Here is a 69620-nt window from a genome sequence, read left to right as displayed (position 1 = left end):
CCCCCCGCTCCGCCGCGGGCGCGCAGCGAGGGGCTGGCGGCGACCCCCGCCCCGCCGGCCACCGGCCCGTACCTCGGCTGAGATCGAGGGGGACGTTCTCCTCGCCGCTGTCGTTGCGACCTGCGGGGACGGGGAAAGAGAAGCGCGTTAGGCTGGCGGGGAGGAAGGAGCCGGAGGAGCAGAAAGGGAGGAGAGGAAGGCAGGGGGCGGCTGGGCACCGGCGTGGCGCGACAGCCGGCGCGGGGACAGCCTGCCGCCGCGGCCTGGCCAGGGCCCCTTACCTCGGATGCGGAGGTGCCTCAACGAGCGGGCGCGGAGACTCACCGCCATGTTTACGGCCCCCCAGTCACAACACCGGAAACCTCGCCCGCTCTCGCGAGGAGAAGACCGCGGAGCCGCCGCCGCGGCCGGCACCCCGTCTCGTCGTCGTCGTCGTCTCCTCCTCCTCCCCTCCCCTCCCTCCCTGCGCCCAGTCACCGCGCCGCCGCCGGCAGCGGGGGAAGCGCGGGGGCGGCGGGGGCGGCGCGGGAGGAGGCTAAGCGGCCATTGCCTGGCCGTGGCCTCTCTGCCGTGCGGGCGCGGCGTGTGGTGGCTCTGAGGAGGGGGCTTAAGTACTAGAGGGCGGGCGAGGGCTGCCGCTCCTCAGCCTCCCCGGGGCGGTGGCGGTGGCGGCGGGCTCCGCCTGCCTGGGCGCACACCTCAGTCAGGCTTCCAGCGGCTCGGGGTGTGGAAGAGCGGCCCACCCCGCCGGCCCGGGCCGCTGGAAGCGTGGCTGAGGGAGAAACACCGGTCTCCTGAGAGCCGGGCGGTCCCGAGGGCCGCGTCCGCTGCCGGGGTTCGCTGCGGGGCTTCCCCTCAGGCGGCTCAGCCCCGAGAGGCAGAAGCTGAGGGGAAAGGAGGGTGGCGGGAACGAAGGGGTGTCTGAGGGGGCTTCCCCGCTGCGCCAGAAAACGTGGCGGAATGCCTCCTTTTGCTGAAGAGCTTGCCCTGCTGGGAACTGGCTTCCTACATAACTGCTCTGTCACCACATCTGAAGGTTTTGGTCTGTCAAGTGAAATTATTTCTTTTGGTTTTGTTTTTATGAGGTTTGCCCGCTTAGTTTTCCTTTTTTGAGCTGCAGTTGCCTTGTGATGAGATGGTAGTTCACGTGGATAACGGCATGACCATTGGCTTTGTACGCCGGATGTTTTCTGCACTCTGGTTTTTAGTATGTGAAGTAATTAAAAACAGGAAAAAATACCTTTACATTGCTTTCTTGATTTACACGCAGCGGGTCTCTGCAGTCTCAAGTGTTGATCTGTTTCTTACCTTGATAGTTGTTGAGCTTAACTAATAAGTGTGTATATATTAAAAAAAAAAAAAAAAAAAAAGGCAACCCGAAGTCCCTCTATTATAAACAGTATACTTATATGTAGTTGCTCTTGTCCTCTTTAGGCAAAAGTTTAAATAAGCACACATCATGTCCTGACACTTCAGGCAGCCATAGACAAGGCAAGTTTTTGCATCCAGACTTCCCAAATTCTCAGAAACAAAACCAGCAAGTAATAATCAAATTGAAGTGTAGAACTAGCAAGCCGTGCAAAAATAGCTTCACAACCTCAGGTAATTGTTTTCCTGTTCTGTAGTCAATTATTTTCCACTCTTGAGTTTTTCCTCCTCTCTCTTGAGGTCTTTCAATTCAGATCCTTCATTATTTATAAAAATCTGGTTTTATTAAGTATTCATGGGCACTAAGTTTCATCTCAAAAATTGTAAATTAGTTTTTACACTGATTGGTGCACTTCTAAAACATTAATACTGATTTAGAAGATTAAAAATAATTACTTGTAAAGCCAGAGTAGAAGAACTTTCTGGCATATCAGTTCATGACACACATACAAGTATCTTGTTTTAATAGGATTATGTCAAGTATATTTAATTTAAAACACCATTTTCAACAACTTCCCTATTTTGATTTTTGCTTGTTAAATATGAAGCTAATGTTCTTGAGGAACCCCAGGTTCTCAAAAGGTCTAAACAATAAAATCTCACCCATCCGTAACACAGGACCAAAGCGTATCAAAGTTCCTTAAACAGTTTCATCAATGTACCTCAGGGCTGTCCTTTGAACTTTTATGTCCAGGGAACCCTTGACTTCCTGAAAATGCCATATTGACTGCTGCTTTTTGTAGTAATGTTGTATCCTGTTTACTTCAAATTCTGCTGGGACTAGTTAATTTCACATAAACTTCAAAGCACCACTAAGTGTTGGCCCACTATTAAACTTCTGGGTTGGGTTTGAACCTGTAATGTGTGTGAAAAATGCTTTGGACCCCCATGCTAAATGCTAGTTCCATACAGCACTTATTTCTTCTCTTATAGATACAGAGAGACACAATGTGTTTTAAAAGAACCAGAACATCTTCTTCCGACAAGGGAAAGTATGAAAGGAGTAATGTTTAAACTCCAGAGTACTCTTTTCCAGCTTTTTTCCTGCATACACCCTTTAATAATCAAAATATTTCACTTAACTCACTGGGCTCCAGTTTTCTCTTTCTTTTTTTTTTCTTTTTTTTTTTTTTTTACTCTAGTTATATTTGAATTATACCAACAAAATTGAGGTTGTCTGTGATAATGACACACAAAATAATGCCATAATGTCAGTTACAAGTGGTAACCCACAAGGTACGCTGAAGATAGTTTGAGGTATAATTAATATTTGCCACAACTGGGGGAAAAAAAAATTAGATTTTTAACTTTTTATTATGGTGAAATGGAAAATAGCAAGTATGCATTACCCTTAACTATCACTTACATATGTGGGAGCTCCCCGCCCTGCTCCCCACCAAAAGAAAACCCACAAAAAAACAACCAAAAAACCCAATGTGCTGCAGAGTGCATCTGGCCGTTATAATGGCATGGTCATTGCTGGTATGAGACATCCTCATCCTGTGAGAGTAGAGGACATTTTGGGATCTGTTTTTGGAGTTTTTCCCATGTTCTGTTCTCCCATTAAATGTGGGGCAAGACTCACAAAAGTTTAACTAAAAAATTATAAAAGTTCCATACCTATCGAATTTTCTACACATTTTCCTCAGCCACTGTTGCTCGTGAGTATGCAGGAAGAGAGAAATGTGGAGGGGAAAAAAAAAAAAAAAAAAGCTGTTTTGTCCATGTGGAGGGGGGAGATTAATACCAAAGAGAAAATTAACTTCTCTACTGGTCTGATGGCTTGTCTGTGTCACAAATTACAGTTGATCCAGTGTAAGGCAGCCTCCTTGATTTATTATTTTTGTCTTTCAGTGTCTAAATCACAATAAATCTAATCACTATAAATCAAATCAAAGATGTTTTAATGGCCAAATGGGGAATCAGACTAGTTCAATTTACTTCCTAGTTTATAATCTTATGTGACTATAGCTCCTCTATATAGATAAGTAAATCTCCTAAAGCTGGGGACACAGTGTGAAAGTAGAGTTTCCTGTGAGCTGCTGGCGTACTTCCTTTCCCACCTGCAAAGCACCACATAAGAGAACATAACAACAAACCTCCAGTGTCATCTGGAGGTTTGCAGAGGCAGGTTAATCTTGAAACCGTTTTAAAATGTTTCTACATGTTCAGTGGTGGATAGGGGCTTCTAAAGCTAGAGCTACATTTTTGCACATAAATGCAAAGGACTCATGAAGAAGCTGCTTTGTTCCATCCTTTTGCAAGCAGAAAGTTATCCCCTTTTGCCCCCTCACATGTGGGATTTTGCCAGTGACAGCCTTTTTATAGACCAAATAGGGTTTTGCAATATGCTGTAGAGGATACCACTATGTGAATTATAAATCTTAAAGATTTAAAATCTAGTATGAAGATCAAAGAGAACAGCTTTCCACTTGTTTGGGGTCAAATGAAGAAATATGGATATGAGGGACAAGCTAGGGGCAGAGCCTTATCTAGCTTAAATTGTTTAAACTCCATGGAAATGAATAAGGTTATGCAATTTACACCAGCTGCAGCCTGCCCTTTATATAAAGGTAGAAGGAGAAAAAACATAAACTTGAATCAAGCTATGCAGATAACAAGTGAGGCTGTTGAATTCAACTGAGCTACAGTGATTTGTAGTTGTTGAGAATTTTATCTTACCCAAATGTATTTGTAACACTCTTCTTTAATTTGCAGTATCATAAAATTGGTTTTAAATAGATGATAAATCCTGAATGACAGTGGGACAAACAGGAAGAGGAGAAAATCTAGTGAATGAGATGAAAAGGTTAAAAAAAAACATTGCTTCTTTTGCTATATCTATATTGTTAGCAAGAATTTTTGTAATGATTCTATTTGTTTAACCTTTTTCTTCATGTGAAGCCCCTCAGACTGCTTAGGAAAGGATAAGACATGAACTCTATTTTCTGCAGCCAAGAAATATTGGCAATGAAGGCATAAAAAAAGGAAGGTATGAAGAAACCATTACTGATTGAATGAAGTATCTCAGAAGGTGATCAGTGGCCAAATACGACAGACGAACAGGTCTGCACCAAAGCTGGCCAGACATTGGTTTGTCCGTTTGATATTGCAAGAATCACTCAACCTGTTTTTTCTTATGTAAAAAAATCCCAGACTGTAAAAATGTTTGGGTCAGCAGCAGCTCAGAGTCAGGTCAAGAACAGGTGCTAGTAGGTGTTTGGTTTAGAAGTTCTGCAGTTTGAGACAATCAAATCCAGCTCATCAGCGTGTTTTTAGCAGCTGGACAAATGCATAATATCCAATTAAGTTATCGGCAGCTCTGTACTACCAACAGTCACTCTGAAGTAACACACGGGCCCTAGAGCAGACCTGCACAATGCCTGGCCCGTGGGCAGCCACGCAGTGATATTCTCAGAATTCCGAGTGCTACAACAGCAGCTGTAAAGCAGCAGGAGCCTGCACACCGCATCTCCATCCAGCGGTACAGAGCAGTCTGTGGGAGGATGCTGCTGCAGCTCAGGGCTTGCGTGCCTGTTGTGCAACGGAAGGTGCTAGGATCTGCTAGGGAGAGAGAGGTTTGTGCTGCAAGACTAAAAAGGCTGAATCTTCAGAGGATGTGGGAAAGGAAATGAGGGGAAAAAGGTGACCCTACTAGCTGCAGCTTAATCTACATAAATCAAAGTCCTTTCATGAGCCATTCTTGAGATTTGTGTTCTGTGTCTCTGTAACACAGCAACGAGCAGAAATAGGAAAGGTCCTTCCTCCTGTGTATGAAATCAGCTGCCTCCTGGGAGCAGTGCCTCTTTGCCCTGGACCCTGCCAGAAGATCTGAGAAAATGTGAACGTGGCCAGAGCTTTGTTGAAAACCTAGCAGAATTTGGGGTATCAGGAAGGACAGAGCTCTTGAGACACAAGTGCAATGTGGAAGCATGGATATTGCATCTTACGCACATCTGCTCCTTTGGGAATCCAGCTGGCTGATGGGCTTGCTTGGGGAGGGCACTGGTGACATGGAGATCCTGTAAATACATGTTGGGCCATCTTTGGACAGCCTTGCAGTGTTCCTGAGCCAAAACTGTCTGGTTCGGCCAACATGACAGCAAAGACCATCAAGGTCCAGTGCCCAGGAATGTTCCCTGGCACTGTTTTAAGCGACTAGGATGCAGCTATAGTGCCTAGGCTGCATTTGGTTATAGGCAAGGGCTGGATTACCAAACTGCTCAGGCTGGGACAGTGCAGAGAGTAAGTCAAGCAAAGAGGACCCTAGTCTGTAACCACTAGGTTTAGGTGGATGCTGAATATTTTTTGTTGAACTTCTCAGCCATGTGTTAGTTTTCTGATTTGTCCCTTTTGCTCTCACGTTCACCAAGCAACTTGGAGAAAAAGCAAGGGGCAATTTGCATTTTTCTCCCCAGGGAGGCTGTTTTTACTGGATTTGCTTTTTGGGGTGTGATTGCTCTCCTGGCTGATATGGTATATTCCTAATATATTCCTATGATAGCCTTTTCAAATACAAGCCAATAGGTGTATTTCTACATATATTGTTGTGGAAAAGGCGTTCTATAGATAATATTTTCAGTATCAGTAATACAGTTTTAAAAAGTAACATGATTTGGCTAAAGAAAATCAATTCCTAACAAAATTTCTAGCTCGGTAAGTATTTTTTTCTGGAATTGCTCTGATTTTGGCAAACATCATAATCTAAGTTAGTTCATTAATATAGCACCCTTAAATCCAGGTAGAAATAAAAACTATTAATAAAAATCTGAATTTATTGCAACCGGGTAAAATGCTAATATTTCTTCAGTATCCAGTAATGGAAGAAATTAAAAAATGAACATACATTGCATAGCAGAAAATTATGCAAGGGTAGCAATAATATCAGACTAAAGCAACAACAACCAACTGCAAAATAACAGAGTGTCAAGTGATGCAACAAGTCTTCCTGATTAACTGGACAGGTTGCTATCTAGATTGTTAATTAGTGCAAACTCACATTTAGGCACCCATTCATGTAAGATTTTTCACAGCATTCTGCACTGCATAATCCTATTGAAGCTGTGAAAAGCAGCAGGTGTTGAGTTTGGGTATAGTTGACATATTAATTAGACCTGAGGAAAAAAAACTTTAAAAAACCACAGCTGTTAAGTGTTTCAGTCCAAATAAACTCCAGTAATAGTGCTGAAGCTCTATGTAAAGATAATCTACCATCCAATTCAAAATCCATATGGCAGCAGAAGCTATTTTTTGTAAGCCTTCATGGTCTTTTTTTTAAAAACTAAAGAAGCCCATTAATATTTTCTTTGGGCATTGGCTGACGAAGGCTGGCTAACATTTTAATAGCAATGCTGTTATACATCATGGTATCCATACTGAAATATTTGGATATCTGAGATGCTCAGCAGTCAGTGGATATCATTAGAACAGGCTTCAGTCTCTTACACGGGCGGTAGCAAGTAGCTTGCTATGAATATAGAAGCAGAAAAAGGGATAGGATAGAAAAGATTTTTTTTTTTTTTTTTTAAATTAAGCTAGCAGTAGTAAGATTTAGTTATATACAGCATCCCAACTTAAGTACTGAAAAAACTCCCCCAAATACTGAGGGCAGAAGGAAGGTATGTTTGGCCTGATTTTAAATGCTATGGATAAACAGTGTAGAATGCAAAATACAAGAATTTTAAGTCTTCTCAGTGGCTGGTGTGTCATAAAACCTCTGCTGGTGTCACCCACAGAGTTAGGAATCTTGCACAAAAAATGAGCATTTAAACAGAGCAGCTTTTAAAAATGGGATAAAAATGAAAGTGCCAGGGGCAGGGCTGCAGAAGTAGGGGAACAGTTTAAAAGGATGAAAAGAGAAAGGAACAAGGGAGCAGAAAAGCAAAGGACAGAATGCCATGGTCAGAGGATCAAGGAAAAGAGGAATAATTATAGGGAACAGGAAGTAATCAAGAAAGCAAGTAGAAGAGTACAGAGAAATCTCAGGTGGTGAAAGGAGGCAGTGACAACATGAAAAAAAGGATATCTTTGGATCAATACAGAGGAAACTGGGCTTACCTGTGTGAGCTGGAAGGTGTGTGACGGCATTGTCCAGGGCAGGAGAACGTGAAGGAAGCTGAGATGCAGAAGGGAAGGGAGCTTGGCAGAATGTTTCTTCTGTCAGCAAGAAAAGGGGATGGGAGCCCCGGCTTCTGTGTCTGTGTTTTGTGTGCATTTTCCACCTGAAGTGCACCCACACACAAATGAAGGATCAGGCAGCTTTTCCTGCTAAGAACTTGAAAATCAGGAATCAGGCCAAAAAAACAATTAAAAGGCAGGAAAAAAGCCAGTGCTGTTTTTCCTTTTCTTTGTCTGTCTCATGATGCTTGAGCTGTAGGATTTGGCAATATTACTGAAGTAATGCAAATCGTATAATGTTCCTAAAAACCCTTGGTATCCATCTAATTCACATTTCATTCATGTTTGTGTTGACATTTTGCATACTTCTTTGCTGCCTAACAGTGAACATTTTAAGTTTAAGCAGTATTTGTCTCTGTGTTAAGAAAGAAAATAAACATAGTTTCCCATGTTCTTTTCAACAAGCCCCACAATATAAAAACGCTGGAGCAAAAAACTATACATTTAATAGTAGCTTAATCCTCTTTCTCAAATTGCTTTAGAAGGAGGCAAATAGAGATACTTTAGCAAATTCTACATGTGTTCAGGAGCCATCTAGCTAGAATGAAACACAGAGAAGAAAGGCTTTGTGAGATCATTGTAATTTTGCTTCACCCAGGCAAAGAAGGGAACCTGGGGCTACCACACTGCGGCTCTACACAAGGCTACAACATGTTGCAGTGGCATTCTGCAGTACCGTGGCTAACTGAGTGGCACAGAGATGTCTTCCAGCTGACGAGGATGCTGGAAACTGCTTAGGATGACCCTTCAGCTGCACTACTACCTTATTTATTAGCTGGGCTAAGTAGTCAAGGTCGAGGTCTTAGAGGGCTACACTGCTACCCTGGGTGAATGGCTTCTGATAAATAAGTTAATTGTTTCAGAACTGGTTAGGGTGTCTCAGCCTGGCATATTGCCAGACCATATACACATAAGGATTTAAACAGACCTGACTCAAAACCATGCAAATAAACTTGCTGTTGACATGAGAGTTGGGAGACAGCAAACGATGTAAGGGGAGGTAATAACGTAGACCATTCAATTTTAGAATTTTTCCCCAGTTTTTATTAAGTTTCAGAATATAATCTAAACTATTATTTAAATTAACTTTTAATCAGTATCCCCTATCTGCCCCCTTTTTTAGTGCTGTAAACATGGTATATTTAAAATATACATTTTGGATGCTAACAGTTTTTAAACACAAGGTGTTTTTTCTGTTCTCTTTGTGTTTAACCACAAGTAGAGGCAAAGAAGAGGAGGAGAAAACAGTGAGAGTCCTAATCTAGGAAAGTACTAAAAATATAATCAATTTAGCTTTAGCAATTTGGTTCTATATCCAGGATTAATGGATATGTGCCACAAATTGTTCTCTGTGCGTGCCTTCCTTTCATACATTAAAAATGGGGATAAAATATTTTCCTGTCTCACAAGATAAATCTATTACTATTCATGGGAATCTGAGATACCATTGTGATGAATGCCATGAGAAACTAATAATTCTGGGTGCAGCATTGGCTTGGGGAGATTTGCACTAAATAAAGGAGTGGCCAGAAACTGAATGAGCAAGGCTGAACAACTGCCTTTTCTGTTAACTCTCATCCAGCCCATGCACTAAATGAGGTGGGGATCCTGTGGAAAAAAGTACTGAGCCATCAAGTAATTATAGATTGTGCACGTCATTAAAGACACAAGGAGGCACAACTGAGGCTGTGCAAAACCAAACTCATTTCTTGCACCTCTTAGCACTCTCTAGTGAAGCTACATGCAAAAGCCTTTCTGTGTAGGGTGGTCTGGTGATGCTGTACAGAAGTCATAAGGGTGTCCTTTTATAGGTCCATTAGTTTCCTCAGAAGTTGTCTTATTTGACATACACACACACAGATGCACACATGCGTACACCTGAATCTGTCATGAAGTAATGTAGTGGTAAGGGGTAATCTAGTTCACGCAGTGAATCTAGGTTCCTCCACAGAATTTCCTTCCCCATACTAAAGCACTGATCTTCACAGTTGAGGTGGATTATGCAACAAGATCACGCATAGAGAAGGGTTTTGTTACCACCGTGGGAGAAGTAGCCAAAAGATCTGCAATTATGTGGATCGAGAATATAAACCTCTTACACAGGAATGCACAGGAGATCAGCTGCATTCCTGCAGTCCAGAGCCTGCGGTAGCAGCAGAGAAATGCTCTAAAGCTCCTGAATTAGAGAAGTCTTTTTTGCCCTCCTAGTTTTTGTTTTGCTTAGCCTGTTTCCTGGGACAGTGTAGAGGTACAATACAGTTGGAAACCAACTCTGTTTACCTAATCTGGGGTGTTCATGCTGAAGTCTAATTTTTATGTCAATATTCTGATGTTTTCACTGCTGAATGTTTTAGCAGGCACAGCCAAATACTCCAGGATTATAGACCGAGTTTGGAGAGAAAAAAATATCAGGAGAGAGAATAGCTTTCCTTTTCTTTCTTTCTGACTTGTAAAAGATAATAGAATAAATTACAGGTGAGAAAGCCTTAAATACAGATTTATTAAACTGCCGAAGTATAGATTTTCCTGTCTGGAAGATTTTCTGCTTACATTTCACTTTCTGGGTAGTAATTACTGACAAACAAATGCCACATGCTAGTCGTGCTGCCTTTGCAGCAATAATAAAATTATTTTCACCATATCCACAGTTCAATGATGATTTTCAGAAGTTATTGTACAGCTACTGTTGTTCTACTTTGGCAGAAGATGGTGCACCCACATTTCTTGTCAGAAAGCACGCTTTTATTCAGAAGAAAGAAAAAAATGCATCCAGTGAATGGCATTGGTAAAATAATGAAAAGAAAACATGTACAATACCAGTAATTTTTCAGTGTGTAGTACCTATAAATACATTTTAACACCCTGTTACAATCACATCATATTGGATCTGTGAAAACAATGCACAGATTTTTAGCTTAAAGCATCTAATAGTTATTTATGATAATTTAATGTATCATATTACCAATTCAGTCAGTATAATCAGAAAGGAAACACAGTACCTACAACACACCAAGGCTAAGAACATGGAAAAACTATTCAAAATATATGACCAAAAAATCTCACAAAGAATAAAACTCACTTCTTTTTCAGGGGGATGAAAGAGGTTTATGTTCTATTGAAGTCCTTTAATACGGGATAAACTATATTCAAAAGGAAAGTTCCTTTGTTGGACTTACTGCAATGCATGAAGTTCTACTATCAGTTAAAGCTAAACCAAGACTGGTTATATATGTTAGAAATTAACACAAACTCTTTTTGAGATAATTAACTGTATAAAGCATGAAACTGTTTATCCTGTTAAGTGACAAGTGGTTGTGTATTTCTAAATATCTGTGTTTCCTCTTAGTTCTTTGGCATATCACTAATTTGATGCAGATACCCTCTTGAATGCCCCTGAAAAAGAAAGAAACCTCCAGCAGTGACATCGCCAAATAGCCAGACGCATTCATTGTACTTAATATACAAGGTCATGTTTTAAATTTGGGTGCTGGTACTGATGTTTACACATAAAATTGGTATTGTGTGCCTGGATGCTGGCTGAATAGCAAATATAGAACAGGAAACTCAAGTCTGCATATAGCTTTTCAGTGTATTATCAGTGATTTTAAATACAGTATAAAATAGCTTATAGGCTATTATCTCTACAGCTAATTTTATGTTTGATATCCCCATAGCATTATACCTCCTTAGAGATTTACTCTATTTTGAATCATCAGTAAAAGGCACTTGTGTGAGATGAAATCTCAGCGCCACTGAAGGTAAGACCAAAACTCACTAGCTTCAACAGAGCCAAAATATTCTATAACCTGAATTCACTAGCTTGCTACATTGCACTGGTTTGCACAGAGTACCTTACTTCCCTTGAGGGTTATAGGAGACTTGATTATCAAGAGGAGTTTCTTACACTGATCCAGCCACATTGGTCATCACAGGTTTTTGATTGTCTTGCACTATAGCAAAAGCATCACACATTACAAATACATGTTCCATTTTCTGCACATGTTCATCCTCTTTATTGGGAGTTCACTGTAAAGGTCTTTTGATTTTCAGTGAGTTCTGATATATAAGTGCAAAGTGATCGTTATTATGATTCATCCATTCATTTTACTTTGATTTGCTACTTGCTCATTCAGAGAACAGCATCACCAATGATCTTTAGGAATAAATGCTGTTTCTACAATGGGTAAGCATGGAAATGTTTCATTTCTATACTCTTATTTAGCCAAGTCTAGTGTAAAATATAGTACTTAGAAGAAAAAGATATTGTCAAAATGGTGTGATAAATATATTTAGTCTAGATGTTTTTCCCAACCAGTTTATCATCAGTTTATAGGTCCATTTTAATGCCTAAATTACTATAGTGACAACATATCTTCAAACTAAGCAGAAACTAAATCTTAACCTAAACGTTCTGAATATATTTTGAGCAACACTATACTGTGAAGTAGACTCTTCTACGGTTTATATCTCAGAGTGCTGTATGTAACACATATAACATTGTTACAATTTTACTATTAATATTAGTCAAAAAGTACCTACAAAATGGTCAAATAAATTTTAGAAAATGGTTTTCTATCACTAGTACAATGTAGAAAGAGAAATTTCAGCCATCATGGTACATGGCTGTGCATGTCAGTGTAGCTAACGCTGTTGCAATTGGAATGGCAGGTCAGCAATGTATTGTCTTCTCTGATGCCCACTTTTGATTTCCTGTTTTCACAACAGGATGTTATCACCAAAGGAAGCATTTCTTTTCAGGATACTGTCCTCCCCAGATGGCAGTCTCTGGTGTTTAATAGACCAGAGCCAGAGTAAAACCTGTTCCCAGGGCTTCTTGTCCTCTGTACCCTTAATAGATGTGAATTGGTCTCTTTGTGTATAGCTAATTGAAGAACTGTTTTTACATGGACTGTCACAAATGTTGAAAGGAAGTGGAAAATTATAACCTTAACTTTAGCTCATGTTCCCTGAATTTTAATTGCTCAGATAAATGGCAATATGAATGTCATACAAAGCAAGGGAGGAGAAAAACCTGAAATCCTAAAAAAGGTTAATGGTACATTTATAAGAGTGTAACCAATTAACTTGTAATCAGCTTTAGTGACTTCTCTTGCTTTCACCATTAGGAAGTCCGAAGTAGATTTTGATCTTCAATGAAGCTCTAACTTGCATAGAATTCTGCATCAGTCATTATCATAGATGCAATCTGAAATGGAAATAAAATGCAAAAAAATTAATATTGTGTAGTATTTCAACTCAAAGATAATGTTATTTGGTGTAATTGAATATAGTTATTGTATTGTTTGAAATGTTCAACATACCATCACCAATATCATCGTAAATCTCCCCATCACTGCAAGTAAAGAAAGAAAAATAATGTATTTTAAAATTGAGACATCAGATATATGTTACTATTTGCAGGCAGATACATTAACATTAAAAGTTAGATGTCTGTATAAGGGTTTGCAGGCCTCAATTCTAAAAGTGATATCTGATTTGATATTTCAGGGTCTAACATAAAGCCCACTGAAGAAAATGGAAAAGCTTTCTGACAAGAGTTTTGGATTAGAATCTAAATGCTGAACTCCATGCAATTATTCAGAGCAACACTGAGCCAAATCTGCTCAATCCCAATAAGACCGAAATAAAAATAAACCTAAAGAAAAATTGGTCCATTTTATTTAAACATTTGAAAATTACATCAATACACTTAATCACATTAATGTACAGTTCAGTAATAGATTCTAGTACCAATGATGCTTAATTTATGTAATTTTTCATGGTTTAAACCAAAGTTTATGGTTAAGCAAAGCGGAATGGGGCCCTGGAAGATTTCCAGCATGGATGTATGTGACTAGTTCTTCAGAATTCTGAACTCCATTAAAATAACTTAATTTGCAGGACTAGAATGACAAACTAAAATAATTACATTTCACTTTTATTTAACAAATAATTCAGAACAAAATTGAGTGTTACAACAAATTTTTCAAAAAGATCACTTTGTACTTACTTCTCAACTAAATTGCTTCTCAGAACATAGCCATCTGTAAAATTGAAATTATATGTATTTAAGTTAAATTAAAATATTCATCTTATTTCTTCTGTTGCTAGCACTAGTGAAATGCAGTTTTCCTCTTTCAGGTATTTCAGAAACAACGACATAAAAGATAGATAACAATATACAATGGATATGTACTCAAGGAAAATTTAGGTATGTCCAGTTTTAGTTTTAATTATTCTTATTTGCTTGTTTAGTATAACATAGTGCCTTAGATAGGGAATCAGAATATTACAGTAGCTCCAAGAGCAGTTAGACATCTACTGTGCCGGGTACTTTACATATTCATAAAATGTTATTTCTCTTGTTTCGTTGCAATAGTTTCCATTGTGTACAAAACTAGCGCTGAAAGGAAAAAATACTAAAACAGGTTATGCAAGATTAGATTTTCATCTTACATTTTAGTTTCCTGGTTGCATGAGAGGGGTGTGAAACAATAGCTATTAAGTTATAGTACAGTTCACAAACTATAGCACAAAAATGTGGTATAATAATAATAATAATATATTAATATATATAATAATCGCATAATAATATTTATAATAATGAATAACAGAAATATGTATAGTTTTCTACAGGGACAAAAATATCTTTCAAGATGTGTACACTAATTATTTATCATTAACTGTAATTGTTTAAAAAATTTTAACTGTATCATATTGATAAGAACTGTTTATATAGATAAGGGAAATACCTTAGAAAAGCTACTCACTGGTGAATTATTCTATTACTCTGTTGCATTACTAATGAAATCAGATAAACTACACATACTCTTCTTCAATATATTTAATCTCTTGAAAAAATTACTTGCTGTCTTTGGTAAAAGATACCTACTGAAATACTTGTCAATTGGTATAACATACACAAGCAAAGAGAAAGCCATAACAATAATTACATATTTGCAGATAAACATTAGTATGTTGGTACAAAATTAGGACAGTTCTAAGGAAGAAATATGATCTTCTGTTATATTGAAATTACTAGGTAAGTTTCCTTCTTTTATTCATTAGGAGGCTTAAATGGTCATGCTAAAATGACAGGGTTTAGTAATTCATACACAATTCATAGGTCTTAGAATAAATTTATTAGCTTGACTTGTTAAGTTCCTTGAATTCTTGGAGCTGGTACTCCTCCATGTACTTAGAGGAACCATTATATAGCACAGAAAGTATCAGTTTTCTGCTAGTGTTTCTGGTGGCGATCTTTCAGGTCAGTCTAGCTGAATCCCCAGGTCCTACTGTTTCACCTTAAGGAATTGTTTCCTCCTTCACATGAATTTTTCTTTTCTGATACAAAACACATGAAAGTATCTTTTCTTTTTTCAAATGCATAGTAATAGCCAGCTAAAGAATCTCATATTTTGTGTTAAGCATTTTTTACATGCAAGCCCTAATTTTATTCTAACGGAAATTGCCCTTTTCGAGATCTGTAACCTTAGTAGCAGGGCAAACCTTCCCTTGTAGATTGGCATCAGACACAATGAACTAGTAATGTTCCCAAAAGCTGCTGAATTATCACAGTCTTCAACTGGCCGATGTTTTGATATATAAAAATTTCCTGTGATTCCTATTGGAATATTGGAGAAGTTGTCTGACAAGACTAATATCCCAAATCATCCTGCAAATAGTAGTAAGTAACTAATTCTTATACACAGCTTTTCTTCATAATGAAACATTTGCATAATTCATTTTAATTTGGTGTATTTCCATCTTAAAATAGGTACATGTCAGATACTGCTACAAATTTCAAATGCAAATAAGTTTTTTTCCAGAATATGTTATATATAAAGTAGATTAGCGATTTGCTTTGTGAAGGCCATAATACATTAAAAACACTGCATTTTTAAAGAAAACATCTGTCTTGTGCTAGAGCTGAAGGTTGCCTAAAAACGCATTCTTTTCATGTGATAATATTTTATTTGACACTAATTGCTTTAGCTTTTGCTTAAGACTTAACAGTTACATAAATAAAAAATTATTTCTATGCATTTAATATTTGATTGCAGCAACATAAGATAAAATTTGCTTGATTTGCCTGGTTTTATATCTTCAGGGTCATGAAGATTTGGTAATTACATAAATTCTATTATAACTTCTGCCTACTAAAAATGTTAGCGTGCAGGTAATCTTCAATAGTCAAAGAACCCGGTGCTGTGGATTGTCAGTCACCTGTGTATTCCCTCAGGCTGATTGCAATTCAGTACACATAGGGAAAGCTCTGTCTATTCAGGATATTCTTAGCTTTGTTGTCTTTCCTCAGATTATCTGGGATAAAGGCATGGAAATTGATTTTTTTTTAAAGATGTCATCTTTTTAAAATTCTCTTTAAGCAGAGTCCAATAATTTCCAGAACTCCTGAAGTCTTCTGGGAATCATTTAAAAACATTTGGCTAATCTAATCTTCTCTGTTTCTTCTTTTCATTTGCTCATGTCACATACCTGAAAGCAAAATTTCTTTGCTTACAGTGATTGTGTACAAACACAGTGTGCTTGCAAGCAAGATGTACATGTGACAGTCCTCCTCCTGCTGCAAAGCATAATCTAGGTTCTTCTGACAGTCCCTAGCCCCTAAATATGTGGGAGATACAGCCCCTGCTGATCTCACACTCTTTCAAATTTACTAATCCAAAATTACATGTCAAAAATTTGAGTTTCTAATTTATTCATATTTATGTGGCTTCCATAATAGGGAAAAAGGCAGCAGGTCAGCACAGTCCATCTTAATTACTTAGCACCACTGAAAGCTTTAACACATAGGGCCAGCTGCTCTCTGACAGTGTAACAGAAGCTTAGAGAGGACACAACTTAAATTTTCAGGCACTGAAGTCCATTTATATCCTATTGTTTAAGCAAAATCTATGAAAGTGAATTGAAAGTTTTCGTGTATTTCAAAAGGTATGTGGGTCAGAACAAGGCAACAGAAGGAATTTGAGAAGGTAAATGAGAGTCAGTTCCCTGTTTCACTTTTGAAATTTCAAATCAATTCATGACAAATAAAATAAGTAATAGCAGAATACATTCCTAAGATCATCAGCCCTTGCTTAAAAAGGTGGGAAAACATTATAATGTAATTTTGTTTAACTGCCATGAGTAGAGGCATGAAACTGTAGAAGTGCTTCATAAGTTAACAAGCAAATGGAAGAATTCATGTGCAAGAAAGTAACTAAAACATCTTTAATTGTTGATTTTCAGTCTATCTGTCCTTCAAAAGGTAAAATCATACCTTTAAGATATGAGCAACTAGAGCAACTAGAGCAAATAACCAAAACTGTCATGCACTTAACAAAAGTAGGATTCAAACTTCACTAATTAATGTGAAAATTGACAGAGATCTATTCAGAGGTTTTCGGGGAGAATATTTTTATTTGTTCTTTTATGCATAGCAAAACAGTAGCTCCTGTCACTATTTGAAAGGCTTTGAAGACTATGTGAGGAAAACAGCCAACATGAACTACTTTCTACTTTGTTATTAGCTTGGTTCAAAAAATGCAGCATTGAAAGCTGCTCTTTGGGAAGTGGCTACACTAGTGCAACCCATATTTTGAAAAACATGCGTGTCATTATGCAAGAAATTCTTCCTCACTCTGCAGGCCTGCCAGGAAGAAGGCTATACTCCAGACTGTAACAGCGGAGTACAGAGGGGTAAAAAATAGAAGGAAGGTGACTGAATCCCCTTCAGAGGTTTATGGCATTGGACTGTTTTCTACATGGGTCAGAGGTAAAAAGAAAAGGTGAATGGAAGGATGCTGCTACTTTGAATGTAGCCTGTTCCTACACAAAGTGAATTTTCATTAGGAGATTTGAAAAGTGTTGTAGCAGAAGCACATTAAGATACTGAAACCAGCAATAGATGGTCCAGACTTCTCCAAAAATGCAAAAACTTCTGCCAATGCACACCCTGGCCAAGGGTTTCAAGAAACACTGAAAGGCATCACACAGCTCCCCAAAAAAGCAGGCATGCCAGTGACGACATATGCCTTGGAACAGCTAGGGGCTGGGGGAAAAATCCGAAGCAGTTTCATCCCCAGCCTGTTGAAAATATTAAACTCCATCTCTGGCAATCCAAAATGAGAATATTGTAATTGATTTTCCCTTGGCTGCACTCAGTGGGCAAGTGCTTCCCAGAGATGCAGCAAGGATTTTACTTTTACTAGCTTCTGTGTGTTCTCGTAGCTATACTCTTTTTGGCAAATAGAGGGAGACAGAAGCAACAAAAACATCTGCTAATCTTAGCTGATGCAAAGTAACTAAGTTGTCCTTTTTCTCACATTTGGTATCTCTTGTCTATTAGAGTTCTTATTTTTTTCAAGGCAAGCCGCTTTTAAAACACAATAATAAAACAACAACAATCTACCTCTTGTCAACCACCAGGCAAGGAAAAAGACAAGTACTAGGCTCTGCTTTAATATGACAGGGAAGAGGGTTTTTTACACGTCCTCACTCAATCATAATCTAACAATTTGATTTGTACTGCAGCTTTTCAATAAAACTTACATTTTCCTTCTTCATTCCTGCACAGGACCTTGGTATCATCTGTACTTTCTATAATTTCAAGAGACTCCCCTGGTTTAACTTGTAAGTCTTTAGATCCCCATCTTCGGTGGGGCAAATCCTGGACTGTGGTGGTAGAGTACAGAACTTTAATTTCACCTTCAAACTGCAAAAATAAAATAAAGAGATGGTGGTTTGAAAACGTCAATGTAAAGCTTATGATCATGTATTTTTTAGACCAATATATTCCCATTTATTCCTAAATTTTTGAAAATTAGGCAAATACTTGTTTGTGATATGTAGTATATGCCCATGCTTGCCATTTGGACTTACAAATGCTCAGACCACTATTTTACAAGCAGTAATACTTTAGCTTTCAAAGGCAAAATAATGGATTATTTACAGATTAGGGGTTACAAATTAGAGGACAGCATACAGATATTTTAGTCTTTATGTTTTATGTGAAAAAAACTTACTTTGAACTTTTTTCTGAACTCCTTCTCTTCTCTTTCCATCTTTTTAAGCTTTTGTGCATCTTTTTCATCTGATTTACTTTTTGCAAGGCTTGGTGATTTTGATGAACTAAAGCAAGAGGTTACAGATAAAAACAAAATTAGCAACACATCTGAGGTATTGGCAACCTTTGTGATAATTTTAGTGAAAATGCACTTGCCTTCATGTGTCTTTAGTATGTTTTTGTTGCTGTACAAAACTAATATGGATAATACAATACAGATTTGATTTCAAAAGAAATAAAAAGTTGGGGTTGTCTTTTCCTGCTTTTCTCTTTTAATGAGTTCTGATGTTAATATATGTATCATCACATAAGTGAATATGGAAAATTATTCAAAGTATCTAGTTGCTACAGCAATGAGAACTTTACATCTAACAAAAATTGTTTAGGTGAATGATACCCATCACTGTAGAATCTCTAGGCAAGGAGCAATTTTTGTGAAGTCTACATACATTTGGGCAATAGGCTGAATAACATGTCCCACTGTGAAGGCAGCTGGAACATCTTTGCCTTTCATACAGTAGCTGTGTTAGTCCTATGTGCCCATAGAAGACCTTGCTATACCAGGGAATCCGCAGTACATGGCCCATTTCAAGTTCTGTTGCTTTTTCCACATCCCTGATGCTGTTGACTTGTACCAATGAGTATGGAAGGGTTTCACGCCCTAACTGCCCTTCCTGATGCTGTACCTGGGAATTTAAAGTCTGACTCTACTTTTTGATCCTTCCTGATCTCTGTAGGAGTTGTGGATGACAGTTTCACTGATGATGAGTATATGTATGTGTGTGAACTAACCTAGATTTAGGTTAGGAGGGCCATGTATTTTCCTTTGGATACACAGTTCAAAGAGTTCTCTCTGTTTTAATGCCTCCAGTCTAGATTATTGTAGTGCACTCTGTAGCTCCACCTGAGTGGAGTTAGTGACAACAGAATGTGACATGTTGCAGTCATCTTCACAGATGCATCTCTGCTCATAACACATCTGTGCTCCAGAAATGGTCATAACTTCCTGGTCCAGGGATAAAAGTTTTCCAAGTTGAACTTTACACCTCCAGATGTATTTCATACTTATAACACCTTTATCTCCTTTTCTCTTAAAATACTGCAGCAGCTGAGATCAAGTACTTATCCTAACAGTCCCCAAATTTTGATAGGAAGAGGACTGTATGCAGAGAATCTACAATGAAGTACCTTCAGGCCATGCATTCATTTCTACCTCTTGTCCATCAGGGACTGAATTTGTTGAAACTCAAAGCATGCTTATTTATTCTGTAGTCTAATTATTATTTCAATCTAAAATGGAGGCAGGGAGCATTCAACGGCCATTGTCAATAGTAGTGTTATGAGAACTAGAAAACACGACAACACCAAATAAAGCATACATTAGCAGCAAACTGCCTCTAGTAAATACTCTGAAAATGTTTTACAGTGTATTACAGATTTCTAATCAGGGGAATAATTCCCATTTCCACTTGCTTGAGTTCAGGTGGTGGAGGAGGGAAGTCTGAAGAATCTACATCATCATAAACATCATTGTCTCCACAATCTGAAACAATAGTGTTTAAAAGAATGGAAAATTATTATGTGATCCTTGAGTAGCAAATACATTATATTACAATCTATGGTAGTGTAGCTAAGTTGACAAGAAATTATGGCAAGTACTGTAGCCATTTACCATCTATAGTAACTGTGAGTTCTCTGTTTCGCACAACCTACTGTGCAAAAAAACCACCAGCCAACCTTTTCAGAGTAAGACTCTTTATTAATAGGTATTCACTGATATTTTAATCTTCTTAGGCTGAAGCAAGTTTTAGCACATGTTGGCTAATGCAATAGCCTTTAATCTTAATTTTAATTAGTTCATTTCCCACTGTGTTGCATCAAAGTATATTTATGGAGTCTGATTTTAATGTGCATTCAGGCACTCCTATAGCACGCTGGTCAATGCAATGTTGCTTAGAACGTTCATACGTGGATATGTATCACATGTATGTTAGTTTTTAGGCCATCTTGCAATGCCAAAGCAGTGGAAAGAATTCTTACCCCAAAAATATACTTTGAATCACATTCAGCATATTTGTAGAGAGGAAGCAATTTTTCAACTCATCAAATCAATGGCTAGAAAAATCAAAGCAGGAGATAAAAGGTTTAGAACTCAGTTCAGGCAACAGCCTCAAAAATTGTAAGAACTTGCTTTTTATTCCATGGCTGGGCTGATATTTATGAATATATGTTATCTTAAGAAGCCACTGCAAGTGATAAATAAAACCAACAAGCACCTCTTTTTACTTTTGAAGTCTTGCATTAAATGCTTGTTTCCAAGTGTATCTGTTCATACTTAATGTCAAATAAAATGAACTAGTGGAAATCTTACATAGAAAAATCATTACTTCTTAAAAAATACATTAAATTGTTTTCTAGAGAGCTTGCAATATATATTTATCTCCTTGTCTGTAGCCAAATCAGTCACAATATTTGAAATTTGTTTGCTGGAACTGGTTAAGCAATGGGAAATCCTGTTTCCTTCCTTGGGTGTATTTTTGTGACTAGCATGATACAGAGTAATATATACAGAAAAAAGGATCAGGAATCAATATGGAGACTGAACAATAGGCTATTAATTACCTTTTCCAAACTGCTTTGTTGAAGGAGACATGCTGGAAAAACAAGATGCTCATTAAGTATTTATATCACATTAATAGACTTTTGCATCATTTAAATAATTTAAAAAACTTTCAACACAAGGACTCCAAGTAATCTCCAGACATTTTGAAGCTCTGCTGACACCAGCAATACTCATGTACTACATGTATTTTTACCACTGAAACAAAGTGGTTCAGAACTGAACAAGAGAAATAAAAACACCAGCTGCTGATCTAACCTCTAGGCAAAGTGGGTACAAGACAATCTTTGCATTTTTCTATTTGGCATATTATTCCTAAAATTTGGATTAATGGGACTAGATTTACCAGTTTATTTCAGCCACGTTGTAATGCTGAGCAAAGTACTTTTAAACTGAGGATACAGCAAACTTACATCACCACAGTAGCACAAAGATAATGGATTATTTTGATGTTCTTCACCGAAAAAAAAATTTGGTATATTTTAGTTACCAGACTTATGCAACAAATACAGCTTGTTAAAAGAATAATTATATTATGCAGGTGAGAAGAAAGGAGGTCAGTGTTTTTGCAGAAAAGTATCATCCTGAGCTGCAATTTGATGCATGATTCATTAGGCTGCTGTGAGAACATGTTAGTAGCACGTAATCAATGCTTTATTAGAATTAGTTAATGTGTACTGTGATTTCCTGGCAGACTCTTACAACAAATCTCCATTATCTTCTGCCCCATTGACTTTGGTTGTTTTTTCTCGTACACTTTTCTTTTTGCCATCTTTGACCTTTAGCCTCTTCAAGATTCCCCAGGACCAGATATCATTCTTATCTTCACCCTGTGATACAGACCTTTGGAGTATGCATGCAATTATCACAATGTAAAGTGTAACATTCTTTTTAAAAGGTCCAGTTTAAATTCTCCATTGATGCACATAATTCTCATTAATGCCAGCAATGTATATACCACAAGGTGAGTACACTTACCTAAATGCTAAACTCTAAAATGCTAAACTAGAAATATGTTTGTTAGGTCATTTGTAGATATTGAGACATATTCATGGGTATAGCTATTAATCTAGTAGCTTACTGTTTCCATGTTGTTACTCAGCAAGCTAGCATTTCAGTTTGTTGTTTTCATTTCAGAGCTATTCTGTCTAGTTGGGGATTTGGGGATTTTCATGATTGCAGCTGCTTTTGCTGACATACCAAAATTAATTACAGAACAGAACTCCTCCAAAAAACCAAAGAATCCCTTTTTTTTCAGCTTCACAAATCCAACCTGAGGTATACCCACTTGCTGGTCATCCTAATACTTGCTAATTATTATGCCTAATTCAAAAATACTAAAAACTGAAATGAAAACACTCTGTTAAAGAAGCAAATTATTTAAATTATATAAAAACATACCTAGTTACAGCATCTTCATCATCAATCCCATCGTAAATTTCTTGATCAGAAGGAGGAGGTGGGAACATCTCTTTAACAGATCAAACAGTGAATTAATGCATTTACATTTAATGCTTCTGAAAAGGGTATTCATTACTGGCCTCTTAAGTATGTCAGATGTGTGTGCAGTTTGTGCAATATCCTTGCAAATGGAATCTTTCTGTAAACGAGCATGGCTCATTTATTAAAACAGTGATTTAGACTTATCCCAGTTGGGAATGCCATCCACAGCATTTAAATGGGGCACTGCCAATCGCAAGAACATGAATACTAAAAACAGATGCACTGACACTGTATTCGATGAAATTCTAAATTGCTGATTTTGGCCCAGTCATTATGATGACTGATGACTTTTAAATTTTTGTGTGCAACTGGAGTGATGTTTGGAGATGTCAGACCAACATTCTCAGCAAGTGACGTCTTGTGTTCATCCACAGAAGCCAGAGGCAAGCGCAATGTAAGCTCCCCATTCTGGTCTCAGTTCTGACCTTTGAGCCCCACCTCCTTCAGTGCAGGGTTAGCTCAGTTTCCATGTCCAATTCTAGCCACTGGTCAGAGTAATCACTGAAATCTGTACTTAGCTGGCAGCAGCTTCATTCACCATTGCCAGGGAATGCTTCTGCCATGACTAGTATCTAAACTCTAAGCTGAGAAGATGAGCTGTGCTCTTGTGATCAACAGAGAATGCTACATAAATATATGTGCTGCCAAAGGGGAAACTGGGTTTGAATGTGTGGTCTTGACAGTGTGAAACTGCTCCAGTGATACTGGTTAGGACTCCAGAATATCGCTGAAACTGAAGTTCTCCTTAGCTCTGTCAGCAAAATGCAGCTTTAATTGGTAGTATTACTGACTATTTCAGAACTGGATTTATCCTGAACAAAACCTCTTGGTTGTGTTAATATTTTGCCAATTATATCTGTGCTATTTTGTGGGAAGATTTACCTTCACAAGCAAAAAAATTAAAGTTTTGTCATCTTCTGGCATGCTTCTGATTCACAGTATCTGAAGACAAAACTTCTGTCTCACCCAAGTTCCCATAGGTGGAAAGAAAGTTAATTTGGCCACTATACTTCCTTATTTGTTGTCTGTTAGCTAACATCTAGCATGCTTATGGATAATTACTGCACTATCTGGAAGCTGCAGAGGTCTGGATTTGAAGGTAAGAAGTACACAGGAACAATTGCCCCCCCAAAGTATATGTAGAACTTACTTCCAGCTCCACTGCGACCACCACTCTGACTGGAAAAGAAGATGAGACATTTTAGAGAAAATCAGTCATCCTTTGGTAAAAGAAAACACCATGATCACCCATCACTTTTGTAGTTATTAATTCTAAACTTTTTGGCTTTGGCACTTGCCTGCATTGCCAGGTGAGCACTACAAATTCTGCACTGAAAGCTCAGGTACATGCTTGTGTGTTCTATATGGGCAAAACCTAAATGTGTCAGTTCTTTTTTTCTCTCTGTTTTTACCACACTCATGCCAATTTCTTACAGTCAAATACCAGTTAATTCTCACTAATGCTAAAGAAAATGTGTCATCTAATTCATAAATGAACTAGCGCTTAGATGAGGAGAGATTCAGGTAAAGCAGAAAAAAATACTCTGTTTTTTTTTTCCTTGGAAAGAATTCATAACAATTCAGAAAAGAGGATTTTAAGATACCATTCACAGTGATTCAAAGGGGAGTAAGAGAGAGCATTATCAATACCATCTTTAGTTAACATTAAAAAAAAAAGACAGTATTTTGCAAGTAAAGCTGTGAAGCAAATTCTCTGTTTGCATAAATCAATGCAGATATTTCAAGCCCATGTAGGTGCACATTTTCATATGAGCAGAACATTCAGTCTTAATTTTTAGTAATTGTTAGCAACTGTTAGCAATTTCCAATAAAGTGTAATTTTCAAGGAAATGCAAATTGATGTCTACAGTAATGTTTTAACATATTGAGAATATATTTAATATTCCTGTTGATAACTTTAAACTAAAGTACAAAATATGACTTAGGATCATAGGATAATTCATGTTGGAAGGGATCTCAGGAGGTAATGTAGTCAAACTTGATTGGAATAAAAATATAATCTGACTGAACACTACACAGTGCCTCCACACCCTTTAGATTCATCCCTTATGAGGAGATTTTCTTGAGATGGAATGGTAAACCAATGAATTTATTGCTCAACTAGCTTTCTTTGGGTGATGCTTTAAACCTCTAACTGCATGTTTCTAACATTTCAAGGATTCCATAGTAGCCCAGTGTTCTAACAATAACTGAAAAAAACCCCGATAGGTTCACAGTAGCTGAGATTATTTCCAGGTCAGAGCCTTACTTAAACTTACACATCAAAATAAGATATTTGTTAAACTCTTGTGCCAAGAAATCCTGAAACACAACAGACCTAGTCACTTATTAATTTTGGAATATTAACAATACTACCAATAATGAGATAATACTATTTGGTCAAGAGCCTTTTTTTTACTATGGCATTCTTACAGTGGTTTCAAAACATGTTGATGTATGTCAGACCTTCCAACAATTCATGGTCATGAACTGAACAGAATGCTATTAATCACTAGAGAAGATAAAAATGTCAAAATACAGCTTAAAGGATTTAACAAATCTGAGCCATTCATTCACCCTTCCAAGTTTCTTACACTGTTATTTTAGTATGCAACAGGGTAAGTATTCTTGTTTGCTTTTGAATTCAATAAATTTTCTAAATTCCTTGCATTGAGGTGGTTAATTGTAATGCTTGCCATACTGAAAAGGATTGGCCAAAGATACTCCTGCAATGAAGTACCTAATGCTCAGATTAGCTAAAACCTAGAACTACTAAAGCAAATCTTCTGGCTAGGTTACGAGCTATGAGACCAATGTTCAGGGAGCAAAACTGAAACTGAGCAACCTGGAAATATATCAGATACAAAACTATATTGGTTGCTTAAAGAACACCAGCCTGAAGGTAGATCTTTCCGAGCACTGTTTCTGGAGCTCATGGGGATGTTCTAGCAGCTGAGGATCCACTGCAGCCAGCTGCACTCCCTTTATTCCACGCAGGCCTCTAAGTTATGGTGCTGGGAAGCAGTGAAAGCAGGTGTAATGGCTGAATGTTTCAAGATGGTTGTCCTACACATTGAAATCCTCTATACCTGTATGCAGATCTCTTATTTGCATGCTGGGGTATGTGTTTCTGCACATCAGGACATGTAATGGAGAATGAGCACTGGTTTGTTGCACCACATGACAGAAGCAGACTTTTATGTGAGGTCAGGTAACAGAGGTACCGCCGTCATGTTGGGTCATATGATAGCCTTGACTCTCGTCACAAGATCACTGGGATATTTCCCTTCCAGCAAGTTTGGTACACTGCTGAAGACAGCACTTCTCTAGCTGCAGATCTATCTGATGTGAAAAATACAGGACATTGAAGTAGAGAGTCTGCAGTGTAGCACTGCATTGCAAATAAACGTGAGACTGTGCCATAGAGGAGAAGCTTCTGATGAAGTCAGAAAAGTATAGCTCATATCCATCTCATGGGATTTCAGAGGGCTTATTTACAGGATTATACACATTAGCCACATGCTCTTCTGAAGGGCCATCCTAGTCATGCTTCCAGAAGTCCCTTCTCTTCAAAAGGAAAGAGGTAGTAAGGCTCATAGTTAGACTCATAGTAATACTTGAAAGCAATGAGGGTGGTCAGTTCTCCACTGCAGTGAGTCTTTCCAGGGCTTTTAAAGTCTTTTGTTCTTGCATATTAGAAAAGGCAGTATGTGACTTCAAAAGACAGAACAAGAAAAGAGAGTGAGGGAAGAGAAATAAACTTCCTGCAGGTGATTTGTAATCCTGCATGGTGTGCATTTCATTCTCTTTTGGACTGTAATGCTGTAGGTTCTCTTCCAATAGTATGGATTCCTCCTGAGTATGAGTGCTTATAGATGCTGGATTCCAGAATCAGTTCTTCTTCCTCTGACTACTCCAGTTTGAATAGCTCAGTTACATGTTTCTCATACAAATGGCTGTTCTATTGTGACAAGAGTCTGCTTTGTTTTTGTAAAACTTCCCCTGACTAGGCTGACTGGGGTGAATCACTGGCTCCTTTTCATGCATTCCTTATACGTACCTGCTAATAATGTCCTGCTCTCCAACATCATCATACACTTCTTGGTCACTCTCTGGATGTGTCACAGCAGCTCTGGTAGGTGGTTGTTGCTTTCTTCTTAAAGAATCATAATCAATCTCCACCATGGTTGTTTTAATGTATCCATCTAAATGAATGAAACCATATAATTAGGCAGAGATAGTTTTAAAGCTCATGGTAATGAGGTGAGTTTAACAGAAGGTTCAGAATCAGTGATTGAATTGTTTTTTATGATCTTTGAAAACTTTCAAAGAAATGTCTCATTCCAAGCAGCCTCAGTTTGAGTCTCTGTCTACACAGATACAAATCTCAGATCTGTCTCAGATCGCCCCCCAAGCCCTCCTCAGCTGGTGTTAACTTCACCTTTATTTGCTTCTCAGCTACAGTAGAAGAATTTTCTGTGCAGACTTCAGGAATCATGGGGCAAGCTCCCTTTCTCAGCTAACCTTGGGACCACTGCAGTCTCATGGCATATTTCAGGGCAGTCCACAAGCTAAAAATTCTGACAGGTCATTAGGAGGGAGAGACACTTTGTTGGCATTGATTTTGCTTCAGGTTGGTAGACATGCTGCAGCTGCATTGCTATCCTCTTGTCCCTAGATCTTTGCTAAAAAGATCTGTTTATATCCTTGGGTGCAACGGCTCAGAAGAAACCTGTAGCAGAGCCGTTGGCCTGAGATTGGGAACTCTGTCTCTCTGCTGAGGGGAATTTTAGACAGGTGTACTCCCTGTACGGAAGAAAGCAGGAATGGATTTTCTCAAAGGTGAAAAATGCTCCTGCATTTCTTGAAAATGGAAAATCCCCCGCTGCACTGCTTCTGGGTGAACACAGTTTTTAGCGTGCTTCCCCTCAAATCTGCAACATGTTGATTTTTTTCTTTTATTTAAGTGATAAGAAGTGATTTTCCTCTGTTATTTGGTCTTCTTCACAGACCATTACTGGCCTGTGAACACTGAAGGCTGAAGCATTGGTGAAACAAACTGGGCTGTACCATTGATACTTGTCAGTGAGAAGACTTGTACAGCTTGCAGTTTTGCTGAGGCAAGAACTGGTTTATGAAAAATAAATTAATTAAAGGTAAATTAATTAATTGACTGCACATACTCAAGAAAATACCCTTCTCCCAGCCTTCACCAAGATTTGTTTTCCTACGTGCAAAACTTCAAAGTATCACAAAAAAGCTGATATTGGAACCTATCTCTTGAGATCATCTTGGCCAATTCCCCTGCCCGAGCAGGATCTGATAGAGCAGGTTGCTCAGGACTATGTCCCATCAGGTTTTGAAGATCTCCATGGCTGGAGACTCCACAACCTCTTTGGGCAACCTGTTCCCTTGCTTGGTCACCCTCACAGTGAGTAAGTGTTTCCTGATGTTCAGACAGAACTTCATATGTTTCAGTCTGTGTCTGTTGCCTCTTGCACTGTCACTGGGCACTACTGGAAAGAGCCTGGCTCCATCTTCTTTACACCCTTTCATTAGATATTTATGAACAATTATAAGATCGATCTCCCCAAGCCTTCCATTCACCAGGCTGAACAGCCCCAGCTTTCTTAGCCTCTCTTCATATGAGACATGTTCCAGTTCCTTAATGTCTTTTTACATCCAGCACTACAAAGTGCTTAGCTGGTATTGTCCAGTTCTACATGTGTGAACTCTCTTAGTGAACTTACTGTCATTTTAGTCTCCTTAAAAATCAAGCAAGTGCTTTTAATAGTTTCCATTGATTTTATGGATCAGCCTTTTAAGGTCTTGGCTATAACCCAGGAACCAGATCATCAACCCTTTATCATACTCATAGATCCACTGATGATATTTATACAATTAGAGAAACATCTTGGATTTCAGACAAAATAAAATCTAGAGGTAAGTTAGAAACTTTCCATAGGAATAGGAACAAGACAAACACTTAAAACAGGACCTTATATTCTCTGCTTCTCTTTTAGGAACACCTGTGTTATTTTTAATACAAAAACATGAAAAAATGTGATCCTTGTTACTTGCACGGAGCCAAGTTCTGATGTTATTTGAAGGCTGACATGGAATTACCTCTCAATAGGCCCCTGAAGATCCCAACATGTTGTTCCTAACTTATTCTAGTGTCTGTAGATGTTACATTATGTTGTACAATAACTTCCTACTATGAACTAAGCCTTGCATGCCAGCTAAGGACAGGAGGGTGAGTTGTGGTAATTATTTAGTTTGATGGCCAGTGACTCAGCCTTGGTAAGGCTACTGCTTGGTGTAGTGCACACATTTGCTGTCATGCAGTGAAAACATTCAGGAGCATAGTGAAGAAACAGAACTCACAACATCCTTTTATCCTGCCCAGCCACTTTCCTTCTGGGTTGTCTGTGAGGCGAATGATTTCAATCTCATCCCCCTGTTTGACAGTCAGCTCATTCTTCCCTCCCTTGTGGTCAACACAAGCTCGAGCGTGATGAAGGACTTGGACGGGTCCTGTTAACTGCAGAGAAGAAGCAACAAAAGAAATCACAGATGGAAGTTCTTTCCCAAACATTCAGACAAAACAGAAAATAACTGTAATGATGACTATTTGTTTCATTGACATTTAAAATAGCCTAGGCAAATAAACAGAAAAGCATCACTCTTGTTCCTAACTACCCAGTTTAAATTAATAACCAGGTATGAAAAGAGCATAGCAGTAGAGCAGCTGAAGGAGTGACTGGCAAAATCACAGAAATACAAAGACTAAAACCAGCAGGCTAACCTATGGAGCCTTTCACAGTTTCACAAGACAAACACATATTTAATTCCTGTGGGTACCTCCATGTGGTTCCAGCTGAACTACTCATAGGATGATAGAATGATAGAATCGTTTAGGTTGGAAAACACCTTTAAGATCATCAAGTCCAACCATTAACCTAGCACTGCCAAGTCCACCTCTAAACCATGTCCCTAAGTGCCACATCTACACGTCTTTTGAATACCTCCAGGGATGGTGATGACCACTTCCCTGGGCAGCCTGGTCCAATGCTTGATAACCCTTTTGGTGAAGAAATTTTCCATCACATCTGATCTAAGCCTCCCCTGGTGCAATTTGAGGCCATTTCCTCTCATCCTATCACTAGTTACTTGATAGAAGAGACCAATACCCGCCTCACTACAACCTCCTTTCAGGCAGTTGTAGAGAGCGATAAGGTCTCCCCTCAGCCTCCTTTTCTCCAGGCTAAACAACCCCAGTTCCCTCAGCTGTTCCTCATAAGACTTGTGCTCCAGACCCTTCACCAGCTTTGTTGCCCTTCTCTGGACACGCTCCAGCGCCTCAATGTCTTTCTTGTAGCGAGAGACCCCAAACTGAACATGGTATTTGACGTGTGGCCTCACCACTGCCGAGTACAGGGGGATGATCACTTCCCTGCTCCTGCTGGCTACACTGTTTCTGATACAAAACAGATGAGTAAATGTTCATTAACATAAATAAGTCTACCACATAATGTTCTGTGTTTGCATTTCTACTCTATAAATGATCCCAAAGTACTCATGAGAGATGATCACACTGTTTACTGGAATTCTGGATTCTCTTTGGGAGATCTTTAGTATATGTTATGAAGAAACCACTTTGGATTTTAGTATCTGTGCCTTTAAGATATATGTGATCTTGCAAAGGCATGTGGCTGTTGGCAATTACAGACTAGCTCAGGAATATCTATCCTGTATATGTGGTGAAGAAATGGGAAAGAAAATGTGCACTAAAATATATTTGTTTGCATTTAAGAATAATAACATACTTTAATGGCCGCAAGAGAGCACTATGCAGTCTGAAAGCACTCTGTGGACTAATGCCTACACTTCACAGGAGTAGTCTGAAAAACAGAGTTGGGACCCGACAAATGCCAGCTAACCCACTATTATTAACTATTAGTATTTTCCTTTAATATTTGCTCCTCAACTCATGTTAGTCTCTCCACAGCAGAACAAGATGTGAGAGAATCACCATGGCTTTACTGTGTACAGAGCATAATAGGAAGAAAAACAAAGCTTCCCATTATGTTCAATAACACTGAAGGAAGCACAGCGGAGCATTGTGAACAGGCATTAGTTAACAAAAAATGACTGGCAGATTTGTAAACTGTGGTAGTATGCTGATCACCAGCTCTATAAAAATGATATAAAAAGAAAGAACTGTCTCATTATTTAGCCCCTAGACTTTGACAGTGACTGTAGCTCCCCTACATGTGCCCTATTCCCTTCCTCCCCATTTAGGCTGGAAGTCCCTTTAGGACCCCTTAGACCAAGGCAAGGGCAATCTCTTGCAATATATTGTTGAAATCTCTTAAGGGCTGGATACTGTTCTATTTGACTCCAGTGAAGCAAAACCCACTAAATATATGGGATCCAATTCCCAGTTTTATTAAGGTCTTCTGATGCTATTCTAGTAATGTAAATGCTTTTTAAATAGAAAAGTGAAAGGAAATGTTTTTTAAGGATTTTTTACATAGAAAGAATGTGAGAAAGGAATTTAACGAAACTATGTAAGCACTGAAAAAATGTCTTTGCCCTCAGTACAGAGTCTGAAGTCAAGCATCTGCCAAACTTAAAAGGGTAGTTTAAACCTTTGTTCAGAATTTATCCAGGTGCTTGATCTACTTACCATAACAAATAGTTCTGTAGCCAGCTGAAAAATGTGTTTTGAACTCAACAATGCTAAATAAAGCTTCTTACATGTCTTTGGCCAGATTACAAAGCAAAAAGCTTACTTTGAATCTCTTCCTTAGTTCCTGCTCTTTCTTTTCTTTTTCCTTCTGTTCTTTCTTCTCTTGGTCCATTCTTCTCTTTTCTTCCTTGTCTCGCTTCTTCTCTCTTCCCTTTGGTGTTCTGAAAGTGCATTGCCAGGACTGAATGTAGCAGTGACACAGATCTCACTAGAGCTTTCTTACCCAAGGTTAACAAAGAACTACATGTGATGGAAGAAGACTTCTGCCAGTGAAATCAAAGCTACAGATTCTAAACCCTAGTGTGGCTGCAACAGATAGAGGAAGCAGCCCTTTCTTTTATATTACATATATAATTTAAAGTAGCTGTCCTCAAGAGGACAGTATGCTAGAAAACGTTGTCTGAAGGTCGGAGATTGGCTCTAGATGTGCATGTCCAAACATTTCTGAGCTAATTTTGGCAAGCAAGCTCGGAAACTAGTAGCAGTCTAGGTGTTGTGGCACTGGCTGCAGCTGTTAAATATTTACCCAGGGCATCAGTGGTTGATGCAGCCTGAACTGAAGCCTGAGCTACCACTGGACTGCGGTTTTAAACCTAATTGCAACCTATTCCAGCAGTCAACACAAATGAGAGTCAGTCTTTGGCACTGCATCATAAATGTGCCTATCACACCAGGGTACCTTGCCTGCTGTGCCTCATGTACTGGATGGTACTGAGACCTGGGCCCTGGGATGTAATTAGGATGATAGCTACAGCTCTGCCATTTGCTGTCAACGGTTCAGATGGATGAGCTGTGCTTTACAAACCTTATGGAACTGACTGAATAAGGCTCCCTCCTCTTCCTTTTTTGGTACTTTTGCTAAAGTAATTAATTTGATATGCTCAAATTATATTTAAAAAAAGACTGAATGAGGACCCCTTGTTTTGGTTATATAGTTTTAAAATTATCTGTTTTCAAAGCGAATTCAACAATAAATTTTTGCTGAAAGTCATTCCACATCTGAAACAAGGTATTTTTGTGTAGGAAGTTTAGACTGTTACATATTCCAAGGCAATTAGAGCTTTTCTTTGGCTATTGTCATACAGTGAATTCCATACATTTAGACATAGCAGGGCAAAAGACTCCTTAAAGTAAAGGGCTAAATGGCAGAAGAATGAGTAGAGCTCAAATTCTGGCTCTGTAGCTATGCTAGGGGACTCAGGCCATGAGAACTGCAAATCCAGCCTCTCATAGGAGTTTTAACTACATTTCTCTAGAAAGCAAGAAAAATAACCACAGTGAAAGATCTGTCTGGGACCATAGTACCTAGGGGCTGAACTTATTTTTCCTCCTAGGCTGTAATTCCAAACAGTGACTCAGACATGTTCCTTAGATCAGAAATCAGACTTCTGTTATCTCAATCACAGTAACCACATGATTTTATTGCAGGAGTTTTTCCAGCCCAGGGCATAGCAGATCTAAGTAAGAAAGAACCTGTGAACAACCTGACTTTCTCTGGGTGAAATGAATGAACACAATAATGCCTGACATGGACTGCAGTGGAATCACACTTTTGTGCCAGATGAAGTATCTTTGTTAGCAAGCTTTTAGTAATAAAGATACAACAGATTATAGAGTATAAAATTACTACCTGATGTCATTTATGTCTTCATATGTTTCTCCATCACTTTCTTGGCCCTGTAAGAAAAATTCAGTTTTCAATGGCCTAGATACATTTGGAAAGACATGAAGAAACTGGACCTGCTATGTGAGCTTCATATATACTATATAAAAACATTTACAGCAAAATGTAAATATAAATTCATTTAATCTTCCCACCAAGTTACTACATTATTCAAGCCCACTATTCTTTTTTTCTGACTTTGTTTTTATAATACCACAACTATAAAGTCCTGGATTGTTACTATCACACTAGCACATTGCTTAGTCCAAAGTGGATGTTTTAATCGCAATGTTAGTCCTGGAAAGCCTTTATGTGTGTTGATGATTGCACTGCCATGATGAAGGTGCCAGGTTTAGCAGTAGATAAACTAGAAAGCTAGGGATCTAAATGGGACTCAGATTAGGGTCCCAGAGACTGTTTTAGTCCTAATACAGCCAGGTACTTTAAGACATGGATACGAACCTGTGCTTAACTGAAACAAGTGGTTTGTTACTAGAATAGAACAGGGCCTTTGTTTCTGGAAAATTTCAGCAAAATGAAATGTCAGTGGAAATAGAAAGGGTGTGTTTGCTTTTTTTTAAATCAATTTTTGTTGTCTAGCTGGTTTTGATAATTAGTTCCAGTTTGCTCTGCTTACCCATTTTAGTTCTGTCCTTCACAATAAGAAAGTGCTTCTACAATTTACTGTCAATATACTGGATTCATTCTGCAATTAATTTTCTAAGGCATTGAAGGGATTTTACTAAATTTGTAAGTTTGTGCTGAGGATAGGTTTATCATGGAGGATAACACTTACCCCCTCTGTATTTCCATGACCTGTATGACAAAAAATAAAAACAGGGTATTTATTTTTTGCTGTACAGAAAACAATTCATTCTAGCATTAACTATTTACAAACTGCTAATAATACCAGTGATAAGAACTAGAAATATGTGCAGGCTCCTGGCTTTAATGAGGGTATGAAAGCAAACATCAGAGTTTTTCCAGGTTACTTTTGTAGTACACTGTAAACTAGAAATATCTACGAAATAACATATTTCACTGCATATTATTAAAAGTGGAAGATTTGTTTTAAAGATTCTTTAGTGACATTGATGAATTTACCTATGCTATTTGTTTACAAAAATGCCTGTTTATATAAGAAAGTAATTGTTAAAAACCTAATAAATCCAAACAGACCTCAAAGGACTTGCTTGGACCAGCTCAACAGCTGAATAAAGAGGCCAAAGGCTCTTTTGCTAAGCCAGCTTCTACCCTGGACTGCAGGATAAGAAACTCTGTGAATCTCCTGCTTCCTCCTTACTCTGCAGACAGTTAAGTAAGAAAGGAGCTTGGGCTCAGTTTCACCTCTACAGCCCACATTGCTGTATGACAGGGATGGCTAGCACACTAAAAGTTGCATACTGTGCCTGGCACAGACCAGCTCCGCCCGAGGAGAGATCAGAAGGCAGATTGAAATTCTTTGCGTCACAATCTGCTTCTCTGGCTGCTCCTGGTACAACACAGCGACTCACTGCCTCTTATTGAAGGCAGACCACAAAGCGACACTAGAAGCACAGTCAACAATTTTATTTTTTTTTATCAAGTATAAAACAATGCCTGCTTCACCAGTGCACACAACTTCAACTCTGAAACAGAAGCATTCATTTTGGTTCAGATTTGAAAATCTGTTAATTTATGGTCCCAGTATATTTGTAACCAAAAAAAGCGGGAAGAGAGGGGATATATTTAAAGCAGCTCCTGAGAGTCTGTCATATTGATTATAGAACAGTTAGTGTTATGAGACAACCATCTTCACCCATAAAACTGCAGAACCAGCATAATTATAATTAGTTACATAAGTCATTCATGAATACAATACGCTTTTGCTTATCTTATAAATACAATATGCTTACAGCTTCTTATAGCTGCCATTAATTAAAATGTATGCATCTTACCCTGTGAAACAAATTCAACATCATCATAATTTTCTTCATTGTCTGGACTTCTGTAAATAGGAAAAAGTGGACATGTGAAACCTATGAAGATGGTTTTATGATGGCATTTTTATTCACCATTGTTCTGGTGCTTTTTTCAGCTATTTTATACAATGGCTGGACAGTCTGTTGAGCCCTATATGCTACTTAAGTACCCATGAGATTCCCTAAATTGTTCTTCCTGACTGCAACTCATTTTTTCAGATGGGGACACCTTGATCCTAAGTATAAAAGGAGAAAATGAGCCAAAGGCACTCACATACCATGGAGATGAGTGTGGTATGACAAATATAATAGGCAGATGGGCTGACTGAATGGAAAGAATCTGTTGGGATTTTTAACCACCTTTGCAGGTGCAGCCTTCATACACAATGCACAAGCAGTATGCCAGACTTTTGCTCAATGTTAAAAATAGCTCCAAGACTTGCTCCTTGACTTGTAGGGCTTAAAGTCTAAACAAGGGACAAGAGAAACAGTGGTATAAGGTTAGGCGGGGTAAACAGCCTCTGATGTTAGATTTAAGAGTGCCGTCAAACTGAGAGAATCAAGAAATTGAGAATATAACTAGTAATAACATCAGGGACTCTTAAATTTATAATACCTTCTAACAGTTGAAAGAAAACTGGGGCTGACAGTCATCATCAAAGAAGTGTAATCAAAGAAAGGACTTGAAAGCAGAATGTGATGTTTTAAAACTGGCTTGATGGCGAAAGCACCGAGGCAGGGTGAAGGAAAAGGTGTGTCAGCACCCAGGCACAAATTTTCAGTGGAGGGAAGAGTCCAGAGGGCACGCAGGAGCGGGAGAGCAGAAGGGCAGTCTGGATGTTGACTTCGCAGGTCCCTCAAGGCCAAGAGGACACCCTTGGCGCTCCAGCATTTGGCAAGGAGGGTCTCCAGGAGAGCTTCTGCAGGGGCCGCGGAGCGGCTGCCGGCTGCCGGCGCTCCGGCCGCTGGATGGGGCGGTGATGGCAGCTCCCCGGGGCCGCCGCCGGCCGGGCTGGGTTGGCATCTCCCGCGGCCCCGAGCGCAGCAGCGGCCCCGGCACCAGGCAGCACCACCGCCAGCAGCACCAACAAAGCACCAGGACCAGCAGCAGCAGCACCACCACCACCACCGGGACCGGGACCAGCAGCAGCAGCAGCAGCAGCACCACCACCACCGGGACCGGGACCAGCAGCAGCAGCACCACCACCACCACCGGGACCGGGACCAGCAGCAGCAGCACCGGGACCAGCAGCAACAGCAGCAGCGCTAGACTGATGTTGTCACATCATCCATACCAAAATACCGTATGCGTGCTAACGCGCAACCTCTCTAATGCCTTGTATATTCTCCCTGCTGCTGTTTGCAGTAACTGCCGGCTGGAGAGCGGCTCGTCATTCAGGCTCAGCTTGTTCCCGGTCAGCTCTGACACGAGATCGAAGTGCTTTTAGCTCTTCGTCTCTGGGAGGTTCCCCTTTTGTACACAGCTTTTGGAAGAAGGGTAGAGAAAAGAGCCACGCATGCGACAGAGGCTTCTCAGTGTTATCACAACAGGCCGCGACGCGGCTCCTGGTGCAGTTTCACAACCGGCACTGAGCTCAGTACCTCCGGCTTGCAAAGCTGCTTCCTGGGGTATCGGCAGATAGACCTGACTCTCCTGGCCCTCTTCCCCCAGAAAAATGCAGGGGAAAGCTGCAGTTATTGATACAGCTGATTTTCTGCCAGCATATGAAGTCTTTGAACCGTTCTGGAGTAAAAAAACACAGCAGGCTGTCTGTTCCCCCCTCCCCCCCTTTCCCCGTACCAACAGGGCAGAAAAACAAGTTGTTATAGATAAGACAATTTAGGGAAACAACTGAATAGATGGGGGGTTCAAGCTAATAAAGACTAATTCCAAACAGGCCAGGGACAGGGTAGGACAAGGAAAGTGGTGTGGGACCTCAGTCCCATGTGAAATGCGGGACACCCGCAGCCTTAATCTGCTGCTGCATGAGCAAAGGAACAGGCAGGAAAAGGTGAGAAAATAAAGACCTTGGGATCTGTGTTCACTTACATTGTTTCAGAGCTGGGCTTGATGTTTCTGGGAGGCAGGCTGGGAGCTGCTGGGGACTGCAGAGATGGATGAGAGGCTGGTGGAGTAGGTGGCAACTGCATAGCAGAATGTGGCGGAGGTACAGGTGGGGAGAGTGCTGCTGAGGAAGGTGCTGTCTGTTTCAAACCTTCATTTTTAGGGCCTGTAAAAAAGCAGAACAGACTGAATTTATAAAGCAAACAGCTGAGGAAGGAACCTCACTGTTTACATGAAGTACTGGGACAAAATATCAGCACTGTACGCACTCCAGAGCAAATATATTTTGTTGAACCTGCTTCTTAGATATATTTGGTACCCTATCTTACCAGAGCAGAGAGGGTCTGCCTATAAGAATATACTGCCCGTGGAAGGCCTTGAAAATGTCTTTGCCAAGACATGAACAAGACACAAAACCACCAGTTCACCCAGTATATAAGCTGTTGTGCTTTGAAGCTAAATTATCACTGAATTCTACAATTTGACTGAAAAGCCCAGCTGCAGAGTTTCACATGAGCACTGATGCAACCTTGCTGGAGTATTCCTTGCTCAGAGACAGAGTTTTAAGGGATGGGATGAGAGATGAAAAGATATTTTGGCATTAAAATGTGTACAGGTCTCTGTATATCTTCAAATATATTTGTAACGTAAGTTGTAAAAGGCTGGACTTAATTTTCTAGCAAGCCCATACTAGAAAAGTGGCAGTCTGAGAAGCTGCACAGAAGCTACACCCTCAAAAAACAGGTGCAGCCTTCAAAACAAGATGATGCAGTACACCGGGCATAGAAGCCATAATTACAGGAGTGGGCTGGTGTGCATGTGTGCTGCACTGAATTAATGCTCTGTTTACAAGCCACAACCAAACCCAACCAAACAAAATCAATGATTGGATACCATGATTTTAAACCTAGAATTCTTTTTTCAAGTATCATAAGTGGCTTAAAAGCTACCCAGAAAGAATTGTCCCCAGCTGTATGGAGGGAAGTCCAACAAAATGTAAGGAGGAGGAGAGCAGAAGGAAGAAGCAAATTCACAGTTCAGTTAAAACCAATTACAATCGAAAAGAAGCCCCTTGTCCTCCTGAGATTTTCTTCAAATTCATACCTGTATAGTGGAGATTAAAATCTTGTCAAGAAAAAGAAACTTTCACCATGTGGGAAAAAAGTGGCTTAAACACAGAACAATGACAAATATTTAGTAATGCTTAATATCAAGACTGAACCTTACAAAAACTACAGAAAGAGCTTTCTTTAGCTGCTTGGGAGTCTGAAATTCTGTCCTTGGGATAGACAAGAGAAGGGGATTCTATAACTATTAGAAAGACCTCTTGTGTCACATGGAAATCAAAGTGAAATTACCAAGGCTTGACAGTTTTTCTGCTTACTAACAAAGAACTCAAAAATTTCTGGATAAATTTGGCTTCATGGCTGCTTGGAGCAACTTGTCAACATATGTGATCACAACAGTGCATTTGAAACTGTTGAGTTCCTCCATTAGTTAAATAGCAAAGTACTAATGGTCCCGACACTGCTGATTACAAAGGTGAATTCTTTGTTGTTTTGTTAAGGAACATTCATCTGGCAAAAGCAGACACTTAACAATTTAAGATACACCAAGATTAAAGTTGTATGGTATCAGATATCTTTTTATCGACATACCTTTTTATCACTTTATTCAAAAGTGTAGCCCAAAAGTTAAGTGAAATAATCCTTAGTACTGAGGAGGCTACAGCAGGGTTAATGTGTGGCAGCTAGAGAGAGCCCAAAGGAGAAGACTGAGAATGATTAGAGGTCTAGAAAACATGAGTTCCTGGAGATATTGAACAAATTGTGGTTGTTTAGGGAAATATGATAAGACTGAGGGAGAACAAAATGAATACTTAAGTCTCTGGCAAAGAAGAAAGGGATAATTTTATTTTATTTTTTTCTTTCTTTTCCCTGGTGGAGAAGAAGTAATGTGTTTACAGGCCAGCAACATTTGTTAGGAGGCACTTTCTAATAGTGAAGGTGAAATTTCCATGGCTTGAAGTCCATGCTGAAGAAGTAGGATAAACTTATGGCACAATTGTTCTTGCCCTACACATAAGGATGGACCAAACAACTCCTTTACGTCTCTTCCAATTCAATGATGACATCCTCTGTTTGTTGTGCTGTATTTTATAAGACACTACATTTAAAATACTTGCCACTATATTGAGCCCAACAGCTAAAGATCTACTAAAATATCATTTGGCTAAAATTTGTCTTCCAGAAAGATGTCCCACTTGTTTGAAGATGAGAGGAAGAATGTACCACTACAGAGTTTGGTTCGGTTTGCTCACTGTTAAAATCTGCATCTTATTGTTTTCAAAGTTCACCACTCTTCAGGTTCTATTACTTTTATTTCTACCTTTGCTTACTAGATCAAAAGCCTTTTTATAACCACTCTTTTCTACCCATAAGTTATTGATACCACTGAATTTAACCAATAGCTCAGTTTTCTTTTTGATAACTTTAAAGACCCAACATTTTTAATCTCATCTCAAGGCCTTTTTTTTTTTTTTTCTCATCTAACAATTAATTTGTAGCTATTTCTGTAATCTCTCCAACTTTTCCAGCATTGTGAAAAATCTGGCACTGGAATTCTACACAGCATACACTTGTCTGCCACATGCAGTGATGAAAATTACGAGTCAGTCTTCATCTGACCATATTTCTACTAATTGCATCCAGGTGGTTTCAGTACTTTCTCCAGTTGTCATCCCTCCTCCTGTTTTGGAAGTGCAGACACTTGAACATCAAACTAAGGCCCATTAGCAAAAAGCTTTTATTCAAAAACTTTGTAACTATATGAAGATTCCTTAAGGATAAAACTCCAAGGCTTTAGGTTTACAGGCTAACAAACATTATGCATTACACTTTTCTGTCACATCATTGTCCTTACTCAACTGTAATGTTTATGATGTCTTGATTTTTTCCTAAGTCATTACACTACCTCATTTTGCAGGTATGGTTTACTTTTCTCCATTCTACAAGTATATTTGCATTTGAGTAAAGAAAAACTTTGTTTAAGTGAGCCAAGATTACACGTGATTGTGCTCTTGTTGTATCTGAGTCTCTGAGGACTGTGTGTTTGTATTTAACTCTTCACAGTCTTTATTAATCCACAGACTTTATCAGCTATAATCTCTTGTTGTTCTAAAATCCCTGATAAAGATGAATAGCGCTGACAAACTAAGGATGCATCTGCAGTTGAGTTCTTTTAGGCAGATTCTAACCAAAGAAAGAAGCCAGGAAGGTTTTTTTTTGTAAAAGCCATGTTAATTGGTATTAATTATACTCTAAAATTTTTGTGTTTTAACAGAGAATCCTAAATCAGCTTTTCTGTGGTTATATTTATGTTGCCCTAGTAAAGTGTTGTGTATATGCACAACATGCATACATGCCTTATGTCATCATACAGTGTTACTTCATTATGATTACTTTGTAGGACTAAGGTAAGAATTCTGCCCAAGTCTCTGTGCATAATACTTCTTTCATCTGATGTCTCTTGAGAGCCAAATCCAGGCAATATGAAACTGAGCCAGGAAAGGACACCACATGCATTTTAGATTAAGTGTTTATTTTTAAGTATAAAGGCTGAACAACCTGTCCCTTTTAATTTATGTACATTGCTGGAATCTAGCAATAACTAAATGATCACCATATTAATGGAATCACTGCTTTTTTGTTTGGTTGGTTTTTGTTTTCTAACAATTAGAACTGACTCTTCCCTGCCTTTAGAGTTGTAATTACCAACACTTATGACTGAGACTGATGTGGGTGTAAAATTCTTTAATTCTAATACTGAAAATAAGGGGATGAGTTAGTTAGGAAGGTGATACTCAGTATGAAAAACCTGTTATAATCAGGCCCACAGAGCCAAAGCTATCATAATGTTTCCGTGGGGTTTCATTTCCTATTTTAATGGAACATTTCACTTTGAATCCAGTTCCATCTTTTTGTGTCTCTGAGACACTTCATACTCTGAGGACACAGAAAGGCTATGTGCGGGCAGTCGAACTGAAGTCAGCTTCGGACACTCAGAACAAGAAATCAAACTGAAACTACATCCTGGCTTCACATGCACCCAAAACACTCTCACCACAGGAAACAGTGTTAAGGACCATCACTGTGTGGTACCTTTGACCACTAACATCTCAGTTTCCAAATAGCCTCTTCTCTCTTCTTGGGACTCCTAGATGTTTCATACACTGTGCTGCACTGAAGAAACAGATGTAGAAATTGAAGCTCTTCACAAAGAAAGGAAAGAACGTATGAAAAGGAATGAGTTCCTCAAAACCTGTGCAGCTGTATAGCAGCTAAGAGAAACTTGCCATAGAAACCGTCCATAGAAAGTACCAAACTTCCCATTAAACTGCTGCTTGTGGTATTAACCTTCTTTAATCAGGCCCAGAGCTTCAGCACTTAGAGCAGAACTGTGCATAGAACACTGCAAACACTTCTTTTGTGTTCTTGGGGAACCTTCTCAAACAACTTCCATACATGAAGCGACAAAAAGGTCACCTACATTCTTTGAGAATGTTTATTTATCAGGAAGTTCAGGACACTGAAGTTGTCTTGATGTAAAACTCGTGACTTTGACCCTTGCCTTTCCTAACTTGTGAAAGGGAAATACTGATACCTCTTTGGTAGCTAACATAACATCTAAGAGGAAGATCCCATCTTCCTTTCATGTCCAGATATTCTGTGTTCAACAACCTCAGGAGAAATCAAAGTCCATATAACAGTACTCTGTAATTTCCATGCCTCTCGTATGTGAGCTCAAAGAGAAACTAGTAAAAAACCCAAAATAAGTCCATCTTTTTGGAACCCATGTACTCTATGTAGTCAAAAGCAAGTTTCAGGGCAGGATGAGAAAAAGATACCCATTCTTATCTTGCTAAAATATTCAGTGCTATCCTGAGATGCTGTATTACTCTGTCCTGAGATGCAAATATCAGAAATATGTGGCAAACTGAAGTGAAATCTTATGGGAACCAGTACTTTGGCTAGGGCCAGTTCTCCCCAGCCCTTTTCAAAATCGTAAAATAAATTGCACTCATGTGCAAGGGTGATATGGGTTTCAGTACTGACAAAGCTGAAATGACATGTCTCTATTTATCCCTCCCTAAATACCAGGGTATCTTACTGCTTGGATGAGAGACTGGCACATAGATGAAGAACAATATCTAATTATCAACCAGAGCAGAACAGAAGCAGTCAAAGGAAAGACATTTTTAGCACTCACAACTGCAGTTCAACATCCATTGACTGAAGATACAAACCCTGATGATCAATTCAACCTGTATTGGAATAGAATGTGATTACTTGGCACAAAGCTTTTAATGGACAACAATGATAAATAATGATTTTTATAATCTCCCTTGAAGTAGGAAACTACCCCATCCTGGCAGAGGGTGGTCTGGCTTCAGCTGTCCATGTGTTTCTCATACCTTGACTGGACTGCAGCAATAATGTATACCTGCTCTCAAAGTCAAGAGCGCTTAAAAAATTCAACAGCTGTATTGCATCTTATCAGCAACACACTCACTTGCAAATGCATTAGCCTGGGCTCCAGCCTCTACATAGTCCAGACTTAACTGCAAAGACTTAACTCTTAAATATGTTTAAGGTATCAGACTGTAGCATCTAAGCCATCCTTTGCCTCGACCCAGAAATTTCAAGTCCAAGATTGCATACTAAACAAAACTGGAACTGAAGAGCAATGTATATCACACTACTTTCCATTTCAAGTTCACTGTCATTGCACCTACTTCACCATAAATACATAGCAACAGACACATGTAAAAAAATTCCTTCCATAACAGGGCAGTCTCTTGCACATACAGGGGAAAAACTGTTTCTTCACTTCATATCCTAAAAAGCAGGCCATCCCTCTCTTTCTTTTGCCTAGAGTATGGCCTTTGGCAAGACCTTTATTCCCTTTGACCCCTGATGGAGTGATTTACTGATAAGGTGTTGACCTCTTCTGCTTTTTTTAATGTAAAGAAAACCTGACAATAATCAGCTACTGCAAGGAGACTTCAAACATTCTGCAGGAAAAAATGCCAGGAATTTTAAATTTCTTGATGGATTTCTTCAGTTTTCATAAAAAAGGACCATAAAAAAAGTCATCAGGATTTTTCAAGCAGTTACACAGTCAAAAGTTTTGCATTTTGAAGGAAGCATCCTTTTATAAACAAAATGCTTTTGAGCTACTCTGCAAATGCAATATCGGTTTTCAGTTTTACTGCAAAATATTCTACATGCAAGATCTGGGAAGCTTTCTGGGTTTTACAAAGATTTTGCTAAGAACCTGCAACAACATCTGCAGCAGCTGATCACCCACTTCCTACTTTATTCATCATGTGCAGAGACCTGTTTTCTGCTTCACTTCCCTAACCTGTATATTCATTTAGATACAAGCCATGGTTTCATGTTTCACAATTATGCTGCTTTGGAGCTGCTCAAAGTAAGCATGTAAACTTACAACATTACTGAAGCTCAGTGCTTTTGATTATGCTGTTGTCAGACATACCGTAACAGAGACACAAAGATTATTTGAGACACTGCTCACACCTTGAAAACAAAGACCATAGAAAGTTTTTGATTATTGCCCTCCTTGAGTCCAGACCCCACTTTAAGAAATGCCTGCATACAATCTTTTCTTTATTTTTTTTTCATTTATTCTCCTCACCTCTCCTGATTCTGCTTCCAGTTAGATGGTGAAGCTGCCTTTTCAGCTTTGTACAAAGGAAATCACCTTCAAAAAAGGGGGAATTTTGGAGGAAGGTAAAAGGGTAAAATGGAGACCTAGTACAGGTCCCCATCCAGTTTAAGAGTACTTTGCTGATCATTGCTCATACATCATGAAAAACATGACCAGAGCAGAGGGAGAATTTGTCCTTTTTTAAGCAGAACTTCTCATTGATCTCAACTGGGAAATCTTGTTTCCAGAGCAGATGCACAGACTACCTCAAGGGTATTTCACATAACACTTAACACCTATTCAAGGCCCTATTTTCTCAAAATTACACAGAGGTGACGTATTAAGTCCCAGACCACATACATGGTAGAGGGTTTTTCCCATTCTATTTGAGAATGTAGAGACAAACAGATGAAGGATAAACAACACCTGAAAGTGAGGATCTAAATCTACATTTAAGGTTGACAGCTGAAAAATATTAAGCATGCACGTAACCTTACTTCCAAAAGAAAACCCACAGTTTTCATTCAAAGTCATTCGATATGTAAAAGCTTGCAGAACTGAGCCTTATGGTGACTAAATATGAGGTTAGATACTCACAAACCTTCATCTGGGCAGTGCTGACTGGCATGAGGAAAGTGATTTAAACTACAGATGTGTGATCATCCCCAGAAGCCTATCCTTATCTAAAGGGGAACCCAAAATAGTTTAAAATAAATAGCAATAGTTTAAAATAAATCTTTGGTAAGTAATTTATATTTGAAAGAGAAGGCAATAAAAATGTGTACAATGATGCAAAGGCAAATAAAAGAGAATGTACTGGAAGAAATTTACTTAAAATGTGACTATTTATTTCCCAAACCAACAAATTGATGAAGGGGTTAATCATTTCATAAACCTATTGTTCAATCTGAAAAATGATTACATCATGCATAGCATGCAATTCTAGTTAAAAATTAATCATAGGAGTATAAACAGTGATATAAAAAACATCAGTTCCATAAAAAATTCTCATGCAACAAAGTCTTGCATTCAAATAGTGCGGTTTTGCACATTTTCTCTTCAGGATCTGCTAACAAGGAACATCATTGTTCCAAATGCACACATTTTAGGAGGGTTCGGTTTCGAGTGAAACCAATGAGCTCAGATATGTTCATTAACAAAATGAAATTTTCAGCATAAAATTATTTGTTAGTATACTGCTTCAAAAGCTTCCTAATATCTTTACTATGAAATGCTTAATGTTTTGTTTGTCTCTATTAGTATTGCATATTTACTTTAGTATCTAATAATTAAGATCAAAGCTTTCAGGAATGACTGTCTGTTTCCTATAATGAACTATTTGGATGCTAACTTAATTAGTCAATTTACTAACTTGTGTGTCGTTATCCATGTAATGCAACCAAATGATGAAGATTCATTAAAAGTATTTCCTACTGTGAACCAAGATAGGTCTTGGAAATACTTGCTCCATTATTGTATGTATTGTCTCAAATTCAAACATTATGCATGCTGCGTGGGTTTTACATCTGTGATCCACTAAGGAAATATTATTTAAACTGTACAGAGAAATTCAGACTTCCAAGCTCAAAGGGAAACTACAATATGTATCAAACTTCAAATTTATGAGAAATATATGCCAAGCATTCTTGTAATTATGAGTAAACAGACTACAGAGCATTTTTTTGGAGCTAGCTAAACTCGAGACCTTTAGGGTTCAAGATGCATTTTCCAAAACAGTACCAGCAACAAGTCCAGAACTCCATCACTACAATATTTTTTCATATCTGGAGAAAGTGTTGTTTTTTTCCAGCTTTACCATAAAGCTGTCTATAAAGTAATTTGATGTGCCAGATACATTTCCTTGCTACAATTAGTAGCAAAGTACATTTTCAGCAAAATATGCATCACCTTAAAGAATGGGAAACTTTCAGCCAGTTTGTATCATTCTTATTGAGTTGTAAATTAAAATTATTAATATGATTTGTATTCACATTATTTTCCGGGATACAGACAGGTTTCAGAATACTTGCGGCTCTGGTACAGCAGAGCTACTTGCGTACTGTGGCCCATGTAATGCAACCAAATGATGAAGGTTCATCAAAAGTGTTTCTTCATGGAATCAAATTAGATGTAAGAAATAATGTTTCAAAAACTAAAATAAGGAAACATAATTAAGCAGAGAGAATTACTCAGTTCCATCAGTTTTACTGGTTTTCTCTAGTAGTTTCCTTTTTGTCACCTTCCATGATAAAGTCATAGCTGTCTTTTTTTCTTTCCTCCTTATAAATTCTCCTTTCTAACTAGTGCTCTCAACGCTCCTTCATAAAGACTACTTTCATACGTGATGTAATCCCAAAGACATTGTGTTAAACCCATCCAGCAGTGACCCTGCTGGAGGGTGGACACTGGCTTCTAATACAACATAACACGTCATGTGTTTCGTTCAGTCCTTTGCAGAAGTCCAGACCTATTGAGAGAATATGTTAGGCATATACTTTGACTCAAAACAGAATTGTCCTAAAAACAATTCAAACTGCATGTCAACGTGTATTTGGAATTGCTAGTAAGTGATCGTTTAGGCTTACTCAACAGAATTAACAGGCGCATTCACATGGTTTATCTTCTGAGTCCTAAATTCTGCATCTTAGATTCTGAAGTCTCTGCTCAGGAATGATTATAGCTGACTCAAGGGGATTTAGCATAGTCGACTGCAGGAATGACTCTAGAATTCATATGCAGACTATAACAAGTATATATATTAGAAAAATAAATTTATATGCCTCCATAATATGATATGAACAACCCATATCTTACTGTTAATTTTACTAGAATCAAATGAACTTGAAGGGAGCAAGAGTGCCACATAAGGCCTAATAAACAAATGCAGAGATATTTAGGGGAAAATCTATGAATGTGCCAATTGCAGAACCTATGACAATTCTCAAATGAGGACTGTCCTCTGGTGATTTATTGATGGATACATTTTATTCTTTTTTAATTAAAAATGTACATTATATTATTTGAAAGATATTGCAGACAGTTGTAGCTAAGGAAATAATCAAGAGCAATGAGTTTAAATACGTATTTCCAGTGGTTTTTGTGTACTTTTGCTTCCTAATGCACAACAGCAGCAAGTTGTACCCAGAACAATCTTCTCCAGGAAAATACTAAATGTTGGTTCCCCTCAAGACTCATTTTATCTATAACTTGGATTAGATTTATCTATTTCCTTAGGCAGATAAATAACTCGTCTCATTCATATTTCTATCAGGATGGTTACACTCATTTTAAATTACAGGCATTTATCTTTTTCAGTGCCATATTAGCAGTTTAATTTGTAGTTTTGTCCACATATTTTAGCAGAATTATATTGCGAACCCTTGATCAATTAAAGGTAATGCTTCAAAAACTTCAGTGTGGCAGGGTTTCCTCCATGGCATTAATATTCTTTGCTGTGGAGGCTCTTAAAAAAATGTGAAAAATTTTCTCTCTGACTGAAGCAGACAGAAAGCATGTATCCACTCTTTGCTTATTGAAAAATTTAGTCTTACATGCATAGTCTATAATTATGGTGCATGTAATTATAGCTGGAGAATGAAGATGTGAGCAAAAAGAGCGAGGGAAATTTAATTCAACTGGGGTTTTGGAACTTACAGGTTGAACAATTGAAAGACAGCTGAAGAAATAATACTGAAATTAGAAAGGAGTTAAAACTTCTTTTTTGAAACTGACCTTATACCAATCCCATGAGTGAGACAACTCCTTTGGAGTCAGACCCACATAGATGATGTCATTGCACTTGTACCAAACCATGTACATTGTGTGGGATTTCATATGCTGCAGCCTGATTTTCATGATAAATGCACAACTTTGACTATATTTCAGCTGAGCATTGTTCTTCAGTTCTAGAACTTCAAAAATGGATTCTCCTTTTTCTAAGAGATGTAAAATATTTCAGTACAATGCTGCTGAAACAAGAATCATTTGGGTTCTCTCACTTTAGAAGGAGGGAGAGGAATGTCCTTAGAGGAAAGCTGGAGAGCTTTTACATTTGTTTCCACTAAAACCAACATATAACTACTCGTCCAGATTTTGTAGTTGCTTTCAAGCAGATCCAGCAAAGTTAAGTTCCTGGCAGATCTGTGTAATCATAATTTGAACTTAACTTCCACAGTTTTCAGGCAAATGTCTGAGTCACCAATAATAATAGACATCAACATCATGAAATCTAGTAAAACTGCAGGTAAAAAGCCTTGAAGGTCTTCAAATTCCCACAAATAGTCTTACTTCAGTACATTTTTGGTGTCACTTAAAATTCAACATAACATTTTAGTTATGTATAGCAAAGTCAAGGCATTATGTTGTACATAATCGTCATGTTATTCTGAAATTATCATTTTGACACTTTTTTGAGCTTTACAGGGTTTTATGGTGTGCTGCAGTTCACCTGTGCAGAGGCATGACATCATTACATGCAGCTACCCTCACCCCACCCTGAACAGTGTTGTTTGATATCATCACCTACTTTTAGTTTCATCTATCTTAGAAACAGGTGATTTGGCTCAAGTTAAAATTCTTTTTATCCACTTACACCTTAATACTGAGCTGTTGCATAACTTTATCCAATCTAGCACTGAGGTAAAAAAAGAAAATTAACATTGACCTTTTAAGTCCAGATTCTGCAGTAAACAGCCGTGACATCCTGTGATAAAAAAATCCCCTCTTCTTTGTAACTTTGGAAGCTGCTGTTTCATCTTGACATCAAGTAAGAGCAACAACTGACTGGTTCTAAGGGGCTTTGCAAAGACAGTTAAGACATTGACTGTCCTCGGGAGTGGTGCTTGATTGTTAATCACTGCCAACAGAGTGTTGTGTTAACTTTGACAATGCACCTTGAATTCTAATTCCTCCTGTCTCTCTCAACTTACATAGCCATGTCACTGTATGGGTATGCAATCCATCACAGAACAGAACCTCAATAAGTCCTGCAGACACAACCGTAACTCAAATTATAAATCATGAGAATTTTCTTACAGGTCTTCTTTTCTCTTAGATTCAGTACAGTTTCCTTTTGTTTCTCCCAGTACAGCTCAAAATATTCTGCCTACCTGAAGCCCCAGTGTTGATCGTTCATGAGGCGTTCAGAGGTGTTTAGAGTGCTGGGGACTCTGAGCCTTCAACTGACTTTATGTGGGTGGCCATCTGTATGTGCACGATCCCACTGAGGTCAGCCCAGGTGCAGTTCTTCTCTGAAAGTAACGGTATGGCTGTGGCCTCACGTGGAAAACTGTCAGCAAAACGACTTTGTTTCTCTTCTTTTTTCTAAAAAATCCCTGTTTGCACTTTGGGTGTTTATTAGAAAACACTATAATCAGTATTATTTTCTGAATCTAGAAAGCACATGCATCTCATTGATTCTGAGCTGACGGGAATATGATCTGCTCTCAGGGAAAATTGCTGAAATGGGAAATGGCACAGGAATTTACCAGAGTGCCATGTATTCACAGGCCCAGACAGGAATTCCTTAATGCCTGCTTTCACTGGAAAATAGTAATGCATCAATTGTCAAACTTTCCTCCGCAAGACACTTGTATCTACAGAAGTTTTATCATTAAAAGCTTTTCAGGACCAGGTGAAAATTTCTAATCCAAAGCAAGGCCAACACCAAGCCAGCATCCCTTAGTATGCATGCAAGCATCGTGGACGGTTTAAATCCTTCTCCCACCCGTGACTAAGACTGCTGCATTGAAGGTAAATCCTTCAGCCTCTAATGTTAAAAGTCATTTCATGCCCAGTGAATATTTGATTATGAAAAAACAGTAAAGCAGCTTCCATGGGAAAGGATAACAACCAAAGAAAAAGGGGTGAATTGATACTTCTGAGAAAGCTGAGCTCAAACACTTGCTGTAAATCAGGCAATACAAGGTTTTCTGCGCCCCAGGAACATGTCCCTAACACAAGTATAACAACTATAACAATGTGTGGAGCTTTTCTCTTCTCAAAGGACAACACAAAGCCTAACTTTTGCCCTAGCACAGATCAAAACCCCTAAAGATTAGATCTCAGAAAGCTTTGTTGGATGGGAAAACCATTTCCATATGCTTGTTCTTCTTTTTACTCATCACCTGAATCACAGCAGCAAATTAAGCAAGTATGGCAAGCTGCTGTTTATCAGGACAAACTAACGAGCAGGAAGAATTTGTGCTGTGGGGGTGGCATCTTCCTGACATGACTTTGATTCTTGAAATGACAAAAAAAAAAAAAAGAAAAGAAAAGAATTCCATTTAATTGCCTTTCCAAAGCAGGTAGATTTTGTCATTCTAGTTTAATGTTCCAAGAAACCCAGCAGCAATGAATAACTTTGTTGAGCTGAAAATGAGTTTGTTCAGGATTTACTCTAGAACATCCGGTCTCTCCACAGAACTGTGCTACAGAGAATTCTGGCCACAAAGAAATGAGCTGTATTAATTAAAGCCAAACAGAACATCAAGGTCTACATGCCAGCTCTACAGGGAAAGGCTGAAGCTCAGGGCCACTAAGAACAGCCTCATATTGATGTGGTTTCTAAATCTTTCAATCTTGCCCTGACCCAAAGACTGTGAAGTAGAGAAGACCATGTCTGACCCTGCAGTTCTACTTAGTTGGGTGTGTATTTTGCAACATGTTTGGAGAACAATCTGTGCCACCACACTGGGCAGCTCCATCCTTACCTCATGTTCCCAGTGTGACTCATCCAGGCTGGTGCCTGTACTAGTGCTGGCTAGTGACAACAGGAGATCCTCCTTCTAGCAAAAGTTCTGGTATTATCCTTTCAGCCCTGTTCACAGTATTCATTTTAAATGCATAGGTTAAATATTTCTAACCCCCAGTTTTAAAAAGAGGATGAAAAAATGCTTTGTGCCTGTAACTGCATGAGAACCAGAAAAAAAAATTTAAATAACTGAATAAACAACAAATGAACAAATAAAAGCATTCCTCCATTAATTACTTAAAAATAAACTAAAAAGTGTATTTTAAAAAATTAATTTCAGGTTTGGGTGTTTCCAGCCTTCATCAGGACTTCTCACAATTCTAGCTAGTAAAGGTCTTGGTTTTGTTTAATCAAAACATTTGCTGGTGTCATTTGCTGAAAATGCTGCCTTTCCATTTTGAGACTGTTCTGGGCACTTGAGTAAAGCCAGTCATGCTGAACAGTCCTCTATGGAGAAGGGGCAGCTGCTCAGACTGTTGTATATTGGCATATTTCTTTTAAAGAGGTACACAAATTTACACCGTTTGAGAATCTGGCCCTGATGATGGATTTGTGAGAATATTTCCCTAACTGTAGGGTAACACAGGAAAATAAGAATGTAGTAGCTGACAAGAATGTACATTTTATGTTACTGATATGCTCCTAATTTCTGAATGGAAATAATAACAGAATGTATAGTTGCATGCACACTCTGTGTTTTTAGTGTGGCTTTTTGTCTTTAGAGAAAGTCAGATCTGAGCTTTTTCATCCAGTGTAACCCTCTGAATGTCTTCTGTTTCAGGAAGACCAGTCTTATGTGCATTCAAAACTGCTGAAGCACAAGCTATACTGTATCCGAAATATGGAAGGCACAAGAACAAATTTTGTATCAATTAAATTGCATGAATGTACCTGATGTACTGCACATGCACAGTGTGGAGTTATTCAGAGCATCTATTGTCAGCTACATTAAACATCTAACTTTAGCGCTTTGTATCACACCATTGGGCATCTCCCTTTCCACTAACTACACTAAAAATTTAAAAGTCTAAGTTTGATCTGTTTAATTAAATCTAAGACAGACAGTTAAGGCAGACTAATGTAGGTGAAATGCTCCTCATTATCAGAAATTACTTAGCTGTGTGTATCACCTGACACAATTAGTTGCAGGACATAACTGTTTAAAATTATTTGAGCTAAAATAATGCGTGTGAGGATTAAATATATTCTTTGCTTCCTGAGCTCAATGCAGACAGCAGTACATTAAGAAAGAAAGAAAAAAAAGAAAAAAACAGCATAGAAATCCAACACAATAATAAATTTTTATTTCTGTCCTTGTTTCTCTCATGCACCAAGATCAAGACCAGCTTTCCTCTGGACCCATACAACTTAAAACTTTGATTTTAAAATGTGATCAGAATTTCTCATGCAAACACAGTTCCTAGCACCTGGTGCTATAAGATAAAAGAGAAAGCCTCCTTCAGTTACTATAAAACTTTTAATAGAAATGTGTCAGTTGGCAACACCGATTCCAACTGAAGCGGCTGATGTGAACTTTTTAGAATTCTCAAAGGGTGCCTAAAAGCTTTGGAGGAAAAACTGAATCCAAAAGTTTGAAATACAGGTGAGTTAAGGGAGAATTAAAGACATGCAGAACCTCTGCAAAACTGATCTCTCTTTCAAGGAGGTGACAGTGGATATGTGGGTCTAACTTTAGGAAACTACACTTTTGCATGAGATTTTCAAGGGCATATTTTGGGTGCCTCAGAAACTGCTTATATCATTGTTGCAACTTGTCTTATGTGGTGAAAAGAAGCTGTTGAAGCAGAACTCTGCTGTGGAGTCACAGCAATTTCTTTTTTTTCCACAGGGATTTTTGTCCTCCCAGATATTTCAAATGTATTTACAGAAGCTCTCATCACACACAAAACCATCTCAAATTTTACAAAAACCAAGTCACAAGCCTTGATATTCATGCCTGGATTATGACCATGGGAAAGCTTGGAGGCTTGGTTCTTCAGCAAAATAGTGAGGCAGAGCCTCAGGTGTTTCTAACTGCCACACTACTGAAGTCACGTAAACCTAACAGAAAACACTAAGTCTAGGAGACGCTTTTGGAATCTGGATTCAGATTTGGGTATAAAACTGATGCAGTTCCCTGTGGGAGCATTTCATTCTGTAATTTTGCATAGTGTTCAACTTTCTAAACAAACTTTAAAATACAGCAACTTATGGGGTCATGCTGTGATTAGTCATTGTGAAAAGCAAAAAAAAAAAAAGTGTGGTTACTAGAGGTTGTAGTATATCATTTTGGTGGCCCTCAAGCTGTGCTCAAGAAGTTACTGTTGAGAACAGGACACACAACATCAAGATATCATTTATAGGAAGTCAGGACTTCAGTGTCTGTCGAGAAAAATACTTAAACTCCCTGACACAAGTTATAGCTACACCTAAGTAGTTTTGAAAAACAAATAAAACCAATACAGAAAGCATTCATCCTACACTTTATTGCTCAGGGACGGAGAATATAATTTATATTTCTGCCCTGTACGGAAGCATAGGTTAAAGCTTTAAGGGGCTGTCTGATGCACAAGTCTCATTTTGGAACAGAAAAGGGGATTCCACCTGAAATGAATTGCTTACTAAATGCACTAAAAAGCCAATACCCAGGAAAGCAAGAACAGAGAGGACTCACTGTCTTTTGGGCTGCTCTTCCGGAACCTTTCCAGGTCCACGCTGGGGGGTCTGCTGGGCTTCTGCGGGGGCTGGCCTAGCTTGAACAGCGGCGGCAAGGCTTTTCGCTTGGGGGTTCCTGACCTCCTGTCCCCATCCTCTTTCTCTTGTGATCCACCTGATGGCCTTCCTGCAGCAAGCGCTGTGTTCATCTTATGGAACTTAGGAGAAGAAGAACCTGATTCTTCCTGGATGATTTTGCTGAGGAAGATGTTCTTGGCAGCACTAATCCCCTTTTCTTCAGTCTTTTCCTCCATGTTTTTGGGGGTGCCTTGAGAAGAGCTGGGCCAGTGGCCCGCAGGCTTCAGAGCTATGTTAGAAAAATGACTGCCTGCAGCTTCTGCAGCACAGTTACTATTTTCATCCATTTCCTTTGTTGCTTTAAATGAGTGTATATTTGGTCTAGGGCCCGACAGTCCTTTTTGCAGAAAAACATTTTTATTAGAAGTGTCTTCATTGTGGGAGATGTCATGGTTTAGAGAAGGTTTCTGTGCCAGAGGTGGTTTAGAGAAAGGAGGCTTGGGCTCATTTTCTTGTGTTGCAGACATGAACTTTTCCTTAACTCCAATTACTTTTGAAAATGCTGGTTTTGCCTCACTCTCCTGTGGTGCAAAATTTGAATTTGATTTTGTTCCCAGAGGATTTTTTTCTTTCTCATGAGGAGCAGAGTTAAGGAACTTGTTCCCTGCAGGTTTTGGGTACAGAGGCTTTGGCTCTTCTTTTGCCAAGTCACTGGTTTTTGTAAGGGGTTTAGTGCATCCAGCTTTTCCATCATTTTCTCTGTTAGTTGCCTGAAGCTGAACCCCAAACTTTTGTGCCACTGGTTTCAAATATGGGGGCTTTGGATCCTTCTCTGTTTTATCATCAGGTGAAGGCTTGACAGCCAGAGGAGGCTTAGGATGAACAGGTTTGTGAAAGGTACTGGGTCCTGAAGGAGAAGATGTATTCCCTTGACTTGCAAATTTCTCAAGTGCTGCTTTCCTTGTCTGTAATCCCGTACCAATAGGTTGTCCTGGGACTTTGAAGGGTCGACTGTTACCAGAAACATCCTCTGTGGGGCTGTTACCTGTGTTAAATTTCGCCATGAGTGCCTTCACATCTGCCTTGACATCCTATAAGCATAAAGAAAAGAAAAAGAAAGAGCAGCAATGAGAAAGTCCCTGTTGCAATGTTCACACATACTGTACTTTAAAGAGTTTCCTGGTCTGAGGCTTGTAGTACTGCTGATTGGCTGTGGAGATATTGTAGCACATCTTCCTGTAGGGTTAAAGAAGCTGAGCATATTGTTATATCCTTGCTGTGGTTATACAATCTTGTAAATTTTTCAGTGCAGGTAGTGGTTATGCAGGTCCTTTTGGGCATGCTATAATTTCTGTTTGTTTCTGTAACTGGGAACAGAACACCTAATAAATATAAGAAAATACATACTACTTTAAAATCAATGTAACCCTAAACCCACGAGTATCTTGCAGTGAGAAGCATAGACTGTACTAGAACCTGGATTATGTACTAGACTAGCTTTATTCCTGCCAACTCTTTGGACAAATGCAAGTTCCTTTGTGAAAACAGAAATTCTTCTGGTTTGGGGTGTGTGTGTCAGTTTTTCTTTCCCTTCTCAGCAGTTTTCTTCCCTGCTGCTCCCCCTGCCCTTGCTTTGTCCTTGTTTCTCTTCTCCATTTTGTATCTGAACAAAACTGTGTGTGTGTGGATGGAAAATGAAAATATGTGGAGCAAAATAGGAAGAAATTACAATCAATACACCCAGACACTGTCAAAGACACTTAACTTCTTTGGGGGGGAAAAAAAAAAAAGGAACAATTCCAAGTGGCTAAAACCCAATTTCATTCAAAAATGTTTTAATTGGTCAGACCTATTCAATACCTTTCAGGACCCATCTTTAATATGAATCGAGTGCAAAAGCTCAATACATTTGAATTCAGTACAATTAAAACACAGTGCAGTGAAGGATGTGGGCAAAGCAAGCTGGTCCCACTGCACTAGTCTGGGGCCACTTTTGGGTTCCAGGAGCCCTCTGCCACAGGGAACCCTTTCCCAGACAACAGTGGCAGCAGGGGTGCAGCTACGGCAGATACGCTGGTGTATCTGATTCACAACTTGTTTAAGCGGGATCTGTTTTGTGTGTGGAAGTTAAAATGTAAGACTAATGGTGTAAAGCAGGGATGTTATAACTAGGAAGGGCTCTGAATCATTTGGAAATAAAAGAATATCACTACAAAGCAAATAAATAGAGGTCTGAGAAAAATTTTAGAAAGAGGTTGAAGAATGAACTGTGTCTTCACTCAGTACGGTTCAGTGGGTGTTCAGTAATTTTTTCTGCTTCATTAACAAGAGCTTCTAAATAGGGGGTTTGCTCCTTTTGCCTTCTGTTTGATTTTATCAGATTACATGAATTGCCTGTTATGTTGGAATAGTTTTACCTGTGACTTCCGCAACTTCAAGTAACTTTCCCAGTCTTTCAGTATCACCAAGACATTCAGTCTTTCCAAACTGTTTGTATTATACTACAAAGTTACTTACAATAAATGCAGCTAAAACAAGATAGATGTATATGAAACTTATCCTCAGAGCACCATATTGTTATCTTTTTTTGCACGTATAAGGAAGGGAGGAAGTACACATTTACTATGGAGATTATCAGGTTTAAGTCATCTACTGCAGGTTGACGCATATGCACTCACACACATACAAAATTACACTGCGGAGATATGTATATATATATCACTAATCATTCAAGATTTCTCCCACAATGCCTCACAAGGCACTGATTTTACCCACTTAAACAGAAAGTTAAGCTAATCACAATGCCAGAGAGTATAACAAAGCCTCTTGTCTCTGATCTCTTTTGACTTTGTACTAACGTGTACTTTTTTTTTAACTTCTGTAACAAAATCTAAACCATCAGAGATACTGTAACTTTAAGTCAGTGTCTGAAGTCTTCAGAACTTATAAATTACAATCTAATCAGCTGTTTGGCCATCTCAGCTGTTCATTTCTTTTGAAAGTTATAGCAATAAATTGATTCTTCTGCTACCTCTTCCATTTGAAATTTAAGAAAAAGTACTGTGTCAAATTACAGTAACGAAAACATTCTGGACAAGAGACATTCAGCATGTAGACCTTTTGGAAGCTGGAAATGTGGCTTTGAAGAAACTTTTCTTGTTATGATATATGGTTTCTGAGAAGTTTTCTACATCTTTGCAATAGCAAGATCAATTACATTTATACATTCTTTCAAAAGCACTGAACCACTCACTACTGCCATGTTAGGACCGTCAGTGGATTTCTTTTAACAGATTTCTTCCCAGTACCGTGAACAAACTTTGCCAGTCATGCAGATTTACAAGCTCTTCAAGAGTAAAAACTCCTGGGCATGTGGAAGGGTTTACAATCAGCAGTGTAGCCTCTCTCATTTAGTTACAGTGAGTAGTAAGTTGTAAAGGTAATGCTAAGAATCAGAAGAGAGTAAGAAACTCCGTGAAATTTTTCTGCTTCTCTTTAATCTATGTCACCAGTTCCTGCTTTCATAAGCTACGTTATACTAGAAGCCATATTGTGGATTCTAATGCACAACCTGACTGGCCAGGTAGACAGATGGGGAACTGGGAAAAAGACAGAATCTTTTATTTGTGACCCTGCTTATAGAGTAATCCCTGCAGTTTCTGTTTCCCTTCCCAGAAACGACAGCAATTACCTATTCCATTAGTACATACAATAGGTTGTAAATCATGAAATGGGAACTTGAAAAGATTCTGAAGTGAGATTAAGTTCACCCTAACCTTCCCCTCTCAAGTGTGAAGTGCATGTGGAACAGAAGAGTCTCATGCAAGAATTACTTTGGTTATTTTCTGAACTTTCTCTTTGCACTCTGTTGGGAAGCTCAATGCAAAATATTTTGGCTTTTCAGCTTCTGATCTGAACTGGAAGCAACACATAACGTCCACTGTAACATTTGCTTTGATATGAGTTGGTTGCATTATTCAAATGTGTTTGCTCAAATCTAGAACAATACCCAGGTTTTAGTTCCCATGCCATAGATTCATCAAGATTTGTATGTGCAGTGCTTTCCCACCCTCCCACTGCCTTCAGCAGACTCATACAGATACCAACATACACCGGTAAAGAATTCTTCCACAACTAGATCTTAATTACACCTCAGTGTAAACAAGTGCAATTCTTCATTGCTTACAATATAACTGTACATTTCTGTACAGAAGTACAGTGTAATGAGAACACAAGAAATACAAAGGTTCCAACTGTATTCTTCCTGAATTTACTCAACTAGCAGCCTGATCAAAACCCATTTGTTTTGCTTTGGCATAAATATGCTCTCATTATTTACTTTCCAGTCTTGGTGAAGCCAAAAGATCATTTCACTTCAACTTCCCCTTGTGGTTGCTCTTTCTTCAAACAGCAACACCAGATCAATGAAAGGAATAGCAGATGTGCATGCATATGATCCTTAATTAAACAAATGAAATATATGTAACTGTTGACTGTACAAGGAATTATGCAATTCTTCAAAGTACATGCAGATCTGATTTATAAATGGAAAAAACCCATATTTTCACTTCTTACCTATAACTTTTTCCTTTCTGTTCCAAAGTGATAGGGTTTAACCAGGCCTTTAAAAAACTCATAATCTTTTAACAGAATCAGATCTTGATGAATTTGCTGGAAAGTAATGAAATAAAGATTATAAAGCTATTCCTTTAAGAAGAAAAGTGTGTATACTCATGAATTCTGTGACAGTGAAATAACCAGAGAAGCTGATAACTACTAAGGGAATTGAGCTCTAACCCATGGACAGGATATAAAGAAAAAGGAACTGGACAGAAAAGGCAAGGAAAATGACATATGAAAGTTATAGAGAAATGCAGATCTGAAAATTATTTGGCAACTTTATAAAGGCCTGATTTAACTTCTACTGAAGTTAATGGATTTAAGGGAGTTTAGCTGCTTGCACAAGATGCTAGTGCCATTCTGAATTTGTGATAAATTATTGCATGACTATTTCCTTTTCCAGACAGAGAGACTTCAGAATTATCATTATGCAACTTTGTTGTTTCCAGAAGAGATAAATAATTTTCAAGTTGGTTTTCTCCCCCCTGAGTCTAGTTATAATTACTAGTTAAAGAAGACTCCCTCTAATAGTGAGTGCAGTATTTGGAAATTGGGGTTAAGAGGTTGCAATACCATGAATGTAGGTAGCAGAAATATGAAAAGAAGGTGGAAGGACAGCATCTGCCCAAACAAAAAGACTTGCTAATACAATGATTGGTATACAGGAGAAATGAGCCCTCATCAGATACTAAATAATGAAGAGGCAGGCTATTCTGCTGTCTGGGATTTTTTTGAAAGGCAGACCTCTAGGATGGAGAGGATAAACAGAAATCTAAGGGATTCCCCAGTAAGGGGCTGACAGCCTCTATGTTAGCCTGAGAGCATCATTTCGAACATCCCTCTAAGACCAGCAAGACAAAACCATCACATTCATGAGGACTTGAGGTTGTGAAAATTAAACAAGACAGTGTCCCAGCCTGATCATGCTGTATTCTGTATCTTTCCATCGTGCATTCTCTTGTCACTTTTTCTTATCTTTTACCTAATCATAAGACCAACTATATCATACTGCAGGAACACGACAGGACAATATAGTTCATCCACTTCGGGTCAGTTTGAGACCAGGACTAGTGAAGGCATAGGGCTTGACCAGAACAGCCAGATGATATCCCAGCTTGGTCCCAGACTATTGCTGTCACAGCCTATGCATGAGGCTAAAGCATCTATCCATGCATGGTCATCTCTTCATCCTATGTCCTGGTAAGTTCAATACAAAGTTTCATGTTTATTTTCTTGCTTCTTTTTTGTACCTGTCTATGTCAAAATCAGAAAAACTATCAACCATTGGCAATTCAGTCTTCAACAACAGAAGCCTGGCAGCTTCAATTTTCCACCAAGAACTTCTATCCTTCCTGAAAAAGGATTATGATTTTTTTAAACATGGCATTATATAAGCACAGAGTTTCATGACACTTCATAATTTGGGGGTTTTAATCTATTTGTCTCATATGCTAATCAACAGCTTTCAGAATAATGTAACTTTTCTAGTAAGTCTGCCCAGAAATGAAGCAGACAGATCCCTCTTCCCTCAGAAAACTATTTATATACACTGTATACAGTGACTGCCATATGGATGTCTTTGATTTGACTCTGGTTATTCCACTAAAGCTAATGTAACGTCTCCAAGTCTCAAGGAAGAAAAACTTGAGTTCCTGCCACTGAAAAGTTCCTACCATTATTTCCAGAATTTCAAGATTTAAAGGAAATTTTGTGCCGTTTTATGACATTGAGTACCATTCTGACTCACCACTGGAAAGAAAAATATTTTCCATGACCCACTACAGACAAAATACATATACTGATATCTCAATCCAGAGTATGGTATATTAAAAAATATCCCACCCATAAACCAACCAGCCACAAATAATGCAAAAGGAATTACTAGAAAATAATTGCCTTTAAGTGATACCATTTCTGTTATTATTCAAAATGAAAAAATCACTTAAATTAGGACTGCTCTTAGTAAAAATTCAGGGAACTAAACACAAAACTTTGAGAGAGAAAAGTCCTTTTCATCAGCTTGGCATCTTTTCAGCTCCACAACTGATAGTAAGTAAAATCTACAATTAAAGCTTCCAGTTATATGAAGTTATATGTAATACCTTGTACTGATCGTATTTCTCCTGGAACTTTGCAGGTTTATTTCTAAGACAAACATGTACAACAATTTACCTGGATTCCCAAAGCTCTCCAATATTTTGATACAGGTAGAAAAACTGGCTCCCTCAATGAGACAATCCACAGGTCTATCACCTTAACAGCCTGTTCTGTTTGCTGAGTTCTGCTTCTCAGAGAGGGTTTGCATAAGAATGCTGCTTGTGGGTTTCAGTATCATGATCAGTAGAGAAAACTGCTCTCCTCAGGATATTAGGCAAGAAATGGTGGGGGGAAAGGGAACTAAAATGTGTTCAGACTGGCTGCTGCCATCAGCAGTATTCACCATGTGATACCTAAAAGTATTGCATTTACCCCATATTGCAGAGTCCTGTGAAGCCGTATTTGTGCATACAAGCTGGAGTTGCTACAGAATAATCGCTAATGAAATGTGTGTGGTAATGACAAGCATAAAGACAAGAGTGGTCCAACCTCTTGAGCCATCAAGCCTAGTCCCCTGCTACCATTGAGAACCACTGTATACATTCCCACTCATCAGGTATCAGCTAACGTGTTTTCTTGCTCCCACCTTTGCCAGTAGGCTCTCAAGAGATTCTGCTGGCCACTTTTTTAAAGCTTTCGCTGTATGGAGTTTTTTTTTTTAAAAAACTATGATCATACACTTCTTCTGCCCTTCTGCCTATGAATTCATTATTGATAGGAAAAATGATATTGAGAAGTAAGCTTCACAAGAAATACTAAATTTATGTTTGTGCTGAAGGTAAACCCAAACCACGAAGGTGGAACCCTCTACTAAATAGAGCTCAGGGAAGTTGCTGCAGCTCTGCACAAGGATGAGATTGCAGGAGAAAAATTGTCTTTGAGCTTCAAATAAGGTTTTTTGACTCTTCCTCATTGTCTATCACTTCTCCTCCACACAACTTTCTCAGTATTTTTCAAAATATTTTTGGCTGTCAAAATAAAGCACTGGAAGTGCTTGATATTTCCAGCTTAATTTTACAAGAATTCCTATCTCACCTAGTTCAGAAGCTTATTAGAATGCTGGATGGAGCTTATTTGAGTTAAAAACACTGCCACATGCTTTTTTTTTTTGCCACTTGCCAATGATAACTCTTTTTTTTGTTACATAACACAATGTTATTTTTTTCTTAGTGGGAGAAATGCATTTCTTTATTCTATTAATTCTCATAAACACCGTATTTTATTTTAAGAATCACATTTATTTGTGAAAATAAACAATCATCACAGACAATGAAGCATTTATTATTAAGATTAAGGCAGATTAGACTTTGTGACTGTTGCTTTCTAGCTGGCAGTCTTCATGACTGTTTTAAGGTGCTAACTGTAGCAATATAGTCATTTTACATGGGTAAACACCGCTGCAAGGGTTTGCACATAGTATCAGTGCTAGACAAATCATGCAATGATCAAAGACCGAGCTCATCTTTGCAACTCTGAATACGAGGCAGTTCCTGTCATCTTCTCTTTCATCCAATACACAGAAATAAATACAAACCTAACTGATAGAATGCTGCTGAGAATATAGATTGCAACAAACACAATGAAAATAACCATTTATGGAGTGAAACTGCTCTGAAAGTTGCCCATCTGCAATGTCTACCATATGCTTCATTTTACACTTGCAGGTGCAACACCTTCCTGGACCTTCTCTGGTTTTTTCCACTTATTTCTGTGAAGGATGTTTTTGAGTGATTTGGGGGAATTAGCTAGTATTAGGTGAATAAAGAATATGAAGGAATTAATATTTTAAGGAACAGGACCGGCAAGCCTAAAAGCAGCATATAGATATTTTGCCTTTTTTATTTTTCATAAAAACAACAGCAGTAGCAGCAACAAAATCACAAGATTATATTCAAGCAATACAAGAATATCAATAATGATAATGTCTTCTCCTGTATAAGCATGCCATTCTAGACTCTGTGCAGACCAAAACAAGCATCTAAATCCCAGCATAGCAATGATGTGTTACTGTTCCCATGTGCAACTTTTATGGCTGCAGCCTTAAGTAGTTTTTTTAATCAGAGCATTTATTCAAATTTCTGTTTCCATGCAACTCCAGGAAAAGCAGCTGCTTGAGAATTAAAATTGTCAGAAGTAGAAGAAAGAAAAAAAGGGAGAAAAAGAGCCCAGCGAGTTTCTCTGCCATCTTTTTAAGGTATGTTTCATCTACTGATGTTGTCCTGTGCTCTGAAATGGTTTAAAAGTTTGGGCACTCCCATCTGAACACCTCTGGCTTCCCAATTCAATGCTCACAAAGAATATCATAGTTGGGATCTTGTTACCCCTGCAGCTGTGTCAGTAGCATTTTTGGAGGTGGTGTAAACTGAAGTGGCATGAAACAAAATAAAAATATCTTTTTTTTCTTTCCATGGTGTTTTTAACCTGCTTCATTTCACTGATCTTAGTCTATTAAATGATCCCAAAACAGGGGAGACAGCATAACAGAATTAGTGGTGAGTGAGGGTGGGAGAAGAAAAAGACAGAAATGATTGGCTGGGGCAGGTAATCCTTAAACCATGTATGTATAGGGAAAAAAAGGTACTCGGGAGATCACCTTTGGACAGGTGCATTAATAACACTAAAGCAAGTTTGGCAATCTCTTTTCTAAGTCAGAATAGTGTTGCTCTGTATATCTGTAGTGTATGACACATGCAAATAAGCAGAGTGCTCAGCTAGAGAAAGTCAATGTTAGCCCAGTTTTTCACTGAAACCTCTCTTCTTGCCTCCTCCTCACTCTCATGGGGCTTTTGCCTCCTAGTGGCAGACTAGGAGCAGCAGCAGAAATGACGTGTTTCTCCATTGATAATCTCTTTGTACATAGTTGTACTGAGAGAGTTACAGTCTACCTGGTTTCATGCTGCTCCTGGGGGATAACATTTCAAGTATGCGAGCTTAGTCTGAGGGCAAGGCAAAGAGTTAGCAGTCCTGCTTGGCAATGCTGTGCCACTCCCCAGAGTCAGGAGGTCTGGGGAAAAGTGCCACCCTGCTGCAGTGGCAAACCTGTTACAGGATCACTTTGGAAAGTACCTGATTTTCAGTAAAAACTTGATATTCCTGAACACCGGCAGGACCTTCTGCCTGCAATTGCTACAGCACACTATGGGAACAAACGTTTCTTGTAGTGTCAGTCTATGTTATCTTTGTGTCTGCAGATGGGGTGAGACTTCCTGAAAAATGTGCTGTTGCATTTCCATCGGGTTGCCATTTGAAGGTAGTTTTAGTATTTGTGACAGAAGTTTGATGTTGTCATGAGCAAATTAGCAGCATTCTCTGGTGTCCACATGCACTGTCATGCTTATAGGAACAAGTGGGCTTTCCAGATACTATTTGTGGACAGCTGACACGCAGGATTCCCTGAAAGCTCCTCAAGTCAGTGCTGTGGCTCTTTTAAAGTGTCATAATTCAATCCCTATAATCTTACAACCATTGGCTACTGTTACTATATTTGTATTTATTTGAACAAGGAGTGCAGAAATCTGTTTCCACTATTTATATTTTTCTATACTAGAGAAAGGCAGAATTGGCAAATTCAAGAAAGAAGACGAATGATGCTGACAGTCTTCTTACCCCGACTGTGCTTTGCAAAGGCTGTATTTCTGTCATGAAGGAAAGTCCAGTGTACTCCAGTGCACCACAGTCAGGTGCCTGTTAAGCTGCTGGTTTTCTGCTTGGGTGTAGGCCCTGTGATAATAAATCAGTCCTTCCAGAGCACAGTCCTTCCTGTGGACATCTAAAGCCGATGCAAAGCACCTGCTGTAAAACAATCTCACATGCAAAAAGCCAGAAGTCTTTCTTTTTTTGTGATTTGACCTTAGAACCACTCTGTTGGCTCAGATTTTAAGCAATTCTTCTTTGAATGCAAAGCTTGTATTCAGGTATTAGCTGTCATGTTCCACCAAATTGCTCATCTCCACTGCCCTGCACTCACTCCCCACTCTGTGCTGTGCCCTGGGTTCTCCCTCAGTGCCCCCTGCCATGTCACAGGCTCTTCCCTGCCACTTTTTCTGCAAAGCTCACTCATGCAGGAGACTCAGATTAAGCAGCTTTTGAATTAGGCTTTTTTTTTTGCCCTGCAAGCTGTGTGGTTCTTGCCAATGTTGGTGCTCCTGTGTTCTGCCTGCCTGGGTTCAGCAGGAGGAGTTCAGGGGGAATTGAAAGCAGTGTGACAGCAAAAAACACTCCAGACAGGCTATACAGTAACACCAGGCCTTCACTAAACCTTCCACAGGCACCAGAAAACCCTCTTGAAAATGCAGAGTTCACCATGTTGGTCAAGAGCCCACATGCATAGAAACGTGGACCCATGAAGCATCAGCTGGAGGGACTCGCAGAGCTTGCCATAGCACCATCACCCCTCACATCCCACAGCTTAGCCCTCAATGAGGGCCAAAGGTGATTACTAGTGGTAGCTCGATGAAATGATTTAATGAGCTAAGTTGCAGGTGATGTGCGTATAGCTATGGTGGCTGAGTTTGTAGCAGCAAACTCCTGGCCTGAGGCAAGGGGGACGTGGAGGGGATGTGGTGGCCCTCTTGGTAAGGCGGGCGGGCAAGCAAGCAAGCAAGCAGGCAGCCTGGGAAGTTGCTAGAAGCTGTGTATGAGGGAAAATCAGTAGAGACTGGGGTGAGAGAGAAGATGGAGGAGCACGGCAGGGCTAATGGGAGCTGGGCATAAGCAGTTTGTGTGGGGAAAGGAGCGCTGACAGCTGTGGAGGGTGGGCAGCCTTTTGCCTGCCCTCATAATGCTGTGCTTCCTCAGCCCCACTCCCTCTTGCCCCTCAGTATTGGCCATGCCTGTGCCGTGCCTTCCCCCGCCATGACTAGCTCTGTGCCTCCCTGCTGGGGCTCAGCCTGAGAGCGTGGGGGCGGCCATCTTGGCAGCTGCTGTCAGCAGCGTTGTGGCACCCAGGGAGAGGGAGAAGAGAGAGACCCTGCATTGGGGGAAGGGGAGATTGTGTGGGAAGAGAGGGAGGAAACAACTTTCTCAAGGAAGAAGTCGCTTCAGTTTCCTCCCTGTATACCCTCGTGTAAACAGTTGGGCAGGGGATTATCCACTGGCCTGGCTTCCCCCTCGGCATGCCCCCCAGCTGCTGATACCAGGAAGAAGAGGAAGTGGAAAAGCAAGAGGAACAGACAGCTTCAGCAAAACCCCCCTGACTTCCCTTTCTCCTCAACATGTCCTTCCCTGCCACTGCGTGGGAGGCAAACAAATGTGCAATAATGTGCAAATACTTTGCCAGGAGTTGTGCAAACCCTGTGGGAGGGAGAGAGGGAACTCTGGACACTCCGTGATTTCGCACTCAAACTTAACAACTTCGTCTCCTGGCCCCTTGTGTGTTAAACACCCATCAGCTCTTGAAGTCTCATCTACTTTTAGTGCAGAGAATCAAGACAGAAACCCATGTTTCCTAAAAAGAATCCCAGCTCCAGGCAAGGCCATGCTCTCACTGTTTGCCCTTCTGCACTAGCTTATGGGGGCATAGAGGTCTCACAGCTGATGTCTGAGCCTTTTCAGCTCTCACCTAGCTCAGTTATCATGAGCTTTCTCTGGGAAGTGGGGAGCAAAGGGACTTTACCCTTCAAAATCTCCTCCTTAAACCTCTGAAGAAAAGGTTTCAATGAGAGCAATTTAGGCTCTGTTAATTTCATGTGATTTCTTACCAACAGCTCCTCAGAGTTTTCCTTTTAAAAAGTGGAAGATCAGACCTATGTTTGGCAGCTATTGCTCAAATCATACCAGAGGTTGTCAGGCTGCTTTTGCTTTAAAAAGATATTTGCTTAAAAAAAAAAAGAAAAAAATTTCAAAAATGGATTATCATGGTCAATTTGGTAAGTCAAGAAATCCCTGATAATGTTAAGACAAAAAAAGAGTTTTAATGACATGCAGTTGACATCCTTCTGTACTTTATGTACTCTCAAGAAAGTATCTGTCACAAGTAGGGCCAAATTTGAAAACATCTGAAACAGAGAAAATGAAGGCTCAAGTTAAATTCTCAGTTGCCATGAATCTTTCACCATTTGGCCTCTGCACCCTTTCACGGTTCTTCTGGGATGATTAGTATTATTTAGTATAACTGCAGCTAATAATTCTAGAGTGTCTTCTCATGGTCTCAAATTTTAACTTTTTAGTTACCATATATGCTGTATTACAAGTATTTTTATATTCTAAAACATGAAAAGGGAAAGGCCAAGTTAAAAAAAAAAAAAAATTAGTGCTTTACAGTTTAGCCTTATTTATGTGGTACAAATTTTATTTATGTTGCAACAAAACCTTCTTGGCTTATTTTGTCAAATCAGTTTTCTCAGACAGTTACACAGCTAAAGAGTGTATTTTTTTGTCTATCATCAACAAGTTTCAGCAAATAGATGATTGCTTTCTCATGCAAGTCCTGTTGACTCACAGAAGAGCTGGATAAGGAAGGAAAACTCTTCTTTCCAGGCTCGAGCTCCTCTTCTTCTGCTTTTGTGCCAGGAATAACACAAGAAGTGTCCAACAAGGTGCTACACTGTGGAGCTCACCAAACACCGTGTTCACCTCAGTAAGACACAATGTAACACTGACCTCTGATATAATTTTGTAATGTCTTTTTTTTGTTGTTGTTTTTTGTAACTAATGTAGTACTTGGCACCTGGGAATATTTACAAAAATCTCTATTACATCCTGAATCTTTTAACGGCAAACTTCAACAGATGAGAAATGCACACAACAGGAACTAATTTTAGCAAGGCTTCACAATTTCAATTACAGTTAATCCAGCATCAGATATTTTTGTCTATCTCTTATGAAGGACTTTCAGTTTCTTGTCCTTTGCATTGGGAAATTTCTTGAAAAATATTGCTGACTCTAGTAGATCCAGCAGATTTGCAAAGGCCAGAAAAGTAAAGGTGCTAAGCACTTTCATGGATTTTGTCCTTTAGTAGCATTTAATGACCTCTCTATAGATTCTTTATTCATAGAATCATAGAATTGTTTAGGTTGGGAAAGACCTTTAAGATCATCGAGTCCAAACATCAGCCATGCCCACTAAACCATGCCCTGAAATGCCTTGTCTATGTGCTTTTTGAATAGCTTCATGGATTGTGACTCCCCCACTTCCCTGTGCAGCCTGGTCCAATGCCTGACAACCCTTTCAGTAAAGAAATTTTTTCTAATATCCAACCTAAATCTCCATTGGCACAACTTGAGGTCATTCCCTCTCAGCCTATTACTAGTTACTTGATAGAAGAGACCAGTACCCACCTCGCTACACCCTCCTTTCAAGTAGTTGCAGAGAGCGATAAGGTCTCCCCTCAGCCTCCTTTTCTCCAGATTAAACAGCCCCAGTTCCCTCAGTTGCTCCTCATAAGTCTTGTTCTCTAGACCCTTCACCAGCTTCATTGCCCTTCTCTGGACACGGTCCAGCATCTCAATGTCTTTCCTGTAGTGAGGGGCCCAAAACTGAACACAGGACTCGAGGTGCGGCCTCACCAGTGCCCAGTACAGGGGAACAACCACCTCCCTGCTCCTGCTGGCCACGCTATTTCTGATACAGGCCAGGACGCCACTGGCCTTCTTGGCCACCTGGGCACAAACTGCTGGCTCATATTCAGACGGCTGTCGACCAGCACCCCCAGGTATTTCTCTGCCAGGCAGCTTCTCAGGTTTATGAGCAGTGCAAACCCATACAGAGCAGTTGATGGAAAGTGGCGTGTACTATTAGCAGTTTGTAAACTACTTCAAAATGAGATCATAGAATAATAGAATGGCTTGGGTTGGAAGGGACCTTAAAGATCATCTAGTTCCAACCCTCCTGCCATGGGCAGGGACACCTTGCAGGTTGCTCAGTGTTGCTCAAAGATGTTAGATGTAGCACTAAGAGTTGGACCAGATGATCTTTCAAGGCTCCTTCCAACCTGGACTGTTCTGTGATTCTGTGATAGCAGTGACTCTCAGCTTTGCTTGCAGTTTGGTTTTGTTGAAACACTACCTCCTCCCTACCTGAACTGCAGGATAAAGTGTCTCCATGCAAGCAAATATTGTTCTTAGCACATGGCTGAAGAGAGCCTTCACACAGGCAGTTACTACCCATCAGCCGATCAGCTATAGCTTGCTGGACTCTGCAGCTGGACTACCAGCTCCCTGTTCCACAGTCTGTTCCATGAGTTCAGTCACTGCAGACTCTGAGCAGTGGCCAAAGCAGAGTGAAACAGGTCTCTGTGACAGGATGCAGTTAGGGTTCTTTTTTGTAGACCTAAAGCTGTGTTGTAAGGAGGTAGGGAACAGACTGGGATTCCAGTTTGTGTGTAGTATCAGGTAGGAGGGTAAGGATGTAGAATAATGGTCTGGGTTGTGGAAGGGAAGATATATGACAGAAGTGTGGGAAAAGGAAGACAAGAACACATTTTGTGTCCAGCTACTGCCACTGTGCAAACAGACTTTAGGAATCCCCTGTGTAGGCCTGGCATGCATTCTTTCTTGCTGCAGACTCATTCTACTTATTTATAAATCATCGTTCATCCGTTTGCCACACATCCTATGCACCGTTTCTGCAACTCCTCCTGTAAGTCAACAGTTTAACCACATCAGTGGAAAATTCACAACAAAAAAAATAAGCCTATGCTGTCATGGTGTTCAGTCACCATACTGTTCAGATATACCTTCTGAGGAAGTAATACATTCTCAGCGTTGATGTGGGGCATGGGATACCTAACAATTGCACTTATAAACTCTTTCCCCAGAAGGCTAGAAGCCTGCATAATGACCTCTACTATTTTTCACTGCGGTTTGTAAAGATGCCTCACCCACGTCCCCTCAGGTTTGCTGCTATGGAAGTTGAAGACTGTTCTGTGTCACATGTCACTGAAAAAATACAGATTAAAACTATTCAAGGAAAGGAAAGAAAATGAGAGAAAAGGAAAGGGACTGGGGCATGGGTGGAGACGTGCTTTTTAATCCAGATCATTTCACTGGCTGAGGTTACAGGACACAGCATTCATACCAGCAATACAAAGAAACACAGGATTAGAGTAACTGCTTGGGTGAGAAGTCCCTAAACTACTGTTGCAGTGGAGGAGAAGGAAGGTAGGAACACATCCTTTGAATGTAGCTTCAGGGCAGCTTGGTTGGTTAGACAGGAACAAGCAAAATACAAACATAGTGAAGTTTGTGTGCTACACATAAGCAGAATCCCTATTGTTCCCATCTCCCACCCACTGCCATACTGCTAGCTGTCCCATATAAACCTTATGTTATTTTGTATACTTTTCTTCCTGGACTATCTGACCAGTCACAGAACTGCTCAAACCTCAGAATTGCTCTCATGTAAACAATCTCACATTCTCTAGCGTGAATTTCCTTGTGTCAGCAGCACATTTTCAAGGATTGTCAGACCTGAAATCAGACATCTGGGAAAATGTTCAATCCAGAATATTAAAA

At 39.1% G+C, this 69620-nt stretch overlaps 2 protein-coding genes across 4 annotated transcripts in view; both read right to left on the bottom strand.

The window, feature by feature from the left end:
• The window catches only part of RICTOR (RPTOR independent companion of MTOR, complex 2), an 84968-nt gene extending 84584 nt beyond the window's left edge, over nt 1–384 (bottom strand). Inside the window, exons 1-2 of the mRNA XM_010585813.1 lie at nt 282–384; nt 73–120 (exon numbers count right to left, since the gene is read on the bottom strand). Of these exons, the coding sequence (XP_010584115.1) occupies nt 73–120; nt 282–330 (97 nt within the window). The 5' untranslated portion in view covers nt 331–384. The remainder of the gene's footprint in view (nt 1–72; nt 121–281) is intronic.
• Nucleotides 385–10554: 10170 nt separating this feature from the next.
• Nucleotides 10555–60356, bottom strand: FYB (FYN binding protein). Of its 3 annotated transcripts, none has more exons than XM_010585810.1 (19): nt 60243–60356; nt 53392–54541; nt 37223–37403; nt 35149–35198; nt 34008–34027; nt 33179–33225; nt 31592–31709; nt 29181–29337; nt 26854–26998; nt 23944–23972; nt 22692–22761; nt 21993–22133; nt 21293–21324; nt 20105–20213; nt 18630–18735; nt 18157–18319; nt 13616–13649; nt 12927–12958; nt 10555–12811 (listed from the first exon to the last, which is right to left on the bottom strand). In XM_010585810.1, exons 2-19 carry the CDS (start codon nt 54512–54514, stop codon nt 12789–12791), a joined length of 2580 nt encoding a protein of 859 aa, XP_010584112.1. In that variant the 5' UTR covers nt 54515–54541; nt 60243–60356; the 3' UTR covers nt 10555–12788. The 3 variants fall into 3 exon arrangements, with proteins under 3 accessions (XP_010584112.1, XP_010584113.1, XP_010584114.1); XM_010585811.1 differs by having other exon boundaries at nt 20144–20213; XM_010585812.1 differs by lacking the exon at nt 21993–22133.
• Between the last annotated feature and the right edge of the window lie 9264 nt (nt 60357–69620).

Source organism: Haliaeetus leucocephalus, unplaced genomic scaffold (assembly GCF_000737465.1).
Source record: "Haliaeetus leucocephalus isolate CR32 unplaced genomic scaffold, Haliaeetus_leucocephalus-4.0 Scaffold120, whole genome shotgun sequence".
In the NCBI taxonomy this organism is placed as follows: domain Eukaryota; kingdom Metazoa; phylum Chordata; class Aves; order Accipitriformes; family Accipitridae; genus Haliaeetus; species Haliaeetus leucocephalus.
This window is presented reverse-complemented; position numbering and strand designations above follow the sequence as displayed.

What these genes read in the sequence shown, in the direction of transcription:
- FYB (XM_010585810.1), bottom strand. Translation starts at nt 54,514, where the DNA reads ATGGCGAAATTTAACACAGGTAACAGCCCCACAGAGGATGTTTCTGGT. An exon ending in AGTTCAGAAAAAAGTTCAAA is followed by an intron (nt 18,320 to 18,629) that starts GTAAGTTTTTTT and finishes TTATTTTTGCAG; the next exon opens with TTTGAAGGTGAAATTAAAGT. An exon ending in AGAAGCAATTTAGTTGAGAA is followed by an intron (nt 12,959 to 13,615) that starts GTAAGTACAAAG and finishes CTTTACTTGCAG; the next exon opens with TGATGGGGAGATTTACGATG.